The sequence below is a fragment of the Poeciliopsis prolifica genome, unplaced genomic scaffold, assembly GCF_027474105.1.
Source record: "Poeciliopsis prolifica strain line A6 unplaced genomic scaffold, Auburn_PproV2 SCAFFOLD021, whole genome shotgun sequence".
Classification (NCBI taxonomy): Eukaryota; Metazoa; Chordata; class Actinopteri; order Cyprinodontiformes; family Poeciliidae; genus Poeciliopsis; species Poeciliopsis prolifica.
This window is the reverse complement of record NW_026562396.1, coordinates 4,071,198-4,132,474: the sequence shown is the minus strand read 5'-3', so window position 1 is coordinate 4,132,474 and position 61,277 is coordinate 4,071,198. Positions and strand designations below refer to the sequence as shown.

The following is a 61,277-nucleotide window of genomic DNA, read 5'->3' as shown; positions in this document are numbered from 1 at the left end:
ACAAAACATTTCCAAATTGTTTTTTTTTTTTTTTCACAATGCTAAGACTGTGGTGCAGCCTTATATCTATGTCTTAAAATAAAATAAAAAATAAAAAAATAAAATAAAAAATAAATATATATATATATATATATATATATATATATATATATATTTTTTTTTTTTTTTTTTTTTTTTTTCAGTTACACTCTTTGTTCCCTCTGAATTTTCCGTAAATATGCTCTCCAAAAAGCCAGCTTCTGCTTCCAAAGGAGACGTCACACCTCTCCTTGTGGACGTCATTCTGCTGCAGGACTGCTGAGTCAGCAGGCTTCTTTGTGATTGTAGGCCGCATATGTCAAACTCAATTCCCGGGGGCCAAATCTGGCCCGCGTAGCTTCTTATGTGGCCCAGTTTTTCACAAATCTACAAAATTCACACAAAATCAACAAATCAAATTTTTTTTCTTCTAATTTTCTTAAAATTGGTTAAAAACATTGAGTAATCAAAAGTTACATTTAACATCATACATTAGCGCAAACATTGTAAAAATTCTAACAAACATTTCTAAATTGGCACCACAGAACTTGCAATTTTGATTAAAAAAAATCACTAAAATGGTCACAATATCCTGAAGGAACAGCAATTTATTGATATTTAAACAATTTAATTGGTTTTATTCATTTATTTTTGACACACCCGCCTAGGAACATTCAGGTTTTTGATACGGCCCAAATTAAAAATTAGTTTGACATCCTTGGTGTAGGCCACAACATCTCCATACTAACATCCTTTTAGACAGTCCTGTGTGATTTTTCAAACATTTTGATTCAAACATTTTGAACGAGAGTTTTTTTGTGTCTGTATTCATTAGAATGAATTGATGTAAATGTTCAAAATATACCATCTAAAGTGCTGTTATTGCATAAGACAACACTGATAAACTGGATGTCTTCTAGAGGTTCTGCACTGGTTTTCAAGTTGTGCATTTGAAGGCTTTTCTTTTCAAATCGAGATCCGCTGACCGAACAGCTGGACCGAGCCCTCTGCCAGAGCTGAAGAGGAAGGGAGGGACTGTAAAGCTGCACAGAGGAGGATGGAAAATGATATCCAAGCTTTTGAATGTGTTTGAAGGAAAATTTGAGATGCTGTATTATCTGTAAGTGACTCATCTCTAAAATGAGACTCCAAAATCCATGAGGCAAATATGTCCGCATCTGGTCAAATTTCCCAAAAGTAACGCAAAAATACGAGCGGTTTCCAATCGGACTTGGACGTTGTTGGTCATTATTGTACATCCTCATTTTGTTTAGTGCCAAACAAAGGCTTCGCCTGGTTTGCTCTGCCATGTGCATTGCGGATATTTCTCCAAACCTCCAGAATCTGAAGTGGTGCAATTTATGTCATCGGTGTCACAGTGGCCCTGTTGCTGTTGGGAATGTTGGATGTGGGCAAAGAGGGATTCCAATGCCAGTGTTGGAAGTGTTTCCACTTGAACCACCCAGGCTGAAAATATGCAGGCCGTCAGTGGATACTGTTCTATCTAATGATTTCAGTAGGAAGAACTGCCAGCAGAGAGAAAGGGAGAGCAGAGGAAATAACAAGAGGGCTGCTGGAAGTGAGCCAGGCCCTAATGGATGCCCAAGTCTCCACCCATCCTAACACTTTCGCAGGGTGTTCAAGGATACGTTTGAGAACTTGGCTTTGCATGCTCGTGGAAAGCAAAATACAGATTAAACATTGCAAATACAGTAAAGCTGCATTTGAGAAATCTGTTATTCAAAGAGAAAAAAAGACAGATCTGTTGAAAAGCAAAGTGTTTAGTAGGGAGACTTTCTGTAGGGAGACATGTTCTGAAACAACATGGCATTTTGTAACCTTCCTTCCTACTAGGGTGCAAATTACACTGACAATGAAAGGGGGCGGGGATTTCTATAATGCAGGGACATAGTTTAGGAAAATAAAGTATTATAATTTCCCAAAGATTTGACATTTTTTAACATCTATATAGAGCACAAGGGATCCCATCCAAGCTGTTCTGGAGGAAAACTGTGAAAATCAGGAAGAGAAACATAATTCATCCCTATGATCCAATTGGGCCAATTCTAGATCCAATGGAATCATCCTGTGATGATCCCATTAATGATCCCATTGGATCAGGCCAACACCAGTAATACCAGAAAGAAGATTAACAGATTGCCCTGGGTAACATCTTTTCTGTTTTTTTCCCTGCATAGTGTTAATGATTAATGTATTTATCCATACATTGAGCAAAGAATGGAGAATAACAGTACCTGGCCTTAAAAACAAATCTAAGTAGAAACTCACAAATACACATATTAGCACATTTTGGTTGTTTTGACAACATACAGACATTACCTGGTCTGGTCTTGAGTAAATAGTTTCTATGGCCTTTTTGAGAACAATTTGCAGGATGCAAAACTGGACGTCTGTTACTGTTTACTTCTGTAAGGGACTTCCTGAATTTGGAAGGCATGAGGGTTAAATCTCCCTTCATATCTGTAAATTACACCGTGCATTAAGTACCAACCTGTTTATCTTATTCTTCAGAGACGAGCTAATGAATGAAGATTAACCCGCAGTTGCCGTTATTTAATGATATGTTCTCTATTATGAAGACTGGCTAGAAGTTTTATTTCTGTTTACTTCAGAGGCCTTTTCAGCGTGAGGTCATCCTGTCGCAGTGAAAGGAACGAGGATATTTCAGATAGTTTTCTACATCTCTACAAAGTTTGGCAGTAATTTTGAGATGTTGCTGTTTTTGTCACCAACGGCGCCTTCAGCGTTTTACGTTACGAAGGCAACAAGATCCACAAACGACCATAGACCCTCGTTGCTTCTGTCCATGATTATGATCCTTGTTTTCCATTTCACTGTAATCCCCTGCAATCTGTTTAAGTCCCACCAAGGAGGAGGCATTCTGGATCTTGTTTGCATGTTTGTGCTTTAGCATGGTGCATATGTTTTGGGAGGATTTGTAGATGCAGCAACGACTCTGTGGATAATGTTTAGAGGACTTTTGAGCTGTTTGGAGTGATTGTAATAAGGAACACGTCTGTTTTCAATGCAGAACCTCCTCAGAGGAAGACAAGCGCAGTCCTTCAGTTCACTTTGCATGACCAGATGTTGTCATATTCATCAAATCCTTGCAGCACTCGATGTGAAGTTGTTGGAATCTCATTTTTACCTGTGATACCATGTAACAGATTTTTTCCCCCCCTAAGTTACAGCAATATGGAGACCACATATACTGCCTATACTGTGGCATTTAAACAACAACTGTTCAAAGGTAAAGCTGCTCACATTGCAGTTGCAAAGAAGAAAACGTTTTATTACTTTTTTTTAATGGTTTTTGGCAAGGAAGCACATATAATTCAGAAACATTGTTCAGGGTCTTCTGTAACTGATTACGGATCAGCACCTTTGCCAGAACACAGGGCGGACCTGCTGGCTCATCAAACACTGCTGAGAATGAAAAAGAAAAGAGCCACACCCATCCTACAGCGCAGCTCTACAAATTAGCTAGCGGTCGTTTACACACTTGGACCATGTCTAAAAAGTGGGCTGAATAAAAACTCATAATTGAACCTTTTTGCTGTTATTCTCCTGGGTCTAATCAGAAGCACATTCCTCAGATCAGCTGATTTGATCCTTTCTAAAGAAGAATTAATTTCTTGTTTTTTTTTTTTTCTTCCTTTGACTGGAGGGGATGCTTCCATCTTACCAGAGCCAGAGTGCTAATATGAGAGACATGTCTGTTTGTTTTGAAATGTTATGAAAAGACCCGTCTGTTTGGCTTTTGCCGACTGTCGCCAAGGTAACCGACATTCCCCGGAGAGCTGTTCATGTTAATTGTTTTATTCCTCCCACCGTCCTCCTCTTGCTGCTGGCCACAGACACAATCAGGCGAGTGTGGACAGACTGGCCTCTCTCGGTGCTCCCCTGCCCGTCCTCCCTCTGTCGCCGTGTTTTCCCGTCTCCGTGCCTCTCGTGTTTGATTAATCTCTCCCATCCTGGAGCTCTTCTCTCACCCGTCCCTTGTGGTCGCAGAACAGCTGTTTGGCGAAGTGAGATAACCGAGGAGGTCTTTGGAGGAATGATTTGCTGTGAAATCTTTGGATGACCTTGAGCCAAGTCCACCACTCACTTGCAAGGCAGGATAATAAAAGTGCTGGCAGGCACATTTGACATCTACTGCCTATTTCCTCTTCTAAAAGCCTGTTAACGCTCGTTCAGTTGCAGTCAAAGGAAATGAGCTTTTTCATGCATGTGGAGTTTTTGCTTTCCGCCATCCTGCAGTAAGCCACATGCTGTCATTTTGCCAAACCTCGCGTTGCCATGTAAAAGCACTGCAGATTTCCCACAGTAATACTGTTTATGACTGCATGCAACAGCTGGAGAGAAATGTTATGGGGTAAATAGGTTGCAGCCATGTACGCACTTCATGTTACGCACTCAGATAATGCAAAGTTTCCATACAACAGAGTGTTAACAATTAACCCATCCACTGAGAAATGAAGTTATGGGGCCCAACTGGATCAGGACTGAGGTAAATCATTGAAAGATGAACCCTTTATTAGATTTGCTTTTTGCATTTTTCTCATGAGGTGTCTAATTTCACAACACTGCATTCAAATTTATCCATTAAAATAGACAGCATTATGTACTTTCTGAGCACATAGTGCCAGCTTATTTCACAGTAAAGTAACTGTTACATTTTTTTTAAATTTTTGACCAGGAAAGGTTTTCAATAACTATGGCTAATCTATTAGGGAAGCATCAATCACAAGATATAATAATTCAAGCACTTGTTAAATATTTAAATGACACGAAATTAGCTGAGAGGATTTCAGTATGCATGTATGTATGTATAGAATATAGTTATTTTAGGGTTTTAAAGGATAAATTGAATTTCTGGATTACACCTCTGTCCAGTTGATGGCGGTAATACTCCAAGCCTGTAAACTGTCAGTAAACACCATAGAAGAAGTTTTTACCTGCATTTCCCTGAGTGAAAGAGGCTGTCCCAGCAGGTATTTGCTAATTGCTGCTGCCATTTGTGTGTGCGTTCTTCTTGGATTCTGGTTTGGCTATTCAAAAATGTCTATTTTCTTCTGATGGTACCGTTCTTTTGTTGAATTTGCTAAATGTTTGAAGTCACAAGGGTGCTGGATAGTTCAATCTTATTTTTTTACCTTCAGTTGCTTGGCAGACACTTGAAGGTTTGGGGTCAAAACTAAGCGGTATGTAGAACTGTTCATGATTTCATCCGCTATGTTGGAGAGATGCCGTCTCTGGAAGAAAACGCTTCTGTCTTTCAACCCCCCTCATCAGAGCAAACATATGGAGAAAACAGGAGATGGCTGTCACATGTGGAAAACAACCAGTGCTAACCAGAAATTCCTGCAGCTCCCTCAGTGCTGTCAGGCTCTTGGCAACCTTTCTGAAAACTTTCTGTTCAGTTTTGGAAAAATGGCCAATTTTAGTTATTTCCCAACGGTTCTTTGTTTAATCAAATTACTGATGACTGAATTTACTGTGTCATGATGGGGGTTTTGTGCCTCTCTCTTGACTAAGACTTTCATACAATAGGATCAGTTTTATCATTTTTAACCTCTGCAAACTTTGGCTTTAACCACAGGATAAAAATTAGTAAAACATTGAGGGGATTGTATTTACAGTTAGTAAAACTCTAGAACTAATAGAAGTTTAAATAAAAAAAAAAATTGAATTATTCATAGGTTATACAAAGCATTAGTCAAGGTGTATTCCTGATACTTTGTCACACACATGCCACATGACCGGGGTAAATACAGTTTGACATGACATGTGGAGCTCAAGCTTGAATGACTCATAGTGCAGAGAAATTCACGGCAAAGCATTTATGGCATCCAATGAGATTTAGAGTTTTCTTATGTCATTTTTTCTTTTGGTTGATGTAGGCCGACATGATGTTCTCGCGAACCCAATTTTTTTTAATTGGCAGGTAACAACTATTTAAACTTTGGTTTCTCTGATGCTATTTTTTCTCATATGGATAATAGTAATAGAGTTGTAATAGAGTTACAACATAATGTTGTCTGACAATGAGTCATGTGTAATGCAAAAGTCTGTGTTAATTCATTATAAGTCACAGGAGCGAGGGTCGTAGGAGGACGATTTACGTGAGATATCTGACAGAACAGCGGAGGAGAAATAAAACAAAGCGGGTAAATCAGTTGTTGAGGCAAAGCTTAAACTTGGCAGGTCCAGTTGATGGCGTCCGGGAGGCTGGGTTGAATTAACTTCAGTAAATCTGATGCTATGTCCTCCACCCTGAAGAACACAAATCCACAAAATGCAGCATCTGCTTTATGTCAGTGAGATCAAACACTCAGTGCATTATTGTTATTATTTTGACCTTTTGATCAGGGTCTAACTACAAAACGTGTAAAATCCAGTTTTTACTAAAATGGGTGACTTGGGTGACTGATACCTTGAAGTTTTCATTGAGCATGCCAATTTGATCTGCAAAAGTTGTGACTCTCAAGCACACAAATCTCCGGTAGTGTTTGATGGTCTGAAGACCATTGTTGTCTGTAGCACGCTATGCCAGAAAATGAAAAGATAACCATGATGCCTTGTGTTCAGGAGCAAGGAAAAGAAAAAGAAACAGAAGAACCTGAAACATTGGGAAATTTTACCGTACAAATATGTGCTTTATAATATCTCAAAATTTGGTCCATGACACAAACCTGTTTTGCCTGAAGCCACATTCAGAAAAGCCATGTTGCAGTTTTCAATCTGTTTATGACTCTGCTTCTTGCTGTTTGATCACAGCATCTTCAAACTGATTCCAAACTTCATCGGTTTCTTGGAAACAAATCATTTAAACAGCTCTGTTTCTCAGATGAAAACAGTACCAAACATGACCCCAACAGGAATCCCAGCAAAGCACAATAAATCTAATAGACTTGTCATCATACCATTCACATGATTACTCATAATATGAACATGCTTGTATAAATCAAACCACTAGCTTGCCTGAAGAGACGGTGACTAAGACAAGCTCCGTCTCTGCTCATGGCTGATTGTTGTCTGGTCCAAGTTGTGTCTCAGGGTATCCACCCATCCCTGAGAGAGCAACCACACACTGCAGAACGTGTAGCCGTCAGCCACTGATAAGCCACAGATCCCAGAAATCCTTCTGAATCCAATTACTCTTTAAACCTTGTGACGATTTTTCAATGCCTTTCTATGGCTACCATCCAAAGCCTGCTACATTCTCAGAGATAAAGACATCCTTTCTTTGGTCGCAGTTGGAGCATCTTGTTCAGTTCGAAATCTTGTCCCACGGCTATCAAACTGTGAGAGCCTGCATTCGGAGGAACAAATGGTTCACCGAGTATTTCAAATTTTAAGAAGAAAGAAAGGAATCTTCTTTTTCCAAAACAATAAATTTACTGTTAGATTCGAATATCCCCAAAAAATCTTTTCACAAGTTAAAATTTCCTCTTTTATTTTCTGTCTCATTGCCTTTCGAACTTTAAAGCTTAGATCCTTGTTGTCCAGAAATGGACTGTCAATGTGACACAAACCTCGAGTTCATCAAAAGAGCAGTAAGGTCATCTATCTATAAAAGTCAGTAGACCAGAATGAAATATCTTGCACTGGTGATTTCATGACATGATCACAATTTTTTATGTCTAAGCTTTGTTGATTGACTGCATTGTTCTGCAGGGAGTTTTAGGTGCCTGTCTGTCTGTGTGTGGCCTTGTATTTGATACATTGTAAGGCCCATTTTTCCAACAAACACTGCACTGTGAGGGCTGGCTGATCCTTGTGGGCCCAAACCCCAGGCGTGAGGTGTGGAGGATGTTAATAATGGGCTTAGGAACATGTGAGTCACTTGGAGGTTGTTGATCCACTTGATCTGTTCAGTACCTTTCCTCGTGAGTCAGTCTCAAAGCTTGGGGCTTTTTTAATATAAGGGCTCAATTTGATATAATTATTACTATTACAGACAACTACTTCGTAATTAATTTTGTATTACTTCTAAAATATTTTTCCAACATTTTCTTTTACAAAATAGAAAAAGAAAGAAGGCAAGACAAACTTGCATTTATCAGGGCATTAAATATGTACAATATCCTCACTCACAATGTGAGAAATACATTTCTTGTAAGATGAAGGGTGCAGATTTTACAAAAAATGGCAACTCTGAGGCATAGTGGAGATTTACCAAAGGGAGAAACAAAGTTACAAACTTGACATAAACATGACTAGATTTAGTGTGAACAAGAACAAAACAGAAAAGTTGGAGCAGAAACTAAAACCAAAGAAACCCAAAGAAACCTGACAATGAAATGATGTTAATTCAATATTTGGAAGTGAGGCCAATACGGACTGAACGGCTTTGTTCACTTTCACTTCTGCCGTTGCTAAATCAACGTTATGGTTCATAATGTCTCCCTCTGTCCACTGATTGGTCCGATTGAAATTCTCCTGGAGGAATCTGAGTCAATGGGAGAAAGCCAAGGCTGTCTGTGAAGTGAGATGTGAATCAAGTGGAATCATGTGGGAAGGCAGTGGCCAGCCTCGTCAGGAGGGGCCGCTGGCATAAAGCAGCTCCAGACTCCACGCAGCAGTGGCGCGGTGGAAGCTGCTGTGCTGTGGCAATGGAGGCGCTGAAAAGAAAATTAAAACCTTGATTTTTGGGTAGGCTGTTGGAGGTGAAACACATTTAACTCAATATTGGTACTCAATTATATATATTTTTCCCACACTGTAACTGGAAAAGAGTCCTTTTGATAAGAATCTTTAAAGATTAGTGATATTTCCAGCGAGGAAAAAAAAACCTTTGAATGCTTTTTCTTAATATGGGAAGAACTTCAACGACTGCTTCACCAACTTAACAGAAGAAAAGGAAAATGTTGCAGTTTGCTTTTATTACACACTTTGGACACAGATTGTGATGCTGAAATCCCAACTTTAACTCACTAAATGTAAGTTTCCAAACCACTTCCAATTTAAACAGTGTTTTGACCTCTGTTTCCATCTGCTTGTAGAAAGTATTTCCCTTTTTTCCACATACTTTATGATTAGCTACGGAGATGGGACCGTCAGTCTCTGAGGCTGAATTCTTACATTTCAAATTCAAGCAGGCAGATAACAGTCTGCTCAGTCACGGCATCCTATTTTAATGGTGTGTTTGGAGTAATCTGCCTTGAGAAGAAGCAGATGTGCTGTATCACGTCCAGAAAACAATGCTGAAGAGGGAAGATGTTTATCTTATGAAACAGAGCACGTCAGGTGGAAAGGCCAAGCTGACACAAGGATACCAATGGTTTAACACAATGGAAGCTGGATTGGGCTTCTTGTTCTTGCAAGAAATTACCTGCATGACTCAGAGAACCCAGAAATACATCAGTAAACAGGATCTGTGCAGATTCAAGGTCATTTTACTTCTGCTTTTCATGCAAATCTTTCGGTTTCAGTCAATAAATCCATTACATGTTTGCATCAGATGATGAACTTAGCATCTCATTCCTTTTAGATCTTTGTATACTCATCAATCTGGCCTCTCCTCCACACTTGTTCCCATTGTAGCACCCTAACCAGGCCATGGCGACTGACCAGCAGGAAGAGTGGAGGATTTCGGGTTAATGAGAGCTTCCGTGTGGGAAGGAGTGAGTCCACAGCAGGAGGGAGACCTCTGCGTCATTCAGACAAAGGGATTTTCCATGTTTTGATGTGGGAATACTCTTTCAAAGCATCCCTGCATTGGGAAAATTTAAGCAACAACACACCACCCAGACAGCTTTGTGTTCAAGGTATTTTTATTTCTTCCTGTGGGGGGTGCTACAAGTGGATTCCGACTATTGTGTAGGTTAGGTGTAAACTATTTCTGCCCCACCCTGTCAGCTCCAACTTTAAGAGTTTAACTTAAAGTTTATGAAAAAAAATTATTAAAATTGCATAAATATTTTTTTCTTCATCATCTTCTCATGGGGTAGATTTGGTGAATATTTGCTCCTGGGTTGGATAGGTGAAATGTTCCTCAAAGCAAACAGATTGTCCTGTAGTTCAGACTGTTCTTCACTGACCTCGTAGTGCTGCAGCATTCAGTTCATGTGGCTTGAACCAGGGGCCTGCAGCAGGAAATGGCTTGGGTCCAGCATGGCTCCGCTTCAGGTCTGAGTCATTTTGTTATGATATGTACTGATTTTGGATCTGAGTTTTAGTTCCCAAGCACACAACAGATACAGACTGTTTGCTCTATAGCTGTGAAGGCAATGGATTGAATCTGCAACCTGTTTTATGGTCTTATCAAATTCATCTCAAACATTTTTTCATGAACAAACTTTAATTAAACTTTACTGACTGCACGCTGGAGGTGTTTCTCCTTTGACTTCTCTCTGTTATTGTTTGGAAAATTAGGCTGCTGAGGCTGCAAAGTCACATAAATCTCTGACATACTTCGTCCTGTGAGCTTTGAGAAACGCCTCATGTTATGACAACTCAAATGACCCAGTGGACTCGCGTGTCCCTCACGAGAAACAATTAGCAATCAGAACTAAAGAAGCTTTTATAATGAGGAGTTATCATTTCCAAATAAGACTTCTTGCTAGGGCCAAACATTATGGCGGACAAGTGTATCACGATATGTGTTTCACATCAGTCTATAGATAATTATTGATTATATCTGAAACACTATCAAACTGGGGGTGTGGCCTTTTCTGTTTTATCCTCTGTTTCTTCTCGAGTTGATTTACTCATTTCCTCCTTTAACCCTTTATCATTCTTTTTATTTTTCAGCAATGCCAATCAGGGAAGCAATGACAAATGATTCTTCCAGAGGTAATTGTTGCTGCCTTCCAATTGTTCTCTACATGGAAAGAGTTACAGAGACATTTCCCAACTGGTCAGAGTTTATCACTCTACTGTGGGAAAGATTATTCACAGGTGGAACGGAGTCGAGTTAGCTGCCAAGTAATGGATGATCTATCAAGTTCAGCCTGAGTTCAGAGGGTTTAAAGCAACAAAAACATAAAAACGGCACAATAAGTAAGAACTGCATCTAATTCTCAAAGGGCTAAAATGCAATTAAAACACATTAAAAAGAAAAGGAAAGGCAGTAAAAAGAAAAGCCAATCTTCGTAAAAGTGGAGCAACACTGCAAAGGTGGGAAAATTCTAATAAAAAGGAGGTAAAGAAGGTTTTTGCAGATACAAACTGTACAATCAGGTTTTAGGTTTTACTCTACCTGGGAACTTTGGCTCATTTTATGGTGAAATGATACTAACATGATGTATTCTTATTATTTTTTTCCATCTTTTAGATGAAGTTGAGCAACTTACTCCAACTTTTAAATGTGGCTGTTTGTGACATCAGCTAAGGCCTCAAAGTTCATTTTCTGAAGATGATTATATCTGAAAAATAACAAATGCAGTCAAAGTAATCCAGTGCAAACGAGTGTTTAAATTAAGGCACAATTAGTACAGTAGTACTTATTTAAGTGAAAGTTACAGTTCCTCTACATGAGAGGTCCGTGATTTTTGGAGATCATCTTTTTGTGCTGACATCCAGCTTGAAGGCGGCCTGGCTACTGCCTTCCTGTGCAATTCCACTAAAAGAAATGCCACTTCTGGAACAGTATGAGTTTTCTCCCCTTTGCTTGGATTCTCTGTTAGGTTTTCTGGGCCAGTCAGCAAACAGAAGAAGGTGATGATATAATTTTTGAGTTGTGGTCTGTTTGTAGTTTTATCAGTGGCAGCATAGGAAGTGAGCGAGGCCGTTCAGTCCATATTGGCCACTCTTACAAATTTTGAATTAACGTTAATGACTATCTCATTTGGTTCAGCACTTCTCTCTTCGCAGTGGAGAACAGTTGTTTACAGGGCAGGCAAGTAGGCATATTACATACGTCACGGGCAAATGCTAGCAACTAAGTAAAATTTAAAACCTCATTGGAGTCCATGCCTCCAGGAATCATTTGTTTCTCAATAGCCGAGAGCCCAGACCCTCAGTACGAAACAAATAGCGTAAGATAAAGGATGTTTTTTACAGGTTTAGCTTGAAGGTTGTGCATGTTTTCTACTCTCTGAAAAATAAGCCAATGTCCAACTTTACATCAAAAATGAACATAAACTAAAGCTGGAATAATTGTGGGGGTTCAAAGCAAGTTGCTAAATGACTATAATGTTGATGGGTTCATGTTCAAACATCACAGAGGCCATTTTCATGTCATGCCTTTTAGATGAATAAGCTTTCAAGTTGATCTTATTCACTTACTCCAAAAGTTACATTTCCATGTTGTGAAAATTGTCCCCAGAGATCAGAGTGTTTTCATCTGGTTATAAAGTCTAAGTTCTGGAAAATGTCCCAGCACACGATGGGCCTCACCTCCTGGTTTTGGAAGGCTCTCAGGGTTTATCTGTCTGTTCTTCTTTCCATCTGTTCCCAGATGATGAACTGATCCATCAGTTCATCAGCCATTAACAGCCAACAATTAACAGAATCAATTAGGCTGGTTTTATGTACTAATTCCTGTCAGATGACAAAATCGGACTGACATCAAACGTAATTAGTCTCACTGCAATACATTTACAGTGGATTTGCTGAAATCCTTTGAGGTTTCTCTCAGCATTATGAGCCAGACTGACTTTAATCTTTTATTTCGCAATATAGCAGTCAGCTGTTGCAGCATACATAACACGTGCAGAGGGATCGGAGAGCATGAGCTGCCTATGATTAACAGGTGATGACATGGGGCGAGGCCTGAAATGCAGCTGTGTACATTTGTGTGAAGGGGAAATCAGACACTGTTTACAGTTTTCTGCAAATAGTACTGCAATGTGAATATTTCCTCCTGTGATAAGACCTCCGACGTATTACCACTTAAGCCATCTTGCTATTTAGATTGTTTTATGTCATATGGAAGTGGTGATGAGTGAATAAATGAGTCTCTGACGAGAAAGTCTATGTGTGATCACAAAGGACCTAATAAATGTGTGCACACGTCCTCAAGGCACCACTGGGTGTTGCCCTAGAGCTGCAGAACCTCAGACTGGAAGTAAAACCCTAAGTTGAAGCCTTCAGGCTGCTTCTACGTGTCCCTGTAACTCTAAGTGTGTCTTACTCTGAGCTGTAATGCAGTGAGAGACGTTTGACAAAAATGATCGTTTATTAAATCTGAAAGTTTTCAGCCAGTGCCAAATTGCATTCACTAAAGTCTGCATGAGCTGATGGACTGCAAAGATTTCAAATACTGCACCAAAATTTAGTAATTGGAAAAAGTAACTTTACTCTGTGCAGAATAAACTGGCCATATTCATTTAATATTTGTGTAAATTAACTAATACCACACTGCAAACAAGTGCTTGTGAAAACATCTTCTAAAAAGAAGCTTTTAAGAGAAAATATTTTTTGCCTCCTCTTAGCATCAGACAAGTCTGAACAGCATGAACCAAAAAATAAGTAGTGGTTGTTCTATAGCAAACACATTGCCGGCAGGTGAACTGAGAAGATAATTTACTATTGAACCGTAAGCACATGACCTGACTAAAGAGTGTGAGACGAAACGGATCGTGTGAAGACAACCTTTAAGCTAAAGGTCAAATATTGTACGAATTCATTTTTCCATGAACATACTGACGCATACACTGACCTCACATTCACTTCCATTAATCACAGAAGGCTTTGATTCTCAGCCAATGAATCCTTCAAGTCAAGACAAGTCAAGAGTTTTATGTAATACATGTTTACAAATGTTTCACTCCCAGGCACAGTACATAGTGTATCTGTCTAATTCATTTCTGAAAAAAGAAACAAAAGACAAAATCATAATTTTGATTCCAAAAGTATGAAGCTATATAGTCAGATATCAACCCAATTAATATCCAGATGAATTGGGTTATAATTTTATAATGAAAATTATCATATAAAACAGTCAAATTTAGCTGATCTAGTTCTAACTAGATGTGACACTAGATTTTCTACCAACTAGTAAAACGGTCGTCTCTCTTAATGTGTCCAATTTGTTAGCAGTGAGCTGTCCCTTCCACAACCTTTATTGAGACAAGAGTCCTGAACAAATTGTTCAAAACCAGTGAGTCACTTTACTGACTCTTAATTAACTTCCTATTAGCTAGCCAATTATAATGGAGAAATCCTCCATAAATATGTAGCAGCACAATGGCTTTTGGTAGCTGTATTTATATTGTCATTTCAACTTAACCGCTGTAATATCCCTACGGGAAAAAAAAACTCAACACATCGTTCCTGCAATGAGCTGTGAAGGAGAGAATAAAAATGCTTGCAGAATGAAAGAATCATTGAGTTGGTTAACTCAGTCCAGCACGGCATTTTCCAAACTCATTTCCAATTTAGCACCTCGTTTACTCTTCCATTTATGACTATTAGTTTGCTCTTTCTGAGCTGATTAGCGGTGCTAAATGCCCTGTGGAGGCGCGGAAACACATTTCTTGCAGCTTCTTGAGTCATGTTCAGCCGTTTCAAAAAACAGAGACATTTTTTGGATTTATTTTCAGATACATTTTGTAGAATGGTGAAAATATTTTCCTTTGCTTACAGTGAGAAGTCAGTGGAGTAGCTGAATGCATTGTTTGGTTTGGGAAACATATTGTGAAATATCAACAGATCAAACCAGTTATGTGACAGATGTCTTTAGGGAAGTTATTATTTTTCCTTGTCCCCTCTTTTTTCTCGGACAGCCTGTCGCTTTTTCTGTTCTTTTTAATGCCCACTGGCTGAGCAGTGGGAGACCATGCAGTCATACTTTGACCATAACCGGGCATGAGAGACGGAGAGCAAGAGAGAGAGAGTGCAGAGTTAGGAGAAACACATAAATATGCACAAACCGTCAGCAAAACTAAACAGTGGAAATATTTACCCACGTCATACCAAAAAGGAAAAAAAAAAGAAAATTTCACCCTTGATCTCATTGACCACACCGTTTAAATTCTGTCAGCTGCACATCAGATGAGATGTATCCTCCGACTAATTCGGATGTTTTTCTGTTCAGAGTAAGTTTGAACTTAAGAGGGAAATTCTGCCTTGAAAATAAACTCCTCAGGTCCCCAAACCACAGATGTCTCCACTTTGGCACATCCATGCTGTTCTCCCAGCGTTCGCTGCCAGCTGCAGGCCTGTTTTCATGCTTGAACTGAGCACTGGCAAAACAATGAGGGGAGCACAATTCTATAGATATGTGGAGGAGAAAAATGGGTTGTCGAGAAGAATATTAATCACATTAAAAAGCAGAAAAGTCGAGAAAGAAAAACAGTGATGCTGTTCTTGTAAAAGGTCAGAGAGAGAAAAGGATGAAAGAGGTAAAGTTAGAGAGGGAGAAAAGTGTTTCCAGTAAGAAGAAGTCAACACTGAGTAAAGGAAATCAAAGCCGGCACTCAAAGAGCAAATCACTCAGATGAAATCCACTCGGTTCTGTGCTGCTTTTTATAAGCTGTTAACATGACCTCCAGGCTTAGCAGGTAGAAAATAACGTTGGAATATCAAAAACTGCTTTACGAAAAAAGTTTCACTTTAACATAAACTGTAGGTTTGTGTCTGTGTTTCGTGGTTTTGGATAAAATATGTCTGTTCTTTATTTCTTCATAGTGGATAGTGTCCAGATATTTTAGTCAAGTAAGAGTAGTGATACTCCATCTTAACATCATTCCAGTAGAATGAACTGTATGGTGTGATAAAGCTACTCGTAGGTGAGTTTGGTGTAGAACATCTTGTCCTCAAACTGGGAGAAAACCTTTAGACGAGCGAGACTTTCTCGTCCAACATCAGTGACTGACCTCACATTTACTTCCAGAAGAATCAAAGCCTCACACAACCCCTAACCCCGGTGAAAAGCAATCCCAGAAGAGCTGAAAATGATGAGGCAACATCATTTTATGGATGGATCAAGTATGGATCAAGTAGGGGATGTTAATCCAGTTAATATCTGTGAAACTGACACATTTGTGTGTCCAAACAAAGTTTAAAATGAAGAGAAATACAAGAAACTTTTACTGCACTTATTTAGAGTCTGCAGTGTTTGACGGAAGTGCTGAAATTGAAGATGCTCATCTATATCTGCTTGTTTGCATCTGAACTTTCTAGCTAAGGCACAAGATGTTTTCTCCTGTCTCCTGCACCCCCTCTACTGGGGCTTTGGAAATGAAGACCCCCAACTTAATCAATAATATAATTTTTGAAACTGTTTTTTTGATAAAAATTTCTTTTAGGTTTTGATTAGGTGCAATATTTAGAAGACTTATGGGACCCTCTAAAAAGACCATGTCACGTCAGTTTACCATGTTGTGGTAAAGTGACGTGAACATTTATAATTAAATGCGTTTTTTCCTCTGTAAACCCTGCAGGATGTTGACTCACTCAACAGTTATATTTGCTCTCGTTTCTCTCGAACAGTGACTGGACTCTGACATTTGGGAAAGCATCTTGTTTGCACGTCACAGCTTGTTTCTCTTCTGGTCATTTCAGGATGGCTTGTGGGGAGGCTGAGACCGCTAGGATTTTTAATATAGCTACTATAATAAAGTCAAGCACCATCTGGCTGCCAGCGGACTCGGGTGGATTTCTCCCTGTTCTCGGAAACAGAAAGCAGTCAGACATGCAAATACGGAAAGCCTGAAAGAAAGAGAGAAACTGAGAACTGTGTCCATGTTTCACTCAAAGAACCATGATCCGCTTTGAACCAAAGAGAACGCATTTTATGGTGTTGAACAATGACATACATCTCAGCCTCTCATAACCCTAAGCAGACAGATATTCTGTGGTAAAATGTGTTTGAGTCAAAAATAGCAGAAATGCGTTCAGAAACCAATTGATAAAGTCTGGGCTGCACTCGCTCACAAATTTGTGAAGGATGAAATAACAGCAGATTTAAATAGTGTTGGGTTGTCCTGGGCGTAAAGGTGCAAACTGCATTCAACAACATTTGAGCAAATAGTTTGCAACCTGTCAAAGTTTGCAGTAGCACTCAAATGCCTCCGAAACCAAAGTCTTATCTTTGACCAGGAATGACTCGCTTTGAACAATCTACCCAAATTGTCTAAGGCAAGTTTAAACAGACCATTTAATACATCTAGTCTAGTCTGTAGCATTATTGCTCTGATTTTCTTTAGTTATTAGAGAAGGCGCACATTGTACTTGACCTTGCCAGCAAGACAGTTTTCATTGGTCGTCTCTGCCTCGAACAAACAACCGTTGTTTGACTCACTGACAGTGCTGGCTTTTGCTCCTGGTTCATAAAGTAATAAATGATAAAATAAACATAGTAATTATAACATTCATTCATTATCTGCCTGGTCATGGAGGCAGCAGCCCAAGCAGAGAGACACAGACTTCCTTCTTCCCATAAAAACGAGTCAAATGTTTTTATGACTTGTTCAACTCTGCCACTCCTCCGATGTTGAGAAACCCAAATAGAAAGCGCGTTACGTCGACTGAAGTGAAAAATGCAAATGTGTGCGACACTGTTTCTGGGGCTCTGAACTCTGACAAAAAAGAAGAAGAAAAAAAGAGCCAGATAATCTCTCCAGCGTGTCCTGGGTCTGGCTAAGGCACAGTTCAGTTTAAGATATTACTGAATTTCTATTTGTGATCCTAGAGGTGGTGTAGACAGCTTTCCCAAATATAAATATATCAATATAGTTACTGAGGAGAGTCTTTCCTAAATCTGCTTTTTTAAATTCAATATCATTGGACTAATGTTTGTATTTATCAAGAAAACAAAAGCATATTCTGAAATGAAACAGAAAGGCAGATGAAGCTGGTGAGTTTGGAGGAAAGAATGTCTTTGTTTCCTGTCATTATCTGCAATCTCTCTTGTTTTGTCATGTTTTTTGTTGCCATGTTCTGTGCAAAGCCTGGACATGTAGAGCAAACACAATGGTTTTGTTGAGATACTGCAAAGGCCCAGTTTTTTTTTGTTTTTTTTCACCATTTTTTGTTTTTTTAGTCAAAAGAAAAATCCCCACTCTTTGTAGGATGGAAATCGATCTTCCTGCAGGGTTTCTGCAGGCTCACTTTTGTTGTGGTTTCTGAGGAACTCGCAGGTGGTCCCAGGAGTTTCAAGAGTATTATTTAGAAAAGCTTTCAAGTAGAATAAATACTGCAAAGCAAGGGGTGCAGCACTCATTCACAGTAACTGCAGCAGAAAATGTGCAGTAATCCTGTTCAAGTTGGAGCTGGTTAGACACTGAGGGAGACTTTGTTCAAGAATTTCCTAAGTACTAATTGAGCTTCATTTAAGTAAGGGTATTTCCAGTCCACTTTAAATCTTTCTAACTGCAAGTCGCCTGTTTTGAACAGATTCTCTCTGAGAAAGCTCGTATCATCCCAGATTTGCTTCTTTAATTTAACAATGATAAATGCACAGCAATGAAATGGAGCTGATAATCATTATCAAAAAAAAAAAGTTTCCAGAGTTTGAAACGACTAAAAAATAAATAAAACCTCACAGATCAGATGCAAATTGTATATTATAATCGTGAAAGAGTGATCAAGAACAGTTAAAATAATGCATAATGCATTAGACTGCACTGTAGCAACGACTTGTTCAGTTTGTTAGCGTTTTCCTTGTCGCGTCATTCTGCTTCAGATCATAAACTGTGAACCTGAAGGGTAACGCGAGTCCTTCCATATGTTGGTTTCTCCGCAGTTGGTGGTCCTCCTCTGACACCTCCGGCAGCGTTGGCGTTCTCCGAGCTTGTCCACCAGGAGTTTTCCAGCAGACCTGTAATCAGAGAGGCATGGAAGGCAAGAGAAGGGGAACATGTCTGGAAACAAATTGAAATATATTTTGAAAGAAAAAAAAAAGATATGAAAAAGTGATTTACAATCCTTCGACAGAAGACGTAGAATCTAAGTTCAGGAATCACCTGCATCCTTCCTCTCATTTCCCATGCTGTTATCGTGCGCTGTTGAATACCTATCTAATTTATTGCTCTGTTTCCACAAATTTCAGTAAAAGAAATTAAATTGAGGAACCCAGATTCATATTTCCATCAGCTTCGGGAAGTTTGAGTGTGTTTCAACAACACACCTCAGGAAGCGCCTCTCCTCGTCCTCTCGCTCGCGTTTGAGCTCCACACTTCGACTCCAGTCGTTCTCCAGGGATTTTCGGAAGGCGCGCTTCTTTTCGAAATGATTGGTCTTGTCCTGCATCAACCTGTCCAGAGGGTGAGGGAGCACATTTCAGTTGCACACTTTTTTTCCCCCTCGCACGTCTTTCTGGGATCAAATTTTATGTCCTCACTCTGTTTTAGTGTGTGTTAGCATTTCCTTTTCCTCTTCCAGCTGTAGTTGACGATTCTGGATCTCCTCCCTCTTTCTCTGAGTGGCAACGCTGAAGTTCGCTTGTAAGTCCTGGAAGAGTACAAAACACAGGTGTAAAAGAGCAGTGCTGATGAATACCCAGGCCATTAAAAAAAACAACAAAAAAAGAAGAATCAATAGCTAAAAATTTAAAACGAATAAGTAGGTAACCTTTTGTGCTCTCTTTTTGCTCTCTGCCCTTCTAATTGCTGTTTCGCAGCGATTTAGTCTTGGTTTGTCAGGCGGACACTCGGGACACGATGTGAACATCTTGTCCTCCACCTGAAAGGCAGTCAACACGATTATCCATCAAACAGAAACATTTGGGTTGCAAATGCTTCATACATTTATGTTGAGTTATGTTTGAGGAGGTTGTGGATGAACATTGGTGAAGCATATTAGAAAAATTATATTCACCCTTGATATTGACTATTAACCTCAATTTACTAGCTATTATCACTTCCAGAAATAGAAAGGGCACAAAGATAAGTCTTTCCAAGTGAATGAAAGCAATATTAATAATCAGAGATGGCTTTGTGTTTCCTAGCCTGAGCATCCAGAGCCTTCCTGTAATGCTCGGTTTTCTCCAGTTTCTTCTGGAGCTGCTGAGCCCTCTGCAAAGCTATCCTGAAATCAAAACATACAGACACACACACACTGGTTGCAAAACACATGAAATCCAGATATCTGACTTGTTGCTCAGTAACTCACTCCTGTGTCAGCTGCATCTGGTCAAGTCGCTCGGTTAGAAAGCGGTACTGCTGGTCCTGAGCCACGAGTTGCTGTCTCCTTTCCATCTGGCTCCGTAGATCCCTCCTGTAACGATGCTGCTGTATCCTCTTCGGGGGAGTGACTGGTCGAGCCGGGAAGACGAACGATCTCTAAGCACAATCCGGAGGGGGAAAAAAAAGAAAACGGCATATTTTCCTTAAGTTAGTCTTGTGCAAATTCTTCTGAGGTAAACAAGAAATATCTGAAGGATTCTGTTGTGTTAGCAAAGAACACCGATTTGCACTGGAATGAGAACTTCCTGCACTACAGGAGAGATCAGATTGTGGTTATGTCTGATTTTGACCATTTTTTATCAGTGAGAACAAGGCAAAAAAAAAAAAAAAACAATGATGATGATAACCGATTAATTTCATGCCCAGCAGTCTGGAGGAGTCTGTGACTTGGACATAAAAATTCACGTAAGTTTCCAAGCACAGAACCTGGAGGAACTCAACAACTAACGCATGTAAGGAAGAGTCATGGATTGGACATATGAACTGGAATAAATCAGATCAATATAACTTGAACCAGAGACATTGAAAGGTCTTCAGAGGTCAGTGAACTACAGGCTCAAGAGGGAAAGTTGCTGTGCTTACTTGTTTCATGTTTTCAATTCACCTTACCACAGTTCTTTCAGAAGTTTATAAGCTTCCTGCTAAAACGAACCAAACTGATTCCAGTAAAGTAAAACTGCTTTCTATCGTGGTCAAAACATTAAACCGACGCACGTGACCAGAAGCAACCACAATGAGTCGGTAAACGGCACATAGATGAGCAATCAAAACCAACTTAGGAAATTCCCACAAACAGGCTCACTGAAGCAAACCGCTCTGCTACATGTTGCCACTGCAGCAACCAGTTGCCATTACGCTGCACAATAAAAAGGTTGTGTAAAGGTTGTTGGTTTCATGTTTGCTTCTACTAACAGGACAGTCGGAACAGGAGCTCTTCTCCCGCCTTGACACGTGCAAGTTGAACGCGGCCACCTTCTTGGCCCGCTCACGCCGCTCAGTTAGTTTTGCCTGAAGACAAACACACTTTCAATAAACATTGAAAATCATTATTAGCATTTTTTTTTCACTTTTACATAAATCAGTGTAATTAATCGTACTCTTTTGAATGCAGAAATTTAATTTGTTGTAGTCGTTGTTTCATGTTACACAGAGGTCATCTTACCAATTCTGGGATTGCTCTAGTTTTGAGAAAAGCATTAGGTCTGGCACCTTTGAAATGAGTGTAATAATGTTGATGGCCATTCATCTCCATACTGCCATAAATGGCTGACAAAAGTGATTTGTCTTTGGAGAGCACTAAAGTAAATCACTATAATACATTGTTATTTACAGAGTATCCTTTTCTAATTAGTAAATAGATTTTTGCGGGAGGGTTTCATTATTATGTCTATGGCTGGAGTTTCCCCCATTACCGACTTTTTGTTGGAATTTTTTGTTTCTGGAATCGGAAAAAGTCATTATTGGCAGAGACAATTTTCAGGTGAATCACCCCCACATGATCCAGCAGCTTCTACACGTATCCTTCTCTGGGTGAACAGGTGCTCTGATTCCTAGTCATTTCTTTTGTGTTTATTGACTCTGGACTCCATCTGGAAACTCCTGTCATCAATCAGAAACTCCCTAATTGTGCCGGTAAAGTTTTCTTTTCCATTAAATAATCCACCCTGATGCGAGGAGAGGATTTTCCAGAAAGGAATTCAGAAAGAATGAGGTTATCAAGATGAATAAATACTTAAGACAGTAAAGCCCCAGTTGTTTTCCAACTAAAGGAAGAACTTTTAGAAAAAACTTTTAGGATTTTTTTTTTTTGTCATATTCACATTTTTCAGACTCTAATTACAAATAAAGTGGTGTGTTCTGGATGTACTCTGGGACACACCAGCTCTTGCTCCATCTCTTGCTCATCTCTCAGTTGTTCCTTAAGCAGTAAAAGATTTCCATGAGCGTTCTCCTCATGGTCTCGTTGCTCCCGTCCGTTCTCTGGAACATTCCTCAGAGCCCGCTGCATGCACACGTAGCACAGCTCCTACGGAGAGAGTTGGAAAGTTAGGTTTCTTGGAAGCCGGGCCGGTGCGGGAGGGCTGCTCTGCAATGCAGCTTGGAAATGGCATTGCAGGGAGGAGCTACGCCTTGAAGGCGGAGCTAGGTCCACCCAGCAATGGTTGCAACGGGAGATAAAAGAATTTCTCAAACGTGTGAAAGAATCAAAGCAGCACTCCAGGTATGTTTTTGATGAGAGAATAACTTGATGAAAAGCTCAAAAAGTTGATATTATATAATATTGACCCTTTAAATATTTGTGTACATTTAGGGAAGCTCATATGCTGTTGGAGGAGTTTTCTTCTTTTGAGGAAATTGTTATTTTTGATTGTCGCAACATCCTCACTCAGGAGGAAATCACTGCTGCTATCATTTGGTAGATGACTTCTCACCAAGAGTATAAACTGAACTTCGCCACAGTAAATTAAAACTATGATTAAAGTGGATTACACTCACAATTGTAGATTTTAAAGACAGCAATGCAGATATTAATTAAATGATGAGTCAGCAGTGTTCAGTTAAATCAATGGAAAAAGTAGTGGTACCCATGACTGATCAATGATGATACAGAAAGGGCAAAAACTTACCTGTTCAGGAAGGATCTGACCAGAGCAGCTGAAATTTTTCAGATGCTGGTCCAGCTTGGGAGGTTCTCCATGTAGCACACTGGGAATAGTGGGAATGAGAGTTGAAGCAGACTGCTGCACACACCAGAAAGACCATGATGTTTGAAATGAAAGAAAAGACAAAGAGTTTCTCCACCTCAACACATTTCTATCAATAGCATTAAGCATACTAAGGAGGAGTTGAGGGCCCTGCGTCCCATCTTGGATGTGGGATTGTCAGAATTTGGGCTGGTTGGATATTGATGGTGTAGCTGGAGTGGATGGTGGTTCTCCCTGGGCTGCTGTTGCGGTGAAAGTGATGAATGTTTGGTTGTAGGTTTAGGAGTACGATTGGAGCCGCTAGCCCACCTGTTGTCATGAAATGCTTGGCAGGTGAGTTGATCTCATACTGATGATTGTTGAGGGGTCCGGTGGCTGTGGGCCTCACTGGCATCTGCTCTGTTGCCTTCGCAGAAGGCCTTTCTGTATTATGTTATGAGGTCCTAAGTCCTTCTTCCTGGCTCTTCCTGGATTTACTTTCAGACATTCCTAGATGAACTCACTGTTCTTGAGTTAACATTTGTTCCAAAGACTTCTTTTATGTGCCATTTCCATTATCAAAGCTTCAGGTGTGCTTGTCCAAGCAGAAGCCTGAAGTGAAAAGAAGAGGATCTGTCCGTTCTACATCATTTATGGCGTCTGAAGCTGTTAAAGAGTCAGTGACATTAATCTGAGACCCCCATGAAGCTCTCAGCTCTCCCTGATTAGCCTGCTTATTCAGAGTGCTGAAAACTGACCCGCCTTATGAAGTCTCTGTGTGTGTTTTCATCCACGTGTGTGTTGACTACCTGCTAGTGGGCTCCGCAGGGGGCATTGGATTCAGTTCCCCAGTCAGGCCGACAGCTTTCATCTGCAGTGAGTGATTGGATTTAGACTCTCTTTGCTGGGGAACCTCTGCAAAGAAACACAACACTCTGAGTGGCTTCACTGCTTTAAGGTTCCGCAAACTATCTTGGTTTCACAGTGGAGGCTATTAATTATGTTGTTCTAAACACTGAATCTAAGCCACGACGTGGGAACATCTTGGGGGACATGTACAAGTTCTGGACTGAAGCTAAAGTCACACAGACGCTTCCAGGACATAACTATTATCTATGAGCCACAAACATCAGGAGCAACTTTAAAAACATAACTGTTGATCAGCAGTCCAACAACGTCTTTTTTGATGAACGTATGCTTAAGATTGAATTTTAAAATCTCTAGAAGAATGAAACAGAACAGGACTTACTCAAGAACCAGTGTGAAGTTTCCACAGTCACTGGTGATTCGAGGAGACATGCAATCCTCTGTTTTATTGAGTCTGAACAACTCGAACTACAAGAAGCCCTGATCAAGTTAGAGCTTGTATCCAACAGTGACTTACTTCTCCATATGCATTGTAGTCAACTGTATTTTTATTGTTTTGATCTACTATGTAAATATTCAGTGAAACCTGATTTTAGGGTTTCTTTTACTATAAGCTATTAACTTTAAAATGGCCCAGAATTACAACTTCAAATAAACCCCTAAATATTTGTAATTTCTTAAACTGAATTACTGAAATATTTTGTATGATAATGTAATTGATTTTAGATTTATCTGTTGGTCATATTGAAATACAGCTTAATCCTTTAATATAATCAGCTCGAGTTTCTCACTGACAACTAAAAATATGCTGTTCTGATTAATAATGATTCAGAGTACTAAAATAACTATGACAGGCAACCAGCTTCCCTGAAAATCTCAAACGATGACGTCACTGCAGATTAAACAAATATATCAGGAAATTGAAGCAAGGGTGCAGGAAAGTCTATGACCAAAGGGCAGATGAACTGTTGATTTTACTGCCTATCTGGAGCGAATTGGTTAATAAATGACATTGCAAAAAACAGATCTGCTTCCTGTTTCTTGAATCACCATGAAGCTATTTGAACTATTCTTTTTTGAACTTTAAATTCAACAGTAGTCTCTTATTCTCACCGTGTTTATCGTTTCGTTGGAGTTGTGCTGAAAGTAGCTCTGGGTTCCCACATGTGCGCTTTTTATTTCACAGTTTCATTCCCTTTTAGGATGAATTCACATCAGCTCCATTCAGTTCACAGTTTGTTTGCCTAGAAAGTCCAGTTTGCTTGATGAGATGTGAATGCGTAATTAATCTCTGCATCAGACCAAAAAAGTGAACTCTGCTCTGCGGGGCAGGACATGTTTTTTTGTTTGTTTTTTTTTGTTGTTTTTTTAAGGGTACAGTGTGAAAGCGAACCGCACCAACTGAAAGGGAAACAAATTTATTATAATGTATTATATTTTGGCATCTGAACTAAGTTCTCCTTTATTTCAAAATCTAAGACTCTTGGACTTGTTGAATGAGGATTGGAGTCTCATAAAACATACAAATTCTTGAAAGTCCATTTTGTGAGCTTTGATATCTTTAGCGTGTAATAAAAAAATGGACACAGTTCAAGAACCACATTGTATTATTTGGTTTTGATTTCGACTCTGGTGCAGGCAACAATTAAAAAGGCAGATGTCAAGATCATTTTTACAAGCCTGAAATGCTCAGTGAAGTTCAGTGTGTTTCTCAGAGCGGGTTTCCAGGGGAGGACACAGAAGGGAGAGGCGAACAATCCGGCAGTGTTCAACATTCCAGCTGGTAAAGGAGTCGAGAATCTGGGAGGAGGTTCGTCGCTCCATTGATCTGAACCTGACTGGTGCTCGTATAACAGACCGTTCTCTTGTTCTTCCTCTGATATTGTCGACAGCTGGTGGATTTGGTGGAGGTCGGACAGGCAGGTGATCATGCGATAGACAAGTGTGAATTCGACTAGAGCAGGAGCGCAGCATGAGGAGCATCCAGGAGAACAAGCTCTGCTTCGAACAAAGAGACCAAGGAGGAGGCCACAAGCCACAACTTGATCTATTAGGAAGAATATGGAACGGCTTTCCGAGTAGAGGAACAAATAGCTGGTGCCAAGATGAGTCAAGCATGACATAGGAAAAAAAAACAGCGAGGCCTGATTATGTCTAGGTGGGAGTGAGATCTGGTGATCAGGCTGAGCTGGTTCCTCCAGAAGCACCTCTGTGATGAAGCTGACAGGCAGCAGCTGTCAGTGACAACCCTGCACGCACATTCGTTCAGCTCAGCCTGAATTTAGAGACCGAGGAGGTTGAACAATTGTTCATTTTTAATTCCTAAGTGCGTGAGCCTTTAGATTGTTGGTCAAAAACAAAATAAAATGCATAAAAAAATCAAACTTGATGTGTAAATTCAGAAATGAAAGCCAAAACAGGTTAAATTAATTTAGATCAATGTGAAAATTCCATTAAACCACATTCAGTGTTAGACTTTTTATCTTTTGGTAATTGAAAGCAAACTAAATTAAATATTCCTTTTTTTTCCCCAATACTTTTCCAGACCTTAAATATTAGAAAAGTATGTTACTTTATTTTTCCAGATGTGCCAAGACTGCACAGGGACTTTAAGCGAAGATCCCTTTCACCTTTTTTGCTCCTTTGGTCCCCAGGTGGCAAAACGTTTCCGCCATCTTTGCTGATTCCTTTGTTATCCGTCTGAGAAAAGCCGATAGCTGTGAGGGAGACACGGCAGGCAGTCTGTGGCCTCTGAAGCTCAGTGACGTCACCAGATGACAAGAAAACGCTGCTCCCAGCTCTCTACAGGGACAAAAAGTACAATTAATCTGCACGTATATCTCTGCAGACTCCTTACTAATTGTAAATGTATAATATTATTATTATTACTTATTTTTTTAGTTGTGGCTCTTTTTTTCCCTTACCATCCTGGGATCTTTCAGCGTCTTATGTGTCTCACTGATTGTATTAATGAAGTCCCTGCTGAACTTCATCTGAGCCTTTCAGATATGCGGAAAAAGAACACATTTGGTTCAGCTGCTGTGTCAATCCGCACGAGTGAAACAGAAACCGAGCCGGAGCAGACTGGTCACCTTGTTGTCCCTGAAGGACAGAACTCCAATTCCCTTGAAAGGGAGGAATATGTGCCTCTCTGACGCTAAGGCTCGGTGCAGCACTGCCAGAGTTTCTCTAACGCAGGCCTCCACCACGTCTCGACTGTAGGGCGTCTGCTGCGACACGGCTGCGAAGCTCAGAGGCACAACAGGCACCTGTGCTGTGTGAGCCGACAATACATGGGTCATCTTGCTTTGTATTTACTGTGTAACCCAATAAATACAATACAAAGAAAAAAAATCATAAACTGAAACATATTCACTGTCATCTGTCTTCGCTATTTCTCATTTACACACCTTTAACCTCCACTGTCAGGGGAGTTACTTCAAATCAAGGTAAGATTGTATAGTTCATCAAATCATCCGATGATTTTCAGTGGAAGAGGTCAAGAAAATTACAATCTGGTTTGAAAAGCAAAAGGTTTGACTTAAGAAAGGTTTTGACTCTAAGAGACTATGTTGTTGTCATTCAGTGTTCTTCTTGCCTGGTAAAAAAAAATACAGCCCCCCTTATTCAACGCTTTACTTCATAAGAGTGTCTGGATGTTCAAATATTGAGAAACGATGGACCCGATTTAACCCAGTCGCTAACGTTTGGCTGTGATGCGTCTGACACGCCAGCTCGATCGTGAAGATAGCTGCACTACAAAACTGACTGGAAATTGCGAGTGGTGTAAACGACCTCAGGAGCCCACCGCATCTTTGTTATCTCTGCCAGCAATAAAATGTCTTTGAACGTTTATCTTCCTCCGTCTGTTATTACTCAGTACTTGGAAGTTTGGCCAGCATGGACTGAATGGCTTCGCTCACTTCTTCTGTTGTCTTTACCAGACTCCCGTCACGGGCAAACCCCAATTTTAAAACAACACAGAAACTTGACATCGTGGTTCAAAACTCTTCCTTCTCGTTGCCGATTGGCCAGAATGAAATGCATCTTGAGAAATCAAGCTCAATGGGGCAAATCCCAGATGAAGTACAGGAGGGAGATGAGAATTGAGCAGAATAGAATAGGAAGGCAATGGCCATGCTAGTATTGTTGTAATTCTATACCGATGTAATATATGCCCAAGAACTAGCTAGTTAGTTTCTAACTAGCATAGAAACTAATTAAGGACCTCCAGAATGTCTGATCAGTTTCAGCAAAACTTGACTCTCTTATTTGTCTTCATTATTTCCAAGAAATCTTTTGGGATCAAATCGCATCTTGGGAGATATCCAGTTTAAGACGTTTCTTTGCTCTCATAATGAGAAGACTTCTTTTTTATTTCTTTGTTTTTTGGGAGGGGGAAGGTTTTCCAAATTGTAACACAGCTGATAGCTGCGTTTTGTTGACAGATTCACAGGTAAACACATCTTCCGAGAAGAGGGCAGAACTGGTGAGCAGAAACGAAAGTTAAGCAATAGCTTAAGCTAATATGACACAGAATCAAAGCTTATCAGCTTTGTGTCAGTCTGTACAATGCTGGGAAACGAAATGGATCCCCTTCACAGATTCTTTTGGGGGGGGTTTTAGTCACATTTGAATACTTTGTATCATCACACAAATGTCAACGTCACACAAAGATAACCTTACACAAAATAAACAGTTTTCAAAAGATTTCATCCATGAAAGGAAACAACAACCAGGTCTGATGAGAGCCACACCAGAAAAAACAAACAAAATATTCCTTTAAAAAGAACCTGTGACAACATGAAACGAGCTACAGATAGAGAACCTAGGACCCATCTGTTGTAAATAATAATAATAATAATAATAATAATAATAATAATAATAATAATAATAATAATAATAATAATAATAATAATAATAATAATAATAATAATAATAGCACAACCAGTCATTATGTACAGGGGTTATTACTTTTTCACAGAGAAGTGATGAATTAATATATATATATATATATATCTTCTCTTAAGATATAAAATAACACAATTTCTTTTGTATTTGCTCTTTTCTTTGGCAATATTAACATTTCTCTGAATGATACCAACATTAATACAAAATCAACAACAGAACAAAGTTGCAAAGAAGAACATAATTTCTCATGGTCCTGCAGACAGATTTTGATGTGGAGTTACTGCAGATTAATTATTCCTCTAGAGCAAAATCTCCCAGCTCCAGTCATCCTGCATGTCAAGATTTCCCTGCGTTAGCTGACATGACCCTAAAGGGTCAAGTATTTCCTTGGCATCTTTAAAGACGAGTGAATTTCTAAAAGAGAAAACATTTAAAACCCTCTAGAGGCTAGCCGACTCCTTGTGGGCTAAGGATGCTATGGAGAACATTTACTGTGCAACAATGGAGGGAAAACTAAGCAAAGACACGCTATTCCAAAATGTAATATTACATTTTTAGTTGTGGCTTATCAAAAAGAGCCAGCTATTAGTTATTTCTTTGCTCACCTTCGGCCAACCACCTGACCTGCTGTAGACCCAAAGACTGAGAGAGTTTCCCTGCCAAGATGAAGATGGGATGACGGACCTGGGAGAATCTGTGACCTGTGTTGAAATTCTGCAGAGAAAATGTGAAGGTCCCCAATCCTGATAGGCTGACCCCCTGTTGAAGATAGATAGATAGATAGATAGATAGATAGATAGATAGATAGATAGATAGATAGATAGATAGATAGATAGATAGATAGTAGATAGATAGATAGATAGATAGATAGATAGATAGATAGATAGATAGATAGATAGATAGATAGATAGATAGATAGATAGATAGATAGATTGATTGATTGATTGATTGATTGATTGATTGATTGATTGATTGATTGATTGATTGATTGATTTACCTTCTGCAAGTTCATCTGACATTGTATATAGAATGATACTCCTGTCCATATACATTCAACATCTGGAAAGAAAAAAAAAAAGATCGTCATTTCTCCTGGCTTTTCTGTCCAACCAGCGCAGAACAACTTGAACTGTAATGATTAACCACGTTGCGTTATTGGAAGAAAAATACCTTTTCTCGATAACTGCGACATCCGCGTGTCCCCTTCGGACACCAGCGGCAGGATGTTGCTCATCCCAGCATCTCATCCAGCCTCAGACCCGGAAGACCTTTAGACAGAGTCCGCAGAGGCGCCTTTTGACGGCGACAGGCGCGGAGACGCACCTGGAGGACAGAGTCGCACCAATCACGCAAAGAAAAGAAAGTCAAAGGTCTGGCTCTTGATTTCTGTTACCGTTACAGCAAACCGCAACTTAAGCCTAAAGGGAAACCTAAAACGTTCAGGACCATGCGTCATGTATTTTATTTTTGCTTTTATTTTTGCATTGAACGGGCTGACAGGTTCAATAGAAAGGCGGGGCAGGAGGATTATCAAATTAGAGATAAATGGCAGGTTTGCCCAGCGTGTGGCGCACGCAGTTAAATAAAGAAAAGCAAAAGTAGTGGACATTCAATGGATCGCCTGACAACTAGAACTGTGGCTGACAGATCAAGGAGAGGTGGGAGGACTTCTAGGGAAAAGTCACTTCACGCGTCAAAGTCGTTCACACGTCGGAATCAAACCAGATCACAATGAAGGTGAACGTTCTGCTGATGCTCCTTCCTTTCCTGACAGGTAATGTCATTTTTATTGTTTACACCACTTGTTAACCTGTGTAGAATGAATTACTACGTCTCTCTCTCTCTAAAGATAGATAGATAGATAGTACAGCTCATTTCAAATGCATATATAAATTTTATATATATATATATATATATATATATATATATATATATATATATATATATATATATATATTTTTTTTTTTAATATATATATATTTTATATATATATATTAATATATATATTTTTTTTCTTTTTTTTCACAAATAAAATTAACTATTTGTTATCCATTTGTTCTGTCTAACATGTTAACAATTATGAAGCCAATATTGTTCATTGTGCAATTATAAGGTTTGAAGTATTTTCATTTTTTTTCATTTGACCAACATCTGGTAATTACTCCTGGTAATTTTACCAGTACTCTTGTCAACAACTGTTGATCTCTCTTCTGATTGGTCGTCATATTAAAGCTTAGGACTGGACCAGAGCCTAATTCTTACTGGAATCTGATAATCTGTGGAGGAAACAACAGATTAGGAACCACCCCCCCCTAACAATCAGGGAAATTATTCTGACTCACTTAGATAAGATGAAAAACTCAAGACCTTCAAGTCAACCTCAAAGACATGAGGCTCATTGTAAAAGATAAGGACCATAATTTTCTCTAGCTGAGCAACAAGCCTGTTCATGCATTTAGGCAACAAGAAACGTTTTACCGAATTGTCAACATGAAAATTGCCTCACCCAAAGATCAAAGATGAACATATTCAGGTTCTGCAGTGTCTAAATTGTGTTTTCTTTAGTGTCAAGCAAAAAAACATAAAAAATAAATAAATATATGAATATATTTTGCACTGAGTGCCAAAAATCCTTTTAGTGAAACAATTGTGTTCAATTTAATGGAAAATATAATCCCTAAACTATGCAGTGTCTATAGTGATTCACTAAGGAGGCTCCGTGTAAATATTTGCTTTAAGATGTTTTTGTTATCTTCAATAGAAACCGTTTAATGAGACAGAACAGTTATCACTGCACTCTCAGACTCACATAAAAACTTTCCTCTTTTGTTTTTGAGTTTGTCTTTGAACCGCTAACTGATTACAGGCTGCTGCTGCTAAAGAGTGTGCCGTTTTCAAACAGATTTATACTGCCTACAACCAAGTCCAACCAATAAATCAGCTTCAATTTCACTCTCTGTTGCAGGAGTACTTTCACTGAGCCCTAAAACAATATACACCAGGGCAGGGGAGTTGGTGGTGCTGCGCTGCCCTCAGAAAAATGACCCTGACACAAGTATTCTGTGGACCAATCAGACGAATCGGGGGATGAATCTGACCAGCATCCTGTCAACACAATCAGCTGATTTGAGTCAGATGGACGTGCTTCTACAGGGACAAAGTCTTGTGATACTCAGAGCCTCTTTGAGCCATCAGGGAAATTACTCATGCTCAGTTAGGTAAGATGAAACACTCAAGACCTTCGAAATGACATTTCTATCTGAATACTAGCAAACATCATCAATTACATGTGGGCTGAATTACAGAAATAAGGGCTGGCTCAGTGTGTTATCTGGATGCCTGATCAGATTAGCCTGGGAAGTTAAATCCTTCTTCCAGCTGTTCCCTAGACGGCTGCTGGGTAGGACCTCTGTTCTGAAAGAGTCCCGAAATAGGTGTGAAGCATCATTCAGTTCAGATTTTTGTTAGCATTGCTCTGGGGAGTAGCTCATATAACAAACTCAGCAGATGCACAGTTCCATCAGGTGTTTGCTAATTGCTGCTGACTAGTCTGAAGGAGCTGAGCCCAGTGGAGGGCTATATTCATTGGACTATATTTTAAACAGTCAGTCAAATTGTATTGTTTGCATTGTGATGAACTTAAGACTTTTTATTCTTTTTCAATCTATATGCTGGTATGTTTTCCAGAGAATATATTCTTATTTGTAATTGTTATTATCTTTTTTTGATGGAAGAAGCTTGTTAATATGTCTATATTGTACTGTTTATTGTTTTTATGTTGATGTAGCCTGAGGGACTGCAGATAAAAACGAGCCTTTATGACAAAATCGGGCATATCATGTGATGTGCATTGTCCCTTAGAAATAAATAAACATCAACAAGTGTTCATGCTGCACCTTATGAATTAATTAGACAACCTCGTAAAAACCCAAATAAATATGTTTGTAGATGCAATGTGACAAAAGGTGGAAAAGTTCACCTACACGTTTGCAAGACACTGCAATCAAGTTTTTCAAACACCAGCCATCCCTGTTTTAATTACAGATGCTAAGTGAAAGTTCTCTTGTCATATTGCTTAATGTTTTGACAGGAATGGCAGCAGAAAGTTCTGGTTCAGCCTGATTGTGTACGAACCCCAGGCCACAGAGTATGAAGAGAGGAATCGGTATTCCACAACATGCTACACGCAAGAGTCCTGCACATTGTATTGTCCCACAGCAAACGTCCCCACTCATGACACTCCGAATATCACAGGCAGAGGAATCACGTGGCACAAGGTATTTGAAAGCAGAGGAAGCACCGGTGTGGATAGTGTCAGCCTGAGAAGGTTGCACGCTTTTATTTCCTTTTCTTTTAAAAACTTCATTTCAAGGTATTAACATATCTTGAACATATCTTCCATCTGGCAGGAGGGCGAGACGATGTCAACACCAAACAACTTCCCGAGTGTAGTGGAAAGAGACGGTGGCATCTACAAGTGCATCAGATCTTTCTTGTACGACGATCAAATTTATAATATGAGCTTCTCAGTAATGCTGGAAATCCAGAAAAGCAGTAAGGAGCATTGATGTATATTTATGCTCTTTATATTTTAAACTATTTTAAGCAGAAACCTTTTTTTTTTTGTGGTTGCATAGCTTATGGGAAATCCGAGATCACCTCGCCACAGCAGAATGACGTGTTCCACATAGACTTAGGTGAGTTCTTGTCTGATTTCATTCTCAGACTGTGTCTTAAAGTTGAATCAATCATTTATGTTTATTTTCAACTCTGTTGTTAGGATCAACATTAGTGATAGAATGTAAAGCTGTCGCCTACTCCGACCATGACATGGTGTTTTGGCTAAGTGAGAATTCATTTGTCGATACGGATGAGAGCCTGCCTGTTTTCTACAATTATTCAAGGTAAAACCTTTTCTACATGTTGTCTGACAAAACTTGTAAAAAAAAAAAAAAAAAGCACAACACAGTCAGCATTTCGCCCACATCTAGTAGAGCTAATACATTTGCTACTTTTCTTTCCATTCTGTTTTGCTCCGTCTAGAACCAAATATATAGATGAAGTAAATATGACAGCCTCGTTGGTCTTCAAAGACGTGACAGAGGAGGATCTGTTGAAGAAATACACATGTAAACTGGAGTCTGACCACCAACAGTCAAGCTTCATCACCATCTCTCTGGCTGAAAAACGCACAACAGGTGAATATTTACAGGATGAGATCAATCTTTAATACACCACCATTAAACTGTAGTCATAATTTGCTGATTTATTACATGTAAATCTTTGACGTAACTTCTTTTAATGACTACAAATTATGTTCAATCTTCCTCCAGCTCGTCTGGTCTGGTTCTTCCCAGTCCTCTGCACTTTGGCCGTCACTGCTGTGGTTCTGATCGTGGCACTGTTTCTGGTGTGCCATGTGAAAAGGTCCAAATATTCCAGTTGCAGAGCATAAAAGCATCTGTGGAGCTCCAGACCAGTTAATCAAGGCTTTGACAAAGTAAGGTTAACATGTTTGGCACCAAGACAATAACTTGGTGATGCTGTGACTGTCAGTTTCTGAAGACTAAAGACTGAAGGAGCTCATGTTTTCATGTTTCTACCTCACACTGCAACCACATAATGCAGCGCATTTATCAGTGTCTTTTTATGCTTGGATTCCCCCTGGTGGAGATCAGTTGTAAGCGCAAGTTTAATTTTACACAGTCGAAACTCAGATGATTCCTGAGATCAATTCAGCAAAATAGGGTGCATTAAACATTCTTCCACTGGCTTCACAGCTAAGATAGAAAAACAACAAACCCACCAGCGTAACTCTGCTTTGTCACAAGCACAATGGGAAGTCATACAAGAAGCAAAGACATAAAAGCTCATTTCATAAAAGCGTAAGAACATGAGATATATCAGTCAAATCTGTCCAATTTTATTTGTGCAGCACATTTTAGCAACTTGACATTTCCAAGTGCTTCACACTTTCAATACAAAAAGATAAAAAGTCACAAACACACAGTCAACAACTGAAACATTACATTTATTCAAGTGCCACAGATACATTTTTCATTGATTTTGTTTCAAAAGTAACTCCAAACAGGTGGGCTTTTAGTCAAGTTTTGAAGGCACTCGGTGATATAATCACATAAAAATTATACGCTGACATAACATTTAAGTCAGTAAACGTGTAGTCTGATTTTTATCAGACAGCTGACTGACATTGTTTTCTTGGTTTGCACATTAAGTATTGTGTGTTTTTTATTACACTCATGACATAAAAGTTGACTTCTTATTGTCTTAAGGTCTAACGAAGATGCTTAATAAGCAACCAGACTGTTTTAATAAAAGTATTTGTGAGTATTTAATAATTCCATGTTTTATTTATTTTTTTATGAAATCAACTAAAATTTCTACAATTCTGGATTTGCATCTCAGAGAGGAATAACAGAATCTAGCAAGCATAAACGAGGGAGTCTTATTATTAATGCCACAAAAGGCAGAGATTATTTCTCTCCTATGAATCGGTTGAAAGTGCTCTACTTTCTCAACCTGCAACAACCGGTGTCAGCCAGCAGGGGGTGGTAGAACATCAACACCTCCAGCATTGAACATGAGTTTGGGTTTATTTGAAATGAATTACTTCTATTTACTAAGCATTCAGAATTTAAAAGGGCTAATAAGTTGTTCATGAGTTTAAATATATTTAAGCTGACACACATGGACTCATTCTTCCATCCAACTATATTTCCTTGTTTTATGTATTAATTTAAAATAAAACCTGATTATGTCTTGCATTGGTTACCTCCAGTTAAGAGGATTCCCTTGCAGCTACTGCACTATATTTATATGTTTTTAGCAGAGCAGCAACACTTATTTTAGTGCTTTTGATGTCATGTCTGTCATCTTTTCCAACATTCAGAAGAGAGATTATGAAGCCGACTGCATAAGCAGCACATGATTTCAGAACAGTGTCATTTCTCTGCCCAGCAAATGAACTGAAAAGAACTGGGCGAAACCTCGTCAGTGATTGAAGGATTTTTTTTTTTCTATTGATACATGAACACATGAAGGCCAAACATCAATAAAAGACTCAGGCAAAGAAAACTGTTGCACAGCGTCCATGTGGGTCTGGAGAAGCTTTGTCAGCATTCTGAAAAAAAAAAAAAAACAACAAAAAACAAAACACAATGATAATGATTAGCAAAGCAGTTTTGTTTCAAGTGTCAGATGGCTAAAGTATTTTACAAAAAGTAACCTCAGCTGAATGTTAGCTTTCAGTCACCCTTCATCAAATCCGAGACAGATGAAAAGCATCTGGATTCACCGGCCACCATTTTTTCCAGTTCACTTGTCTTTTATACGAAGAGATAAATGAAAGTAATAATCGAACAGATTCTGGAAGTTAAGTTGTGGTTAATGCAGGTGTCTGCACAGACAGCGGTTGGTGCGTCAGTCAACATGTTGCACTTTTATTACCAGTGTTTGCTCAGCTTTAAAAGGCTTTCTGCATACATAAATCCCTGCTTAACAGGTAATAGTGAGACACAGATGAACTGAACTGATTGTTTGACAGAACGCCTTGTGTTCGACAATGACACGAGTCACTTCGCAAAGATTTATTGCATTTATTTCAATAAAAGTTGCTCCAATTCATATAACAACATGACCAGACAGAAGACTCAGAGTTCCTCCTTTTTTCTTTCTATACAGTGAATTCAACAGTCTTTTAGGTCTAATAATTTATTTATTTATTTATTCCTAAAAGGTGTTGACATGTTCTCAGGCTGACAGGGGCAACTTTGACAGTAAAAAAAAACTAGAATTTTAAAATGAAATGTTAAGACGTCAGCAAACGTTTATCCAAGAACTGTTGACCACAGTTTTATTGCTGAGTATTTTTCCACTTCAATTCTAGATGAAAAAAATAAATACAAATTGCCAATAACTTTATACCACTGTAGACCTATATGTGGAAAAAACAAAAAACAAAAAAACGGTTTCAATAATCACTGTATTCATGGTCACATGCAGAGTGAAGAAAACCCTCCAATACAGATTATGCAGTTTCTTCGGAACAGGAGGTAAAAAAAAATCAAACATGACTCAGGGTGTGAGAAAAACTTCCTTAAGTTTCGCTTCATCCTCCATCACTCGTTGGTGACGTAGAGGAAGTGGCTTTCAGCGCTTAGGAGGAAACTTAGGCAGAAGTCGGTCTGAGCGCAAACGCGTTGTTGAAATCTGCCGCAGGCAACCCGGGATGGTTCTGCTGCTTCTCGTCCTTCTCTCGGGTAAGTCAACGGCGATGGTCTCTCTCCACACACGTTTGTATCGACGGGCGCTTTGAAAATTATGGTTGTGGTGCGCGATGACGTCACGCAAGGAGAAAGGGGAGAAACTGCGGTGATTATGATTTGAAACACTGTTGTGGTAATGATCTCAAAGTAAATGAAAGTGATTTGTACACTTTAATGCTCATGCTTTAACCAAAAGATGTATGCGTTTATGTTGTTGTCGACATGATAATTAATGGTAATTATCAAAAGAAATCCAATGAGGTCAGGTGGGCGAAATGTTGCCTAGAGAATTTGATCAGGCAGTAGATGAGAAATGCCCTTGTGCGACGATCTCAGGGGAAACATTGAGCAAAGCTGCATAATATCATCAACGTGAAAGCAGAAAAAAAGTGAAACTTTTTTAAAAGGGCTGTCGGAAAAAAAAAAAAAAAACAGGCGTTGGGTGCAAGAAACCTTCCTTCATATTGTGCACACTAAACCCTCGGAAAAAAGAATCAGAGAGATCTTCAAATACTGGAAAATCGTGCATGTTGTTCAGAAGAAATGTGTCTAGTTTTGCACGCCTGACCCCTCCTAGAAATTAGGATGTGGTTAACTTGTCACCTTCTGTATCTTGAGAGCTTCTGCAGACCATGTGGTTGACACATCTGGTAGCATGGTGCATTATTATCAAAGCTTGCATCGAGCTAAAGGGACTAGTTGTAGAAAATTCAGATAGTGTTTGCATGGTCCCTACAAAATTGCAACACTTACCACGTGATCACTGAAGACGGACGTCTTTTCAATAATTTTTCAAGGTTGGACGGTAGAAAGAAAACAGAAATGTGACTTTTACTGTTTATTTTTTTAGCCTGATGTTCAAAGTCTGGCTTGGTTAGTCAATTTGACCCAGAATTATACTTCAAGAGACATATTTTATGTGGCTGTCTTTTCACCTTTTACCTTTCAAACCTCTATATTGTCTAATCTTTGCCAAGGGAAAATTCCATAATGATTTCTAATCCACACACCATCAGTGCTGTATGAAAGGACTGAGCAGGTGCATCTGTTACGTCTGGTCTGAAACTGACATTTCAGACAGAAAGTGTGAACTGTATAAAAGACAGCTATCATAGCAAAGTAAATTGGTTATTTTGTTTTTGCAGGCATTTGTCCCGTGACGCCCAATGAGATCTATGCTACCGCTGGTGAACTGGTGGTGCTAAGCTGCAGAGAGCCGAAACATAATGGTCCCGTAATGCTTTGGAAAATGGAGACAGACCAGAAGATGCACCTCTCCAGCAACATGTCAGCGTCTGAGCAGCAGAAGCTCGGTTTGGTTTTTTATAAGCACAACCTTGTGATTCTCAGAGCATCTGCAAACCATCAGGGGAATTACTCATGTGGTCCTCTGGGGTACGACCCGTAAACTGACGCTCACACACCATACCTTAAGAGTTTCTTTTTAGAAATGTATTTCAAAAGAAAAGTACACTTTACTTTAGATGTACATTTTTAAACATAGAAAAAGGCATCGGAATTATGATTTTCATGCTCTGTCCATCTTTCTTTGATGATTTACAGGAATACCAGCAGCCAGATGCGGTTCAGACTTACAATATTCCCAAAGCAATCCACCAGGAACATGTACTCTAGGGAATGTACTGCAAAGCAATCCTGCGAACTAACTTGTCGTGAAGGACGCATCCCTAATGCAGGAATCCCCGGTATTCTCCAGAAGATAGGAGAAGTGTGGCACAAGGTATTAAAATCAGCAGTGGGTCTTATCTGATTATATAACATCTATCTGACAAGTTCAAGTGAAATTACTCTTGCTAATATTGAAATCCAAAAATTCAATTGGTTTAAACTGTGGCTCCTTTCTCAGGAAAATGGTGAGCCCACCGATAATTACTTCCCAAGCGTTGGATTGGAGAAAAGTGGAGTCTACATCTGCACCCGGTCTTTCTCGTATTCTGGTGAAATATATAATACTTCCTCTTTGGTGGACCTTCAAGTTCAAACAGGTGTTACAAAACTGCCCTCTTGTTATGTCTTTATGTGTTTTCATAATTAAACTTTTGTCAAAACCTAAAATAGCAAATCCTGCATGCAGATGAGCCTCAGTCAAATTTAGGAATCTATTCACCCAAGAATGGTCAGGTTTTTGAAGTAGAACTCGGTGAGTGTTTTATTTGTAACATTAAGACACCAAAATACATTCTATAATACATTCTGTGTTATTTTTATGTTTTCATTCTTCTGTAATTTTCTTTTTTTATTGCAGGCACAAAAAAAGTGATTGCTTGCATAGCACACGTAGATTCTTGCCAAAGTAGACCATATTGGACGAGTGATGGGAAATTTGTGGATGACTTGGATGTTTCCACAGATCCATGGCAAGAGCTGAACTCATATTTCACATACACTGCAACTGACGATAAATAGACATGTAATGTAGATGTAATGCAGTCAGTGACAGCTCATTGACGTCCCTTTTGTCCTTCCCATCAGTGAAAATGAAGAGATGCCAAACAGGATGAATACATCTTTAATTTTCAGAGAGGTGTCACCTGTAAACCTGTCAAAAACGTTTACCTGTGTATTTTCAAATGACAAGCAGACCTCCGCCGTCAACATCACCCTCGTTCAAACAGGTGTGGGAATTTTCAAACGTTCGTTGTTCTCGGTTGCTCATTTTGTGATCAGATTATCTCTTATTGCAGAGCAACTGCAAAATGAGTTATCCAATAATTTCATCAACTCAATCGTCTCCCTGCAGCTCAACCTTCGCATGTGAAGCTAACCGTATGCTCTGTCTGCGTTGTGGTGTTGATGGCGGTGGTCGCTGTTGTCTACGTCAAGTTTAAAATTGACGTCACCCTTTTCCTACGAGACAAAGTCGGCCTTAAAGATTGCCGGAGCAGCACTTCAGGTGAGTCTTGACCAGAAAAAGCTCATTTGATTTTGTCTGTGATCTTAACTTCAAATTGGAAAATAGGCCCTGAATGCATTGATTCACTGCACAGATTTTGATTGTGCAAGAAGACCATTAAACCAGTCATCCATCTAACTTAATTTATTTAGAGACCGCACATATTCAGTGGTACACACTGTTGCCCTATAAATGATCGTTCTACTCATGAAATCATTTGCAGATCCAGTCCGTTTTCTGGATTATTTTCTATCAGGACAGTATAGTTAATAACATTTCTGAGAAATTATTAAAGTTGTCCAGTGCCGTTGATTACAGAATATCAACAGCACTGGAAAATGTCTCCAAAAGCTTTAAAGACAACAAATGTCTGTCTGCTCTGAGGAGCAACAAAAAAGATGTCTAAGAAGTTATGATGTTTATTTTACATCAGAATTGGTTTTTGAAGGCAGACGTGGGAAAAGTTAATGTATTTTTTGTGTGTTTAGATGAAAAAAGCTACGATGCGTTTTTGATGTGTTATAAAAGCGTCACTGATGAAGGACTGAGTGAGGAAGACAGAAAATGCCTGGCGAGTACTTTGGAAGATGAGTTTGGTTACAGCATCTGTCTTTTTGATCGAGATGTCTTACCTGGTCAAGGTGAGCTGAAATGAAACGTGGCCTATTGTGTAGTAAAGTTGTAATATTTACCCTGCACTTCTATCCTTTGCAGTTGCAGCCCAGGCCGTGTTGGACTGCATAGAGCAGAGCCGGGCTGTGGTTTTGGTTCCCAGCTTTCCAGATCCTGAACCAGGAAGTGCAGTGCTAAGCGCCATCCATGCTTCTCTAGTGGAGCGGAAGACTCGCTTGATTTTCATAAACACAGAGCAGACGGAGGCGTCGGCGTCAGGTTCGTTTCCAGAGGCTTTGCAGCTTCTGAGTAAAGCTGGGAACAGTGTCACCTGGAAGGGACGGCCGCCCTGCACCTCCTTCTGGAAGCAGCTGCGTTATCACTTACCGGCCCCACAGCAAACACCAAAAATGCAACTTTTATCACAAAAATGTTAGGATGATATCCAAAGCTAACTAACCATTTTATACTGGACTTACAACATGAGAGATAAGAAATGGAAGCCTATTTTGTTTATGCATTAACAAAAATAAGGCCGAAATCAATGTGTTTATATTTAAAATATCCTGTTTATTCATGACTTTAGACTACTGTGCTCTGTAGTCTAAAGTGCAATACACTCAGAAAAACTGATGTGTTTTATTATTTATTTTTCTGTCATTGCTTCAGTAGAAGTTGAGCATGTAACATGTTAACAGCACAGTAAAAGTGAACAGCAGAATGTGAATTAATCTCAGTTGTTTTGTTATCACTTTATTTTAACATTTTTGTTTCTGCATTTAGAAATTAAATTTCTGTGTTTATTGTCAACTGTTACTGTCTTCGCTGCACCGTTAAGTATGACAAGCAAACGTATTATGAGGAAAATAAGTATTCGAACACCCCGTGACTTTGCAAGTTCTGCCACTTAGAAATCATGGAGAGGTCTGAAATGTTAATTTTAGGTTCATGTCTGCTGTGAGAGACATAATCTAAATAATAAAAAAAAATAATCAGAAGCACCTGTTTGAGGTCATTATCTGCATAAAAACTCCTGCCCACCAAACACAGTAAGACTCCAACTACTAACATGGCTAAGACCAAAGAGCTCTCCAAAGACACCAGAGACAAAATTGCAGAGCTCCTCAAGGCTGGAAAGGGCCAGCTGTAGTGTTTGAGTAAAATAGATGCCTATGGATGGATGGATGGTAAACTGAAAGTTGTTACTGACACAAAATCGCTTCCATTTACCAATTAAGATGTAATATGTAAAATGAAACTGGAATATATTTTTAAAATATTACACAGGAAATATGTAAATAGGGAATGGGGGAAACATGCAGCGATGATCTCAGGGTCAGAAATCAAACACTGGACAGTTGCATCAAGATCTCCTGTGAGAGAGGAAATAGTATTTATGGAGTTGCTTTTGTGAAAAGATTCTTGGCATCACTCTGGGCCAAAGTGACCCGTACCTCTCTCTCGTCTCTTGCTTGTGTGTGAAGTCATAACTATTCATGACTCGGAAAGAATGCTGTTTGGACCGATAAGAACAAAATGAAAATGGAGCAGATGTCGATATCAAGAGGTCCCAAATAATTTCTCGGAAGTCTCAATACACGCTCACTATAAATGATGCCAAGAAGCCTTGCATGAATCAAGGATCTTTCCAACTCACACCAGTAGAGATGAGACTATAAATAATGTGACGTTAAGAACAGAAGGGGGAGATTTTTTAAATTTTGCGTTGACGCGATTGAGAAGATGTACTGCCGGTAATAAATCTCCACCCGTCTTTGGCCTAAGCAGCAAGAAATTGAGTCCTGTGTGCATAATTTCATTTACTCATATATTTGAGAGTTAGCCACTTTTCTAATCGACTGTTAGAAAAGTAGATTAGAAACTGGTCATTCACATGCCTCTTCCAGAAACCATCTTTTAAGACGATTCATAAGTTTCTACTAAAAATTGCAGAAGTCGGGGACAGAGGAGGAAGACTTGGTTTGTGACTCAGAGGGATAAAAGACAGCGTGACGTTCTTTCTTCAGTTTCATTTCTCTCCAATCTCACCCTGCAGTCAGATTGAGAAAATCACTAATTGATCTGAAGGAGAAGGAATGTAGGCAGGAGGCAAGCTGTTCACAGTGAAGTCTCTCGCAGCAGCTCTGAAGATGTTCCTGCTACTTTCATTCCTCGCAGTTATCTCAGGTGAGTTAGAATGGGCGCCAGTCGGGGAGTGTCTGCAAAGGAGACGTTGGACGTGCTTCCCTCGAGCACTACTTCCACATTTGCAGGATTAAAAGTTTTCCGTTCTTTTGTTCACACCGTGATCACATGGAAATGTACTAAAGTTATGAATTAAACATTATTAAGTCAAATTTAGCTTAAGAATTTGAACTCATAATTCAGAATATAAAAGGCTTGTGTGTAAGGCTTATTCAGCAAGAATAAGCCTTATTGAGGAAGCAACCCAGACAGTGACAACCGCTCTCAAGCTTAAGTGGGTGAGAGAGTTTACATAGAAAACCGTTCCAGGTTGTTTAATTCCAGGTTGTTTAATACTCAAAGTTGTGTGGGAAAGACAAAAATTGATATACTGGAGATCTTGCCTGGAATTTTTCCAAACATGCCAGAGAGACTCCAAGAAGAATGTTATTTTGTCAGTGAGAGAAAAGCCATCTATTTTTCTATGCTTGGGGCACATCACACATTGCACGTGATCAGAAACGTACCATGTACGCCATGAAGCATGGCGGTGGCAGTCAGGTGTCAGGCGGCTCGTAAAGATAGAGGAACATGAATGTGGGAAATATTTTAAAATTCAGTAGAATAATCTGACAGATATGAGCAGAGGGAGCATTAATTTACACAATAACATTTGTTTTTGGAGACTTCTGGTATTTTGCAGATTGCTTTCAGTGTGAATTTGTTTGGAAAGCCAGACCTGGGTATGTTGGTACATGTTTTGAATGTCCTTCACTTTCATAGTATTTCCCTCTCAACTGACTTTAAATTCTTGTCACACCTCTTTTTTCTTTTTCCAGTCTGGTAGGCTGATACATACAATCTTTCTTATGAGGGACTCAAACAGCTTGTTTACCATACAGCGGAGTCTGGATCACCACTCATCATATTAAATCTACATTTTTAGTTATTTCAGGTGGAAACCTTTCTCAAAAAAGTTTGTTTATGTATTAGCTTTTCGTTTTTAAAGTTACAAATCTACATGGAGTTGAAGCAATATATGAGCATAGTTATCACAATTAACCAGATTGTGATGATTTGGTAGTGAAACAGGAAGGGTCCCCGTGTTTTTTCATGTTTTCTTGTTTTATGAGATTTCACAAGAAGCTTCAAAGAATAAGAGATGGATTTTTTAATGAGGAAACTAAAACCAGGGAGCATAGCAACAATGTTTCTCAAGTCAACAGGAATGATGGAATCTTGAGTTATTTCAGAAATAAATTTGCTCACACTGTTTGGTTTCTTTTGTTGTTGTTTTTAGGCATTTGCCCCATGACAACCAAGGAGGTCTATGTCAGAACTGGTGACCTGGTGATGCTGCAATGTGGCAAGTGTAAATATGATGGTACTGTCGTGCTTTGGAAACTGGAGGCTGGCCAAAAGACACAACTCTACAGCAACATGTCAGCGTCCGAGCAGCAGCGGCTTGGTTTGGTTCTGTTTCAGGACAGCCTTGTGATTCTCAGTGCCACTTTAAACCATCAGGGGAATTACTCGTGTGGTCCGCTCAGGTACAACCCATAAACCCATTCCTGTCCAACACGTTTTCAGTCACTCCGAATATTCACTTTAACTCAACCATTCTGTCCATATAATACTTCAATCTTTCATGATTATATTAAAAATCATACATACAAAATAAAATAACCTGGGAAAAAAGTTCTTGTTTTCCAAACGATGATTTCATTATAAAGGGAAAAGCAATCTATGCCTGAATAAACACAAAAAAAACTCCATAAAGGTTAGAATCACATTTGTGTTTGGAAAGTGCTCTGTGGACTGATGAGACTGAAGTGGAGTTGATGCGTTCTGGTCTGTAAAGAAACGCTCTGATGATCTGGATCTGGGAGGCATGCAATAATTGAAGCAACCACAAATTCTACCAGAAAATCGTGACGGAGATGATCGGTGATTAGATTGTGACCTTAAGCTCATTTCCACCTCGGTTATAAAGCAGGACAAGGATCCAAAGCACACCTACAAGTTTAGTACCAAATGGCTGAGGAAACGGCTCTCCTTAAAGTGACCTGTTCACAATCCCCAATTCAATAAAAACTGAGAAATTGGCTTTTTGTCTGATTTTAAAACTTGTTTAATATTCTGCAATGGTTGGAAAATAATTTTTATCGTTACTTTGATGATTCACAGGAACACCGGGTGCCAGATGGAGTTCAGGCTCACAGTATACTCAGAGTTGTCCAGAGAGGCTGAGTTTGGAAACAGATACAGTCAAACATGTTACAAAAACCAAACCTGCGAACTGAACTGCCCTGAAGAAAACCTCCCCATTCTGTGGGAGCTGCTGGGAATCGCATGGCACAAGGTACAATGATCAGGAGATCATTTACTGCCGATGTGATTTGATTACACAGCAACAATAACCATGAACATTTAATGGTGCTTTTCTTACATTTCCGTTTCAATTTGAGTATTATATGTTATATATTATTATTATTATTATTATTGTTGTTGTTCCTGCTTTCCCAGGACAATGGTGAGATCTCAGAAGATTACTTCCTAAATGTTGATGTAGAGAAAAGTGGAGTCTACATCTGCACCAGGTCTTTCTTGTATTCTGGTCAAACATACAACACTTCCTTCACAGTGGTGCTTGATGTCCAAACAGGTATAAAAGGCCCTTTATTTACCAGGTTAAGTGTTAGTTAGTTTAAAAAAACACAAAAATTTTTGTTTTTTATGTGCAGAAAAGCCTCTGACAAACTTAGGAATCTTTTCACCAATGAATGGTAAAGTTTTTGAAGTAGAGCTTGGTGAGTTTTTTAAAAATATTTTTTTACTTGAAGCAGTGAGATACAAATAGACTGTTTTCTGGGGTTTTTTTTTATTATTATGCTATGTTCAGTTCTGTGTTTTTTTTTTGTTTTGTTTTTCCAGGCAAAACAGCAGAGATTACTTGTACGGCCCTCATAGACTCTAGCGACGGTTCTTCGCTGTTCTGGTTGAGAAACGACGAATTTGTGGAAAACAACGACACCCTTCGTTACTTCTACAACGATACATACTCAAAGTGAGAGCAGAACTCGCATTTCCACGTGAAATCGAATTGATATTGCAAACTAAATGACAAAACACATTAATATCTTGATGGTGTCCACTCTTATCTGTGCTTTCCAGAAACACGTCGGTGGACGACGTCATTTGGGTGAGCGCAACTTTAGTCTTCAGAGAAGTGTTGGAAGAGGATCTGTCTGCAAAATTCAGCTGCAAACTGGAAAGTGCTGAACTCACACGCTTCGTCTCAGTCACCCTGGATAAAACAGGCGTGTGAATTTGTAAATTTATCACATTTTTTTTTACAATCGTGCATCACAGAACGCCATGGAAAATTTGTTTTAAAGTTGCTGTACCAACTTTAAAACTAATTTAAAGTTGCTGTTAACTCTCCCTGCAGCTGGCCCTTCAGCAGTTATTCTAACTGCATGCGTCGCCTGCATCGTGGTGGTGATGGCTGTGATTGTTGCTACATATGTGAAGTTTAAAATTGACGTCACACTTTTCCTAAGAGACAAACTTGGTTCTAGCGGTTGCCAGAACAACAAGTCAGGTGAGTTTCTTTTTTTTGTTGTTTTTGTTTTTTAGTAGAAAAGCAAACCTTGTAACAAAATGCGGCTAAATCAGTTCGACACAAAGCTTCATAAAAATAAAAAGATGCCCTTAGTCTTAAAGTCAGAAAAAGAAACTTGGAATTTATAGATTTTAGCTGTGTGAGTTTTCTAATGTCAGCAGCACAAATTCCTGTTTAATTATTGTGTTGGTCAAACGTGGTTTAAAATCTGAAAATGAAGGAAAAACCTTCAAAGAAGAAACAACAATTATCTGTAGACTGTAAAAACTGTGTCTGTTTCGGTTCTTATTTTATTTGACATGAAAATGAATCTCTAAGTTAGGCACGATCTTTGATGGGCTCCAGCTTTCTCTGTGTGTTTAGATGAAAAAAGCTACGATGCGTTTTTGATGTGTTATAAAAGCGTCACTGATGAAGGACTGAGTGAGGAAGACAGAAAATGCCTGGCGAGTACTTTGGAAGATGAGTTTGGTTACAGCATCTGTCTTTTTGATCGAGATGTCTTACCTGGTCAAGGTGAGCTGAAATGAAACGTGGCCTATTGTGTAGTAAAGTTGTAATATTTACCCTGCACTTCTATCCTTTGCAGTTGCAGCCCAGGCCGTGTTGGACTGCATAGAGCAGAGCCGGGCTGTGGTTTTGGTTCCCAGCTTTCCAGATCCTGAACCAGGAAGTGCAGTGCTAAGCGCCATCCACGCTTCTCTAGTGGAGCGGAAGACTCGCTTGATTTTCATAAACACAGAGCAGACGGAGGCGTCGGCGTCAGGTTCGTTTCCAGAGGCTTTGCAGCTTCTGAGTAAAGCTGGGAACAGTGTCACCTGGAAGGGACGGCCGCCCTGCACCTCCTTCTGGAAGCAGCTGCGTTATCACTTACCGGCCCCACAGCAAACACCAAAAATGCAACTTTTATCACATGATTGCTAAGATAATGGGTGTCGTGGAGGCACAGGGGAAAGTGTGACCCATGTATGGACTCGGCCATCGCGGGTTCGAGTCCCGGCCTGACGACTTGTGCTGCATACTTTCTCATGAGCCACTTTCCTGTCTGGCAACTGCTAAATATTTACCTAAAAGCTTGGATGATACCTGATACCACCTTTAACAGAGCAAAGGGCCAAAACAGACAATCTCAAAAAGACTGCAATGAGCTCCAAGAACAACTGGAAGCTTCTTGGTGAGAAAGTGACAGCTGTTGGAGCAATTACTGAAAAATGGAAAAAATACTAAATTACCATCGTTCACCTTGTGTTTGGAGCTTCATTTCTGGTCTTGACTATAGACCATAAAAGGTGGAACCTTGAATTAGAAATCTATTGATGAGTCCTGGATGAGTCTTCCAGCAATAAATGTAGATATAATGCTAAAAGAAACATGAAGGGGCCAGAGGTGCTTTATGGTTATGAATTAACCAGTCTCGATATCTTTAATCCTGCAGAAAATCTGCAAATTCAAATTAGGCTTTGCTAAGGGATAAAAACTGTATTCTATTCAACAGTCAAACATTGTTATTGTTCATGTAATTTATGTTTTTCCTGACTGAATTACTATTGTTCTGTTTCCCCTTGTTTAAGTGAAACTGCCCTACATCTATGAGACATTAGAAAGTTCTTTTGTTTAAAAGTAAGTAGCAGAAAAACTGCAGGGATCAATGTATCACCTTTAGTCATCCAAGTAATGGGATTTCATCACAATATGACTGAGTAGTAAACTTTATCTGTCATGTGTTTTGCTGTTGCTGCTTACGCCGCCCAAGTTACTCTATGCAAAAAGAATAGCAGTCGTTCTGACCAGCTAAAATATGTGCCATGGTTTTTGTCTTCCTGAAAATGATTTTAAGTTTTTCTTTTCCTTCACTTGATGGCCCTTTACGCTGCTGTACGAGCAGATCTTGTCTTCTAATTTAGATTTTATTGATGATATGACTTATTGTGTTTTTTTTAGAATTAACAGCTTTTCATCGCTGTCAATTCTATATTCTTTTGCTAAGATTTCTTCAACATGTTTTCACTGAATCGTGAATATCTAGTCAAAATAACTTCCATCCATCCATTATCTGTGCACCCTTGTCCCTTTTGGTGCAGCTGCGTTCCGGGCGAGAGGCGGGGTACACCCTGGACAGGTCGCAGTCAAAATAACTTTCTGTCCACAAATGAAGTCCCAGAACTGTAAAATGTGAAGAATGTGTGACTTTGCTCATTGTAACCTGTTTATATGAAAGCTGCCAAAAGGCATGAAAAGTGTAAGACAAATGAAAGGTTTTTGTTTGAATACATACATAATCTTATTTCTTTTTTTTTTTTTATGATGTTAATTTACTAGTAGTAATAATTTTGATTATTGATTAGTAAAAACTTTCTGGAATAAAGTATATTCAATTTGTTTTCACCATTTACTATGATAAGTTTCTGATATTTTACTATTCATACAAATGTGAACCACAGTCTTTTCAAATGCTGGTGTTTACTTCTGGGTAATTCTGCTTTCAGCTCCTTCCAGAGCCAGTTGCTATGAAAGCGAGGCGCATGGTGCACCTCAGGTCCAGTCCAGTTCAGTGTGCAGCACAACATTGTTTCCTGCTGCTGGCTCTTTTGCTACTCCCTGAGAAAACCACAACAAAGAATGTCACAATGGCCAAAACATACTATTAAAGCAAAAAACACATTATAAGACTTCTGAATAAGATCGAAGCTTCCCCAGGAAATAGATTTTACTCATGTCCTTCTTGTAACTGTGTTGTGTGTGTGTGTGTGTGTGTGTGTGTGTGTGTGTGTGTGTGTGTGTGTGTGCGTGTGTGTGTGTGTGTGTGTGTGTGTGTGTGTGTGTGTGTGTGGGGGTGTGTGTGTGTGCGTGTGTGTGGTTGGGTGTGTGTGTGTGGGGGGGGAGGGTTGGGGTGTGTGTGTGAGGCAGGGGGTTTCCATCCAAGTTCATAGCTGTTGGATGTTTTGTTTAAGCCTCGTGCGATCTCAATATTCTGTTACAACCCACTCTAACAAAAGCCCTAAAATAAAGCTAGTTAATTGAATTTTAAATTCACAATCTATTTTGCATGATGAAACAATCTCGTCTTTATCAATTCGACTTAGTTTAATTATTTTTTTATCATGTATTTTTGTTACACAACACAAAAAGACGATCAGCAGTATAACACCCTTTTTTTTCTTTTTACCACAAACTAAGTGTTGTAACAGTCTTCTTTTACACAGTAAAGGTTTATTATTGTAATTATGTAAATGGGAAGTTATTACTTCTGGATTTATTATACTGAAAGGGAACAAAAACATCAACAATTTGGAACTTTCTAGTCAACAATTCATTCCTTTATATTTTTTTAGGAAGTGAATTATAAAATACCTCAAGTTGATGGGTGATTTGAAACTTTTGCACAGCAGTGCATTTTAACATCAGATATCATCCCATGCGACCCTGAACATGTCTCGATGTGGTGAACTACTTTTTCAGAAAATCTTGTCTCATTTGCTCCGTCGATGCTGCTTATCACGGTATCAAAACAGATCATATCAATCTGTTTCATAGTATTTGTACTATGAACATAGTACAAGTAAACTCCGCAGAGTTTAAAGTTTCTGGACAAAAATGTGTTCATGAAACTAAATTAGTCCCAATGCAAAAATTATCCAGTTCTCAAAGAGCAGCTCTGTTTGAGACTCACAGCATAAAATAAATTACCGCCCTCTGAAAATTGGTGTTTGTCATGAGGCAGATTTTAGATTCATAATCACAGGCGTTGGCCTGTGATGTCACCACGGTATTCAGGCAGGTATGTTTCACAACTCTACTTTTTTGCAGTTCTCAAAATTGAAAAAAGGTTGTCTTGCTCTATTTTGAAAATCTGAAATTATGCCATGAGGGCATACAACGTTAGTGCCGGAAAAATATTCTGATTTTAATTTTTCTTTATATTTGTAATCCTACTTCAATTTTAGTCATTAAGATTATTTATTTTTTTAATTTATTGCATATGGGATTTTCTGGCATTTTGTAAACTGATTTCTATTTCTGTTATCGCCTTTGCAGCCAAGACAACATTCTTTGCAAAGAACTTTGAATACAGCAGGCACTGAGAGCTGAACAAAAACAAATAGAAATAAAACTCAAGAAAAATGTTGAAACAGGAAAATACAATATGAAATACAAAATAGAATACATATGAAGAAAATAAAATTAAAACGAACCACTTATACCAGATTGAAAGCTACGAAGAAGAGGTGGGTCTAAAAAGCAGAATTAAAATGGTAAGTGAAGAGGCTTTTCTCATTGGTAGTGGAAAAGTGTTTTATGAGGCACAGAAAAATCCCCCATTGTATGGAAATCCAGCAGCTTGTAATTAAGCAATAGGAACAAACTCGTCCACATAATTTTGGTGCTGTGCTCATGTGACATGATCTGAAAGTACATACCTGCATCTTGACATTGTCCTCCGAATTACACAGTATGGAGATGCAAAGTGTGACAGGGATGCAAAAATGAAAAAGCAGATTTGAATCAAGAGCTGTGTTTGCATGGAGCAAGAACACAAGACATGGTGCGATGATGTAGGTCAGGTTTAGAAAAGTCATTTCAAACAGGTCATGTGGGGTTAACCATTAACTTATAAGAGAAAAATTGCATTTAAAAAATATTTGAATAAATAAATATATATATATAATCCACTTTCTAGTTTTTAATTTCTGTCTGACCTTTTTTAATATTTTTTTTCTTCCTTTTTTTGTCACAGCTGCCGCTGAGCTGTGACCACTCGCACCTGATCGGCATCCGCCTGATCCTCAGCTGCTGCCATATTAGGACGGAACTCCTCCTGCACGGCGTCAGATTGTTGTGAAACCCTCAGCGGTAACACCTTCAGGCCTGCTGTAGTAACTGGAGCTAACTGCACAGTATCTAACCTGTCTGTCTCTACCTAGATTCCTCTCCTGTCCCCGATCCCTGACTCTCCCCGCTGGATAAGGACCTCCTGGCTTCGACCCCCTGTCTGTCTGACCCTGAGACTGCCTGATCCCGATTTGGATTCCCGGTTCTGACCCTGGCCTGTCTGACCAAGAATAAGCAATTTCCCAATAAACGTCTGGTTTGGTATTCACTGTTCAGTCCCTGTGTCCATCCGTGCCTGGGCGTGACAGAACAATCTGACCAATTAAACACATGGACCAGACTGAACAGCAACCCCCTGCCGCCCTGAGGGACATCATAAGCCGACAAGGAGTCGTGCTTGGGCAAAGCGTTCATCGGCTCGCTGGACTAGAAGCGGCCAGCCAATCTCTCCATCAGGAAATCGTTCAGCTGGCCTCACAGGTAGAAAAACTAACCTCTGCGCTTTCCTCAAGTCCAGGACCGTCAGGCGCGTCAGCTGCTGTTGCTGCAGCTGCTCCTCCACCCGCCTCCTTACCGGCCGATCCTCCTGCTCTCCCCACTCCGGCAAGTTCACGGGGTCCGTATGTTCCCGATCCCCCGCCATTCTCAGGTGAACTGTCAAAATGTCGGGGTTTTCTGTTACAATGTCGGATGGTTTTTAATCAGCAACCAATGGCCTTTGCCTCCGATTTATCCAAAATATATTATGTCATGGGACTGCTGAGGGATCAGGCTTTAGCCTGGGCGCTAGCGTTTGACTCCACCACACCGTTAACCTCCCTTACCTTTAAACAGTTCACTGAAGAACTCAGCACGGTGTTTGATCACCCGGATCATGTTGGGGATGCCTCCAAACGCTTGCTGAAGCTGCGCCAAGGCTCCCGTAGTGCAGCAGAGTTCTCGGTGGAGTTTCGCACACTGGCTGCTGACACTAAATGGAACGATGGAAGGAGTGTATTATCAAGCCTTAACTGAGGCCTTAAAAGACGGTTTGTCCATCAGTGATGAGTCCAAGGACTTGAACTCACTAATCACAATGTCTATCCGTTTAGACAACAGACTTCGTGAGCGACGCCAGGAGCGACCCGGCCAGTCCGCCTCAGCGCTTCCTCGGCTGTTTCCGCCTGCGGTGGAGCGCAACAGCGCCACCCCTGTTTTCCCGCCGGCCCAGTCACAGGCTCCAGCGCCCCCTGATGACAAACCCATGCAAATAGGTATAACGCACCTGACAGCCACAGAAAGACAGAGGCGTCTTCAAACAGGAGACTGCCTCTATTGTGGTAAACCTGGGCACAGAATTTCCAGCTGCCCTGTACGGCCAAAAGACAAGGCTCATTAGAGGTGGGGTCTCTACCAGCCGCCTGCTTATTGATGTTGAGCTTTGCCACCAGTCAACTTCCCACTCATTAACAGCCTTAATTGATTCTGGAGCTGAGGATAACTTTATTGACGAAGACTTATCTAAGAAACTTAACATCCCCATTGAACCCCTCAGCTCACCATTATCTGCTAAGGGTCTTAATGGTTCTCTCTTGTTTTCTGTCACATGTCAGACACTCCCCCTGTTGATAACATCAGGGAACCACAGAGAGGTTCTCAGATTTAAAGTAATCCCTTCCTCCGGTTTTCAAATGGTGCTGGGTCATCCGTGGCTGAGACTTCATAATCCCCATATTGATTGGGTTGCTGGAAGGATAGTTAGTTGGAGTCTGTCCTGTTCTGATAATTGTCTTCGTGCTGCTCAGCCTGATTGTGGGGGTTTTGTGACAGTCCGGATCCCCTCGACCTGTCATTGGTTCCTCCTGAGTATCACAACCTAGCAGCTGTTTTCAGTAAGTCCCGAGCCCTCTCGCTCCCCCCTCACCGACCATGCGACTGCGCGATAGAGCTCCTGCCAGATGCTCCGCTGCCCAACAGTCGCTTGTACAGTCTGTCCAGGCAGGAACAGGAAGCCATGGAGACCTATATCAACGACTCAGTGGCCGCTGGTGTCATCCGCCGCTCGTCATCCCCACTGAGTGCCAGCTTCTTTTTTGTAGGGAAGAAAGATGGAACATTACGCCCTTGCATTGACTATCGGGGATTAAATAAGATCACGGTTAGGAACAAATACCCATTACCTCTTATGTCCACGGCATTCGAATTGCTGCAGGGGGCAAGCATCTTCTCCAAATTGGATTTACGTAATGCCTACCATCTAGTCAGGATACGTGAGGGAGATGAATGGAAGACCGCTTTTAAAACTTCCATAGGGCATTTTGAATACTTGGTGATGCCTTTTGGCCTAACTAATGCCCCTGCTGTCTTCCAGGCCTTTGTTAATGACGTTCTGAGGGATTTCCTTAATCATTTTGTGTTCGTCTATTTGGATGACATACTTATCTTCTCTAGGACGAAGGAGGAGCATGTTGGTCATGTTCGTCAGGTCCTCCAGAGGCTGCTGGAGAACAAATTGTTTGTTAAAGCTGAGAAATGCAGTTTTCATTTTTCCTCCATCACCTTCCTGGGGTTTGTCATTGAGGAGGGACAGATCAGAGCTGATCCTGCCAAAACCAAAGCAGTTGTGGAGTGGCCAACCCAATACTCGTAAACAACTCCAGCGCTTCCTGGGTTTTTCGAACTTCTATCGTAAGTTCATTAAGAACTACAGCGTTGTTGCCCAGCCACTGACTCGCCTCACCTCAACTAAGCAGCCCTTCACATGGCCACCGGAAGCAGCAATGGCCTTCAAGGAACTCAAACAACTGTTTTCCTCCCCACCAGTCCTCATTCACCCGGATCCTGAGAAACAGTTTGTCGTGGAAGTGGATGCATCGGCCACTGGGGTAGGGGCAGTTCTGTCCCAGCATTCTGGCTCTGCTCACAAGCTGCTACCTTGTGCTTTTTTTTCTAGGAGACTCAGCCCTCCTGAACTCAACTACAGCGTGGGGGACAGAGAGCTGCTAGCTGTTAAGCTGGCTCTGGAAGAGTGGCGCCACTGGCTGGAGGGGTCCTCACAACCGTTTATTGTCTGGACTGATCACAAAAATCTATCTTACATTCAGTCTGCTAAAAGGTTAACTCCACGCCATGCCAGATGGTCATTGTTTTTCTCAAGGTTCAACTTTGTCTTAACATACAGACCTGGTTCCAAGAACTGCAAACCCGATGCACTTTCTCGTCAATTTGAACCCTGAGCTCTGGAAAGTGAAAAGAAGTGTACCGGCTTCATGTGTGGTGGCTACTCTCTCCTGGGAAATTGAACAGTTGGTGAGGAAAGCTCAGCAGGTCCAACCCGCTCCAGCGGACTGTCCCCCGAACCGTTTGTTTGTCCCTGAAAGTGTTCGTCCTGAGGTCCTGTGGATCCATGCTTCCAAGTTTGCCTGCCATCCTGGGGTCCATCGAACACTTACCTTATTGCAGAGTCATTTCTGGTGGTCCTCTATGGCTCAAGACACCCGTCAGTACGTTTCCGCCTGCACCATTTGTAATCGGGTAAGTCCAGCAACAAACAACCCGCTGGTTACTTGTGCCCTCTGCCGGTCCCAGGACGACCCTGGTCACACATTTCGATGGATTTTGTTACGGGGCTTCCCCCATCTGAAGGTAACTCTGTTATTTTAACCATTGTTGACGGTTTTCCAAGTCTGCCCATTTTGTAGCACTGCCCAAGTTGCCTTCTGCCATGGAAACAGCCAATCTCCTGGTGCACCATGTGGTTCGTCTTCATGGCATCCCTGTGGACATTGTTACGGACCGGGCCCCAATTCACATCCCGGGTCTGGCATGCCTTTTGTCGAGCCTTAGGAGCCACAGTGAGCCTTTCATCAGGGTTCCACCCTCAAACCAATGGCCAGACTGAGAGGGTTAACCAGGAATTGGAGGCGGCCCTTCGCTGTGTTGTCGGTAACGATCCTGCCTCTTGGTCTCGGTTTCTACCTTGGGTGGAGTACGCCCACAACTCCCTGACCAGTACAGCCACAGGTATGTCCCCTTTTGAGGTGTCCTTGGGCTATCAGCCATCTCTGTTTCCCTCTCAGGAATCGGAACTCTCAGTACCAGCTGTGCAGCATCACCTTCGCCGGTGTCATCGTTTGTGGCGACAGACCCGTGCGGCCCTCTCCCGGACAGCTGAACGCAATCGCCTCCTGGCCAATCGTCGCAGAGCCTCCGCTCCCAGTTTACCAACCGGGTCAGGAGGTTTGGTTGTCCACAAGGGACATACCTCTAAAAACAGACTGTAAGAACTCTCGCCTCGTTTTATTGGCCCGTTCACCATTACTAGGATCATCAATCCAGTCACTGTTCGCCTTGCCCTGCCTCGCACTATGAAGGTCCACCCCTCGTTCCATGTGTCTCAGATTAAACCTGTCGTCTCTAGTCGCCTGTGTCCTCCCGTACCCTCGCCCCTCCTCCTAGGATTGTTGATGGTGGTCCTGCTTACACTGTTCGCCGTCTCCTGGATGTGCGCCGTCGGGGCGTGGTCTCCAGTTCCTGGTGGACTGGGAAGGTTATGGTCCTGAAGAGCGAAGCTGGGTGGCGCGTTCTGCTATCCTGGACCCCAGCTCGTCCGGATTTCTACCGTCGTCGGGAGACCGTCGGCTGTCCTGAGGTGCCTTGAGGGGGGGGACCTGTCACAGCTGCCGCTGAGCTGTGACCACTCGCACCTGATCGGCATCCGCCTGATCCTCAGCTGCTGCCATATTAGGACGGAACTCCTCCTGCACGGCGTCAGATTGTTGTGAAACCCTCAGCGGTAACACCTTCAGGCCTGCTGTAGTAACTGGAGCTAACTGCACAGTATCTAACCTGTCTGTCTCTACCTAGATTCCTCCTGTCCCCGATCCCTGACTCTCCCCGCTGGATAAGGACCTCCTGGCTTCGACCCCCTGTCTGTCTGACCCTGAGACTGCCTGATCCCGATTTGGATTCCCGGTTCTGACCCTGGCCTGTCTGACCAAGAATAAGCAATTTCCCAATAAACGTCTGGTTTGGTATTCACTGTTCAGTCCCTGTGTCCATCCGTGCCTGGGCGTGACATTTTTGCTTTTGTGCTAATTGCCAAGCAAATTATTTCACAAGATAAAAAAAAGGCATCTTGGCACCATATACTTCCTATATGTAAACATAGAAAGTGGAAGTGGCCACTTCTTATGTTTACATAAGAAATTGCTATTCCGTTAGATTTCATAGAAATCATGTTCAAAGACAAGCAAACAGGAAACAGTGAGTCAATCCACCATGAGCGCAGTTTCCCCTTTGAAAATAATACCATGAGATTCACCCCTCAAGAGAGTGGTAGATAACGTTTAAGATGAAGAAGAGAAAACATCCGAAGCATCACTTCTGGCTGGTCATAAAAAAAAGCAACTAGTGCGATGTAAAGATCTGCAATATCTTCTAGCGACAAAATCAACAAGCCTGTGGTTTTGGAGACGGAGCATGCGAACCGAAATCGTTCTGCTTTACTTTTTCTTTCCAACTATCACAAAGGGATGCTGTGGGAAAAAACAACAGAGGATTTTGACAGGTATTCATCCCAGCTTTATGTTAAAGTGCCTAAAAATTCAATGCCAGCAAGCGGGAATTTATACACAACTGAATAATTTGGTCAAAGAAACAAAAAGAGTTTGATGCAGTTGCAAAGCTCCTGTCTGCAGATCAGCTGTTTCATCACTACAAAGCTGTGGAAGGGGAAGTCTTTGTGATGCCATGCGATCCATCTGAGAAGTCCCCTGTGAAGAGAGCCAAAGCTGATGAAGGCAAAACATGTGGGGAAGAGTTTGTGGCTAAAGATGCTGGAGGAAACAGAAGCTTCACAGGGTAACTAATGTGGTCATTGTCACAACATTTATTTTGACTGGGCTTTAACTCCGTTCACTAAAGTGCCTTGAAAGTTGGGTTCATGTTTATGTGTTGTTCCTTGAAACGTATGTTTTAATGCTCTGCACACTAAAAGTGGTCTGATTGAAATACTGTTGCTCCCACCTCTCCACTTGACTGTTGTTTGCAGGTCAAATTCGACTCTGCAGGTCATCGCAAAAACCAGTTTGAGATGCTTTGACCCTGAAGAGAGCAGCGTGATGCTGCTGGTTGACGCTGGTGGAAGCATCCCCTGCCCCGGACACGCCTGTTATAACAACACAGGTGTGATTTGGTTCAAGGTGAAGTACATTCACAACACCCAAAACCGCTTCCTTGCAGAATCCATTTCTGGTTGTTTATCACAACTGAGGAAGAAGCGACAAGCTCCTAGATGTCAACAGAAATTCACTCCTGTATGCCTTCTTGCAGAAAAACAAACCCGTATCCAAAGCTAGAGACGCCTGTGTTAAAGACGGGGCACTCCACCTCTGCACTGTCTACAGAGAGGACACGGGTGTATTTCATTGTGACAGACGAATAACTGAGCAAGGAGTGGCTTGGATCTTCAGGAGGGCCGTCCACGTTAAAGTCATACGTGAGACTTTTCGACATTTCTGTTGTCATTTAAAGATCCTAATCTTAAGGCATTTTATGCATGTGCATGAATCACACTCATGTTAAGAGCAAAGATGCAAACGTCTGAAGACAATTCTGAAAGTTTTGATTTATTACTTAGAACCTCCTCTGTGCTGCAAGCCAGACATACTGCTCACACTTGCTCTACGAACACTCAAAGTCTGCACTGAAAAAACACCAAGTCACAGTTGTGCAACACGCAGCGTGTGTGTAATCTGTGGACAAAACAAATAAGTCTTGCATTTTTGCCATCTCATTCAATAATGGATTGACAAACGCATGCAAATGGGTTCAAGCAGAAACATTTTCTGGGTGTTTTAAACGTAAATTGCCATATTTCTTCCATGCATATGCAAAGTCCACCTGCTGCTAGACTTTCAAGCAACACTAAAAGGATTGCATTTTTTGCATGCATCCACTTTTTAGCAGGTGCAGAATCATTTTCAAAGGATTGCAAGAACTTCAAAAACCTTTACAGTTTTATAAAGTAAAGGGTCTTCATTATATGGGGAACATGTTGCATTAGCCTTAAATACGGCAGCTATTTTTCTAGATCAGTGAAAGACCAGACCAGTGAAAGACATGTTCGTCATAATGGTTTGTTCTTATCTCCCCCGACCCATAAATTCGTTCGCCGATAACCGTGAAACTGGGAGGAGTCTTCTGCAGAAAGTGGTTCACTGTTTGTGTGGTTGCTGGAGCCTTTGCTCTGCTGTGGTAGACGTGAGGTGTCAAAAGTATATGAAATATACATATTGAAGATTATATATATATATCATATGGGGTTGAATAAATGCACATCATCTAAAAAAAATTGTACCTTCACAAACTTTTAAAATCAGATGTATTGGTTAAAAAAAAAAGTTAATGTGAAGTCAGTACATCACATTTCTGATGTTTGTAGGTCTGAGGCAGAGAGGAAGTTTCAGAAATGCAAGATTCAGTTTTTCCACTGTTAGCGAGAGCGCTCATGCTCATACTTTGTGGTTTTCCTTTTCCCACTAAACAGAGAGTACATACAGCTAGTGGTGCTCTTTTACTTGAATGTAAAGTTCATGTTCGTTTAAAATGTGAAATATTTTCTGGTTTCTTTGTCTTGTGTTTTTAATTGAATAGTGCAGATGCAGCAAATCTACTTCATAATGGCAATAATAAAATAATAATAATAATAATAATAATAATAATAATAATAATAATAATAACAATAATAATAATAATAAACCAAGAGATAAATGAAGAGATAATTCAGACTATTTAACACACTTACTGGACATTTCATAATGTACGATGATTCGGGTGCTTTTTAGCTCCAGCAGAGAATTAATTAATTGCATGTGGACAACTCAATAAATGTAAACGCTTAAATGCAGTGGAGACAACCAGCATAAGAACAGGAAAGAATGTGGGTTTAAGTAACATGGTGGTTGGAGGCATGCCAGAGCCAGACGAGAATGAATATTTCAACATTTTGTGGCTCTAAGACAGAGGCCGTTCTTACGGCTCAATAGGGACACACACAATAGTCTCAATGACATATTCCCATTGTGGGTATTTTTCCCTCGGATTGTTAACTTTGATTTTCCTAATCGTAACTATTTCATTTCTGCAGTGTCCAATGTTTACTTAGAGGTGAATACCTGATGCTACTATGAGGGAATCCACAGCACTATTTGAAATCGCTTTTTGCTTAAACTCTTTATTGAGTTTAATGAATGTATGAAAATATTAAAGAAATCCTATCTGTTAACAGTGCTTTCATTTATCCTCCTTTGTTCACTTGTTTGCCAGAACTCTGTTTTTACAGTACTTTAAACTGAGTATTTTTTAAAGAAAAATGAAACTAATCTAATCGTTCCCTATCTGTGGCTTACCAGTGCTTTAATGTTTCACCTCTGAGACACTCAGTCACTTTCACTGTCTACATTCTCCACTCAAAAGCGTTATCTAATTTGCGAGCGTGACATTTGGTTTTGCATTTTATCACAACACGTTTGACAACATCTGTCAAACGCTGTGATAACCCAAAACGTGTGAGACACAAAAACTGGGCTCATTGTTTTGTTGTTTTTAGTTGTTAAACAAAACTCATATAAATAGGATTTATAGTCATTAAAAAAAACACACAATTTCAATAACTATCAACTCCAGACATTCTTACAGATTTTTTATGCCTGAAGAGGAAAAGCTGAAGATGTCAATTAGATCCACTAGATTAACTGAACAATCAGTAAATGTGACAACCACTATAAAAGACGACACTTTAGTTCAGCATTTTAAGGAAGAAATTAACAATAATCTTACATATCATTGGTCGCTGCCCACTGATCTGTAAAAGTTTATTTCTAAATAATTTGAAGTCAATCACTCTTAAGTGAGAAAAATTGTTTAGTTTAGGCAACTTTATTAATACCAATAGGTAATTCACCAGTCACCAACCTGTGTTTACATTCACCTGTAACATGCATCCACCATAATCATCAATACACTGATCAAAAACACACATTACTACCACAGCAGATAAAAACAGCAGACAATAAAAAAATGGTCACAAGAATATGGCAGCTTGATTTAGGTTTGCAAACCTTCACCTGATTCAAATGTAGGAGTTCTGCAACAATTTTCTCCAGACAGAAAAGGTCAAAGTTGACATTTTGGGCCATAAACCACAAGGTTATTTTTGGAGAAAACCAAAGAGAATTTGTCATCACAAACGCCAACTATCTGGAGACAGAATCAAGGTTCCTAATTTTCTCATAAAACCTAAGACTTCACCTTAACTGTGGTGAATTATCCGCTGGCCTCTTATTTCTCACATAGAGCGGAACGTGAAATAAAAATGAATCTGTTTTAGTCCAAAGGACTGATGAAAATAACATGTTGGTTTATTTCTGTTTGCATTTTTATATGTAAGACTTTCTAACAAAGTTTTTCCTGGATAGTATAAACTTATTTGAAGTCCCATGTTTTGCAATATGAAAATATAACTTTATTTTGTTTTACCACAGCATATTTGAAAGCAAAGTTTCCTCCTGTGGTTAAGTATCCAGCTGCTAACATGACTGAGGAGGTTGAGCTTGGTAAGTGCTTTGATGCAGTTATCTGCACTAGTATCAAAATCTTAGATTATTATTTTTAATCCCTGATATTTTGTGTAAATGATATAGGCTATTAAGAATATCCCAGCTTAGTTAAACAAAGCATTTTATACCTGTACATCTGAAACAAATTGTTTTCTGTTTCAGGTCAGCCTCACAACCTCACATGTGAGGTAGACTTTGATTTTGAGGTGAACATTTCTCGAAGAGTAGAGTGGTTCATGAATTATGGTGGAGATAGGTACAACATGACCCTGTTAGACTCGGAGCAACACCAGTGAGTAAATAAGAGCACTTTCATCTTACAGTTTTGCTTTGAAACAGAAAGTAAGGGAATGTTCTTCTGCATTCCAGTGAAGTCTTGTTTTCAGAGACCAAGGTTACGCAGACGTACACCATAAAGGAAGTGACGCCTCGGCACCTGGAGCACGCATACACCTGCTCCGCCAGCAACGCTGTGGGAAACAGCAGCGTCACAATTACACTTAAACAAAAAAAGCAAGGTAGCTCATTTGTTGTGCATTTTCAATTCAGTGTTTGAGTTTTTAAAATGACATCGTTACTCCAATAGCTGCGTATGAAAAACGTCAATTGAGTCAGCCACAGCGGTGTGACAAGGTGCTTTGGTTATTCT

At 40.1% G+C, this 61,277-nt stretch overlaps 4 protein-coding genes across 4 annotated transcripts in view; 3 read left to right on the top strand and 1 right to left on the bottom strand.

The window, feature by feature from the left end:
* Window positions 1-18,347: 18,347 nt before the first annotated feature.
* Window positions 18,348-30,089, bottom strand: LOC129369633 (coiled-coil domain-containing protein 81-like). Its single transcript, XM_055045169.1, has 16 exons — window positions 29,750-30,089; window positions 29,577-29,638; window positions 29,185-29,338; window positions 26,761-26,942; window positions 26,593-26,667; window positions 26,299-26,470; window positions 23,611-23,716; window positions 22,745-22,823; window positions 21,997-22,143; window positions 21,030-21,125; window positions 20,044-20,213; window positions 19,881-19,959; window positions 19,504-19,614; window positions 19,274-19,383; window positions 19,061-19,186; window positions 18,348-18,751 (listed from the first exon to the last, which is right to left on the bottom strand). Exons 1-16 carry the CDS (start codon window positions 29,811-29,813, stop codon window positions 18,613-18,615), a joined length of 1,872 nt encoding a protein of 623 aa, XP_054901144.1. The 5' UTR covers window positions 29,814-30,089; the 3' UTR covers window positions 18,348-18,612.
* An 81-nt stretch (window positions 30,090-30,170) lies between these two features.
* On the top strand, window positions 30,171-41,388 carry LOC129369392 (uncharacterized). Its single transcript, XM_055044744.1, has 19 exons — window positions 30,171-30,353; window positions 31,545-31,797; window positions 32,670-32,856; window positions 32,989-33,133; window positions 33,217-33,276; window positions 33,360-33,483; window positions 33,623-33,777; window positions 33,913-34,028; window positions 36,602-36,651; window positions 36,737-36,858; window positions 38,010-38,259; window positions 38,428-38,605; window positions 38,732-38,870; window positions 38,960-39,025; window positions 39,131-39,242; window positions 39,358-39,500; window positions 39,626-39,778; window positions 40,267-40,419; window positions 40,493-41,388. Exons 1-19 carry the CDS (start codon window positions 30,311-30,313, stop codon window positions 40,825-40,827), a joined length of 2,784 nt encoding a protein of 927 aa, XP_054900719.1. The 5' UTR covers window positions 30,171-30,310; the 3' UTR covers window positions 40,828-41,388.
* A 1,074-nt stretch (window positions 41,389-42,462) lies between these two features.
* LOC129369568 (interleukin-18 receptor 1-like) lies at window positions 42,463-48,587 on the top strand. Its single transcript, XM_055045071.1, has 10 exons — window positions 42,463-42,577; window positions 43,875-44,124; window positions 44,762-44,936; window positions 45,101-45,239; window positions 45,319-45,384; window positions 45,509-45,641; window positions 45,749-45,894; window positions 46,026-46,178; window positions 46,563-46,715; window positions 46,789-48,587. Exons 1-10 carry the CDS (start codon window positions 42,541-42,543, stop codon window positions 47,121-47,123), a joined length of 1,587 nt encoding a protein of 528 aa, XP_054901046.1. The 5' UTR covers window positions 42,463-42,540; the 3' UTR covers window positions 47,124-48,587.
* A 7,902-nt stretch (window positions 48,588-56,489) lies between these two features.
* Window positions 56,490-61,277, top strand: part of LOC129369561 (interleukin-18 receptor accessory protein-like) — a 7,445-nt gene continuing 2,657 nt past the window's right edge. Inside the window, exons 1-7 of the mRNA XM_055045064.1 lie at window positions 56,490-56,577; window positions 56,708-56,870; window positions 57,061-57,211; window positions 57,342-57,507; window positions 60,554-60,625; window positions 60,791-60,920; window positions 60,998-61,146. Of these exons, the coding sequence (XP_054901039.1) occupies window positions 56,490-56,577; window positions 56,708-56,870; window positions 57,061-57,211; window positions 57,342-57,507; window positions 60,554-60,625; window positions 60,791-60,920; window positions 60,998-61,146 (919 nt within the window). The remainder of the gene's footprint in view (window positions 56,578-56,707; window positions 56,871-57,060; window positions 57,212-57,341; window positions 57,508-60,553; window positions 60,626-60,790; window positions 60,921-60,997; window positions 61,147-61,277) is intronic.

What these genes read in the sequence shown, in the direction of transcription:
- LOC129369392 (XM_055044744.1), top strand. Translation starts at nt 30,311, where the DNA reads ATGAAGGTGAACGTTCTGCTGATGCTCCTTCCTTTCCTGACAG. An exon ending in GGACCTTCAAGTTCAAACAG is followed by an intron (nt 38,871 to 38,959) that starts GTGTTACAAAAC and finishes TCCTGCATGCAG; the next exon opens with ATGAGCCTCAGTCAAATTTA. An exon ending in GATGTTTCCACAGATCCATG is followed by an intron (nt 39,243 to 39,357) that starts GCAAGAGCTGAA and finishes CCTTCCCATCAG; the next exon opens with TGAAAATGAAGAGATGCCAA.
- LOC129369568 (XM_055045071.1), top strand. Translation starts at nt 42,541, where the DNA reads ATGTTCCTGCTACTTTCATTCCTCGCAGTTATCTCAG. An exon ending in TACTCGTGTGGTCCGCTCAG is followed by an intron (nt 44,125 to 44,761) that starts GTACAACCCATA and finishes GATGATTCACAG; the next exon opens with GAACACCGGGTGCCAGATGG. An exon ending in AGTCACCCTGGATAAAACAG is followed by an intron (nt 45,895 to 46,025) that starts GCGTGTGAATTT and finishes CTCTCCCTGCAG; the next exon opens with CTGGCCCTTCAGCAGTTATT.
- LOC129369633 (XM_055045169.1), bottom strand. Translation starts at nt 29,813, where the DNA reads ATGAGCAACATCCTGCCGCTGGTGTCCGAAGGGGACACGCGGATGTCG. An exon ending in GGTCAGGTGGTTGGCCGAAG is followed by an intron (nt 26,943 to 29,184) that starts GTGAGCAAAGAA and finishes CGGCTCACACAG; the next exon opens with CACAGGTGCCTGTTGTGCCT. An exon ending in AAGAGATGGAGCAAGAGCTG is followed by an intron (nt 21,126 to 21,996) that starts GTGTGTCCCAGA and finishes GTTTGTCTTCAG; the next exon opens with GCAAAACTAACTGAGCGGCG.